Below are 72,089 nucleotides of genomic sequence, written 5' to 3'. Positions count from 1 at the left end.
CACATATCCTCACTGTCGGGTGGAAACCTTGTACGTCCAAAACTTTCACTTTTCAGGACAATGTCAAACAAACAAAAAAGTCTTTGTTCCAATGGATCTATAGAGCGTCGCAGTCCAGCCCCCTACCAGGACCAGGAAATGATAGCCTGGTTAATAAACCAGACCGAATCAGCCGTTGGCAAAAAAAAATTTGCCTGCCAGCGGATTAGGGTCTGGCGAGGCTCAGTAGCACGCCTCTTTCCTACAACAGAGAACAGGTCGGGCCAATCGGGACACGGTATGCAATATGGGCAGGCTTTGGTACAGTGACGTTCAATGCTTGAGACCTTTGACTGACAGTAGCTCTGACCAATTGCGTCGAAGAGAAAATGTTTGAACCCGCCCCCCGGGAAATGAAATCCAAGTGGAGCCAGCCCAGACTAATATACCGCGACAGTGTTGTGTGATATTAGTCTGGCTTATTAGCCAGGCTAAGGAAATGATTCCCCGTTCATTTTCCTCCTAGACTTTTCAAAACGTATTTATTTAAAGACCTTTTAAGCCTCGTACAAAGCCAACTCTTGTCATGGGCCGAACAAAGAATTAGAAAGAAGAAGAAAACGGCATAGTGTAAAAAGTAAAAAGTTGAAATATGGTGGAGAAGTGGACATACAAGATGTATGACTGACAGCAACAATATTAAACAGCTACACTAACAAGAAGTGAGTTTTTGTAGTTTGGCTATTTCCGGTATTGTTTTGGAACATTAAAGGGCTTATAAGTGATTAAAGTCAGCTGCCAGCACACTGGAGAAACTCTTTGGAATCATCCAGGCAGGTATAAAGAACCAGCCAGACAACAAAGTAATCTGGAAGCTTAAAAAAACATGAACTCTGAACTCTCTAAAGACTTTAGCACACACATGTTATTGATGGTATTTTTATTATTTTATTGCCTTGCTTTGTTCTCAATAGAAAGCAAATATCCTGTTGTATTGAAGTTGAGACTAAGACGAACACGCACACACACCGTGATGCACACACGCACACACCGTGACGTACGTACGCACGCACACACACCGTGACGCACACACACACAGTGACGCACGCGCACGCACGCACACGCACACGCACACGCACACACACACACACACACACACACACACACACACACACACACACACACACACACACACACACACACACAAGCACTTACTGGCTCTTTCCACTGTACTAACAACTACAGTAAGTACTATAAAGAACTATAAGCAAAACATGCCATGGCGGGAAACATATTTCACAGGCTCTGGATGTGTTTCCATACACTATAATATAGTGTCTGTTATCTGGAACCAAAGCCATATAGTGACTATATGGCTTTGGTTCCAGATAAGGTTCTCAGAAAAGAGCCGTATTATACCACCGTGTGTGTGTGTGTGTGTGTGTGTGTGTGTGTGTGTGTGTGTGTGTGTGCGTGCGTGCATGTGCACACACACGTGTGTGTGTGCAATGTAGGTGTGTGCGTCAGTGACATAACATGGAGGTACTGCGTGCCACAGTAGACTCAACAGGAAGGGTTCCTTGTGATAACGTCACATGCGATGCAGGTGGATTGTTCCTAATCACACATGAGCGCACATACTGTACACGTGCACATGTGTGTGTCTGCGTGCGCGTGTTGGATGCTGAAGATCAATTCCAACAGGATTCATCATGGTGTAATCATCACTAATCGTCCCCACATGGGGCTGATTTACCCATTGTCATAATAGATACATATGGTGTGATGTCAGAGAGAGAGAGAGAGAGAGAGAGAGAGAGAGAGAGAGAGAGAGAGAGAGAGAGATGTGAGCCATATGGGACAGTCAGGAGGAGATGTGAGCCATATGGGACAGTCAGGAGGAGTGAATTCAAGGCATGAAGCCAATAATTGTATAACATGTGGTGTGGATAATTAATGAAGTCATATATAATTATGGGATGCCTTCAGGCATACAGAAGTCTTTGTATGATTATGTCAATATGAGCATGCAACAAATCTACAATAACGACTGTTCATATACTGTACAATCAAACGGGAGTGTACAGGATAATACAGTATGCCCTATATCTTGCACCACCCCTTACCCCTTATCGCTAAACTTATTTTGCCATTTTTTACTATTTTAAAACATTTTAAAATAGTACAAATAGCCGATCTACAAGCTAACAACATGTCGATGTAGATTGGCTAGTTGAACTATTTTTAAATGTTTTAAAATAGTAAAAAATGGCAAATAAGTTTAGGGATAAGGGGTAAGTGGTGGCGCAAGATGGAGCCCATATGTGTGTACGGATGCATGTCTGTCTGTGTGTGAACTTACAGCGTTTGTGTTTGCTTGTGTGTAAACAGTGTTAACCAGCCATGCTACCAGCATCTTGTGTGTAAACAGTGTTAACCAGCCATGCTACCAGCATCTTGTGTGTAAACAGTGTTAACCAGCCATGCTACCAGCATCAGCATCTGCAGTGTAGTGAAGAAAGACAACCTAAGTAACGCAATGCTTGGGGGCTTGTACAGTATATTGGCTATTTAAAAATATATAATAATAATAATAATAATAATAACAATAGTAATAATAAATAAGTAAATGTAAAATGATATGTTCTTGATTTTCTATTTAGAATCTTTTGGAAGTCTTTAAACTTCTGTATGTTCACATATAATTCAAGCCTACAGTCTGTGTCTGCGTGCTCCAACACGCATAATTACTACAGGCCACGCCCCCATGTCGGCGTTAAACCCCCGCAGGGCCAGAGTCTGTCTCAGCCATTCCTCCCAAATCAGGCCTGTCATCCGAGGTCAAAGGTCGGCGTGACAGGGTCAACAAGGTGAAGATTAATTGGCCGGCGAACCAATCAGATTTCGAGAGCCTTTCGCTACTGACACATGAACCGGGACTCCTGGATTTAGGAGTAGGTTGAAAGTGGCACTTAAATTACACATGTTGAAGAATTACATTACACATGTTGAAGAATGACATTACACATGTTGAAGAATGACATTACACATGTTGAAGAATTAAATTACACATGTTGAAGAATTACATTACACATGTTGAAGAATTACATTACACATGTTGAAGAATTAAATTACACATGTTGAAGAATGACATTACACATGTTGAAGAATTAAATTACACATGTTGAAGAATGACATTACACATGTTGAAGAATTAAATTACACATGTTGAAGAATTACATTACACATGTTGAAGAATTAAATTACACATGTTGAAGAATGACATTACACATGTTGAAGAATTACATTACACATGTTGAAGAATTACATTACACATGTTGAAGAATTACATTACACATGTTGAAGAATTACATTACACATGTTGAAGAATTACATTACACATGTTGAAGAATTACATTACACATGTTGAAGAATTACATTACACATGTTGAAGAATTACATTACACATGTTGAAGAATTACATTACACATGTTGAAGAATTACATTACACATGTTGAAGAATTAAATTACACATGTTGAAGAATTACATTACACATGTTGAAGAATTACATTACACATGTTGAAGAATTACATTACACATGTTGAAGAATTACATTACACATGTTGAAGAATTAAATTACACATGTTGAAGAATTACATTACACATGTTGAAGAATTACATTACACATGTTGAAGAATTACATTACACAGACAGACACACACAGACACACAGACACACACAGACAGACACAGACACACACACACAGACACACACAGACAGACAGACACACAGACACACAGACACAGACACACAGTAGGGCGACTGTGGCTCAAGAGGTAGAGCAGGTCGTCCAATGATCCATGGGTCGGCGGTTCGAATCCCGGCTCCTCCTGGCTACATGTCAAAGTGTCCTTGGGCAAGACACTGAACCCCAAATTGCTCCCGATGTGCTGGTTGGTACCTTGCATGGCTTCCACCGCAATCGGTGTATGAATGTGTGTGTGAATGGGTGAATGTAATGCACAATCTATGTAAAGCGCCTTGGATAAAGGCGCTATATAAATGCACCATTTACCATTTACCACACAGACACACACACACACGGACTGACAACGGGCAAAAACATAGTCTCCGTCCAACTTGGGCTGTTCCGCCTGCCTGTTAAAAAGCACCAGATATGTTCCCCAGGGCTCTGTACAAGGTCCACACCTGTATGTTCCCCAGGGCTCTGTACAAGGTCCACACCTGTTCCCCAGGGCTCTGTACAAGGCCCACACCTGTTCCCCAGGGCTCTGTACAAGGCCCACACCTGTTTGATATGTTCCCCAGGGCTCTGTACAAGGTCCACACCTGTTCCCCAGGGCTCTGTACAAGGCCCACACCTGTTCCCCAGGGCTCTGTACAAGGTCCACACCTGTTTGATATGTTCCCCAGGGCTCTGTACAAGGTCCACACCTGTTCCCCAGGGCTCTGTACAAGGTCCACACCTGTTCCCCAGGGCTCTGTACAAGGCCCACACCTGTTCCCCAGGGCTCTGTACAAGGCCCACACCTGTTCCCCAGGGCTCTGTACAAGGTCCACACCTGTTCCCCAGGGCTCTGTACAAGGTCCACACCTGTATGTTCCCCAGGGCTCTGTACAAGGTCCACACCTGTATGTTCCCCAGGGCTCTGTACAAGGTCCACACCTGTTCCCCAGGGCTCTGTACAAGGCCCACACCTGTTCCCCAGGGCTCTGTACAAGGCCCACACCTGTTCCCCAGGGCTCTGTACAAGGTCCACACCTGTTCCCCAGGGCTCTGTACAAGGTCCACACCTGTTCCCCAGGGCTCTGTACAAGGTCCACACCTGTTCCCCAGGGCTCTGTACAAGGTCCACACCTGTTCCCCAGGGCTCTGTACAAGGTCCACACCTGTTCCCCAGGGCTCTGTACAAGGTCCACACCTGTTTGATATGTTCCCCAGGGCTCTGTACAAGGTCCACACCTGTTTGATATGTTCCCCAGGGCTCTGTACAAGGTCCACACCTGTTCCCCAGGGCTCTGTACAAGGTCCACACCTGTTCCCCAGGGCTCTGTACAAGGTCCACACCTGTTCCCCAGGGCTCTGTACAAGGTCCACACCTGTTTGATATGTTCCCCAGGGCTCTGTACAAGGTCCACACCTGTTCCCCAGGGCTCTGTACAAGGCCCACACCTGTTCCCCAGGGCTCTGTACAAGGTCCACACCTGTTTGATATGTTCCCCAGGGCTCTGTACAAGGTCCACACCTGTTCCCCAGGGCTCTGTACAAGGTCCACACCTGTTTGATATGTTCCCCAGGGCTCTGTACAAGGTCCACACCTGTTCCCCAGGGCTCTGTACAAGGTCCACACCTGTTCCCCAGGGCTCTGTACAAGGTCCACACCTGTTCCCCAGGGCTCTGTACAAGGTCCACACCTGTTCCCCAGGGCTCTGTACAAGGTCCACACCTGTTCCCCAGGGCTCTGTACAAGGTCCACACCTGTTCCCCAGGGCTCTGTACAAGGTCCACACCTGTTCCCCAGGGCTCTGTACAAGGTCCACACCTGTTCCCCAGGGCTCTGTACAAGGTCCACACCTGTTCCCCAGGGCTCTGTACAAGGTCCACACCTGTTCCCCAGGGCTCTGTACAAGGTCCACACCTGTTCCCCAGGGCTCTGTACAAGGTCCACACCTGTTCCCCAGGGCTCTGTACAAGGCCCACACCTGTTCCCCAGGGCTCTGTACAAGGCCCACACCTGTTCCCCAGGGCTCTGTACAAGGTCCACACCTGTTCCCCAGGGCTCTGTACAAGGCCCACACCTGTTCCCCAGGGCTCTGTACAAGGTCCACACCTGTTTCCACTCCAGGAACTAAAGTACAGTAAGGGCACGCCGTGTCCACTGAGGCCTTTCCTTCTCACGTCTGAAAACGCCAAAGGGTTCCGCCTAAAAAAGGGGCTGGATCCAGATTCCACACATTCAAGTTGAAAACACTTCAAGCTGAGGAAAACTGCACACATGAACTAATCTCAGGGTGGAGACTTTTTACCACAAGGCCACTAAGCTGGTTTAACTTCACTATGGCTAGACTAAATATCTTAGCCAAAAATGGCCTATATAATATCTACAACAGTGGTTCCCAAAGTGGGGTCCAGGGACCCCCAGGGGTCCTTGAGGGAGTTCTAGGGAGTACCCTGCAGCTAAATGATAGTTTGGAACGAAATGGACCCTTATGGGTCTGTAACTCTGAGAGTGTACAAATGGAACCAAATGGACCCTTATGGGTCTGTAACTCTGAGAGTGTACAAATGGAACCAAATGGACCCTTACGGATCCATTTGGTTCCATTTGTACACTCTCAGAGTTACATTAACATTGATTTTACAATATAAATCGGGGGTCCCAGAGATAGAAATGCCATTAAATAGGGGTCTGTAGACTAATATGCATGTCAAACTGGGGGGTCCTTGAAATTAAACCGGTTGAGAATCACTGCTAGAGCGTCAAAATCTTCTCTTATGGGGGGGTCCCTGCAGGCATGGCATATCTCTTCAAATGGGGGTCCGCGGGCTCATCACTCAGTGTCAATTCGGGGGTCCTTGACATGAAAAAGTTTGGGAAACCACTGAGATCTACAAGCTCAGAACATGTTGTGCTGAATGTTCACCCCAGAATAGATCTACAAGCTCAGAACATGTAGTGCTGAATGTTCACCCCAGAATAGATCTACAAGCTCAGAACATGTAGTGCTGAATGTTCACCCCAGAATAGATCTACAAGCTCAGAACATGTTGTGCTGAATGTTCACCCCAGAATAGATCTACAAGCTCAGAACATGTTGTGCTGAATGTTCACCCCAGAATAGATCTACAAGCTCGGAACATGCTGTGCTGAATGTTCACCCCAGAATAGATCTACAGGCTCAGAACATGTTGTGCTGAATGTTCACCCCAGAATAGATCTACAAGCTCAGAACATGTTGTGCTGAATGTTCACCCCAGAATAGATCTACAAGCTCAGAACATGTAGTGCTGAATGTTCACCCCAGAATAGATCTACAAGCTCAGAACATGTAGTGCTGAACGTTCACCCCCAGAATAGATCTACAGGCTCAGAACATGTAGTGCTGAATGTTCACCCCAGAATAGATCTACAAGCTCAGAACATGATGTGCTGAATGTTCGCCCCAGAATAGATCTACAAGCTCAGAACATGTAGTGCTGAATGTTCACCCCAGAATAGATCTACAAGCTCAGAACATGTAGTGCTGAATGTTCACCCCAGAATAGATCTACAAGCTCAGAACATGTTGTGCTGAATGTTCACCCCAGAATAGATCTACAAGCTCAGAACATGTTGTGCTGACTGTTCACCCCAGAATAGATCTACAAGCTCGGAACATGCTGTGCTGAATGTTCACCCCAGAATAGATCTACAAGCTCAGAACATGTTGTGCTGAACGTTCACCCCAGAATAGATCTACAAGCTCAGAACATGTAGTGCTGAATGTTCACCCCAGAATAGATCTACAAGCTCAGAACATGTTGTGCTGAATGTTCACCCCAGAATAGATCTACAGGCTCAGAACATGTTGTGCTGAATGTTCACCCCAGAATAGATCTACAAGCTCAGAACATGATGTGCTGAATGTTCTCCCCAGAATAGATCTACAAGCTCAGAACATGTAGTGCTGAACGTTCACCCCAGAATAGATCTACAGGCTCAGAACATGTTGTGCTGAATGTTCACCCCAGAATAGATCTACAAGCTCAGAACATGTTGTGCTGAATGTTCACCCCAGAATAGATCTACAAGCTCAGAACATGTTGTGCTGAATGTTCACCCCAGAATAGATCTACAAGCTCAGAACATGTAGTGCTGAACGTTCACCCCAGAATAGATCTACAAGCTCAGAACATGTAGTGCTGAATGTTCACCCCAGAATAGATCTACAAGCTCAGAACATGTAGTGCTGAATGTTCACCCCAGAATAGATCTACAAGCTCAGAACATGTAGTGCTGAATGTTCACCCCAGAATAGATCTACAAGCTCAGAACATGTAGTGCTGAATGTTCACCCCAGAATAGATCTACAAGCTCAGAACATGTAGTGCTGAATGTTCACCCCAGAATAGATCTACAAGCTCAGAACATGTTGTGCTGAATGTTCACCCCAGAATAGATCTACAAGCTCAGAACATGTAGTGCTGAATGTTCACCCCAGAATAGATCTACAAGCTCAGAACATGTAGTGCTGAATGTTCACCCCAGAATAGGGACACTAAGGTTCGGTTACAGAATTATGGCACTTTGTTTATTCAACCATAACTCAATTGACTCCAATGTGCAGTTTAAATGAAGGACAATAAAAGTGTATCACTCAACGTTCTACGTTTGTTGACGTTTGAAATGTTTTAGAGGACATTAAGTCAGGATCCCAGCCATGGGCCTTAATGCTGCGCTGCTGCTGCTGCCTGATCAAATGTAAACCATCGCAAACCAGAGTGCTGCGATAAATCCAACTTAATGGCTGTTTTCGGCGGTGATATAAAACACATTTGTCTTGTTTTGTAGGAGCTCTTGACGACAGTTTGCAGTGGGTGGTGAGAGAGAAATACTTAAGAGATGCATCCACACCCATGGGGCGTGCACGTACACACACACACGCACGCACACACACATGCACAGTCGCACACACACACTATGAGAGTTGCGATGTTTTGTCATAATATAATCCATTTGGTCATAATAAAAACTAGGACCGGCGCCACAACACTATAGTTTAACTAGACTGTAAAACAGATAAATCACAATGGGAATAAAAAGGCTGTTAGTAGAAAATAGACTCTCTCTCTCTCTCTCTCTCTGTAATGCAATGCACTTCTCTTCTCAGCGTTTAGAACTGAGAAGTAGAGACTATGAGATGGATGCACACCATGTAAGTGTAGAAGAAAAGGACCATATTTGGTCACATTCAGAGTTAAATTACCATTTAAAATGCTACAGCATACTTACTTACTTGAACGGGGTCCCTCAGGGCTATATGCTACTTCCCCTTCTATTTTCCTCAACACCAGCGATTCCCAACCTGTAGTGTAGACCGACCGGGGCTCCCAAATAATTGGCAAACACAATGAGACTTTATATGACAACATGACAATAATATTCATTATGAGGGGAAAAAAGACAAAATGAGTTACCGGAATTGCGATACCAATAAATAAAACGTGAGTTTCATTGATCAAAGTCCTGAATACTTGACCATTAAAATAACCATCTCTGAAACTGCATTTCACCTTTATCAGAACTGCTTTAAAAAGTGCATAACCTGTACTTACTATTCACCTACTATTCACCTACTATTCACCTACTATTCACCCACACATACTATTCACCTACTATTCACCTACTATTCACCCACACATACTATTCACCTACTATTCACCCACACATACTATTCACCTACTATTCACCTACTATTCACCTACACATACTATTCACATACTATTCACATACTATTCACCCACACATACTATTCACCTACTATTCACCTACTATTCACCCACACATACTATTCACCTACTATTCACCCACACATACTATTCACCTACTATTCACCTACTATTCACCTACTATTCACCTACTATTCACCTACTATTCACCCACACATACTATTCACATACTATTCACCCACACATACTATTCACATACTATTCACCTACTATTCACCCACACATACTATTCACATACTATTCACATACTATTCACCTACTATTCACCTACTATTCACATACTATTCACCTACTATTCACATACTATTCACCTACTATTCACCCACACATACTATTCACATACTATTCACATACTATTCACCTACTATTCACCTACTATTCACATACTATTCACCTACTATTCACCTACTATTCACATACTATTCACCTACTATTCACCCACACATACTATTCACATACTATTCACATACCGGCAGCAGAGGAAACCATGCAGAGCACAACCTGCTCATCAGGAGCATGTTAGAGGTTCACGTTCAGTGTCTTGCTCAAGGACACACGCACGACACACTTGTGTCCTGTGTGTCATGTGTGTCATGGCCGCCTCAATGCATTTCCAATGGCTGTTGCATGGCTGACTTCTGCCCCCCCCCCCCCCCCCCATGCAAACCATGTGACTCCCATTGGAAATGCATTGAGGCGGCCATGACACACAGAACACACAGGACCTTAGAGTATATATGAATAGAGACGGCACCGGATTTCTCCTCCCATCCACTTGCATTAAGTTGCTCAAAAGCGCATGAGGCGATTTCACTCCTCCTTCCGGGTAGGAACAGAGTGCATTCTGGGATGGATTGGACCCAAACACATGAACGCGCTGGCCGTTGACTATCATTGCACGCGTTCACGTATGAAACAGCGTTCACGCGTCATCATGAACGTGCACAATGATAGTCAACGGACCAGCACGTTAATGTGTTTGGGCCAGCGCTGCAATACCAAATTTGGCCACTATGTCCATTTCGCCTCAGGGTTTCCTCCGGGTGCCGTCTCTATTCATATATACTCTAAGCACAGGACACGTGTGAGTGAGGTCTGAACACTATGTGTGTGCGTGTGTGTGTGTGTGTGTGTGTGTGTGTGTGCGCGCGCGCGCGTGCATGCGTGCGTGCGTGCGTGCGCGCGCGCGCATGCGTGTATGTGTGAAAGAGAGAGAGGGAGATGGGGGGGGGGGGGGGGGGGGTGTTTGAAAGAGGCATTTCAACACACAGCCTGCCTCTGATCATTGGGTGAAGGCAGATCAGTGAGATCAAAGCCCGAATCAAACTAAAATAGCAGATCTACAAGCTCATAATGCGTCGTGACTCGTGACTTGTAGGTCTGCTATTTTGTAGGTCTGCTATATTATAGGGCCCAGGACACTGTCGAGCGAAAACCAGTGTTTTTGGCAGCAAATTTTGATTTTAGTTTTAAAGTCGTAGTCTCTTGAATAGTTTTCATTTAGTTATAGTCTAGTTTTTATTTGTTGACGAAATTGTCAGTATATTTAGTCTTATAGTTTTTGCTTAGTTTTCATTTAGTTTCCATTTATGGATGAATAAAGGGTCCACATCACATGGTGGGACACATGGAAGAAAGGAGGATGGGTGGGGCTGAGGAGGGGGGAGGGGGAGGGGGGGGGGGTGCGTGGGAAAGCACCGACAAAAGACAATAGGTGTGGTTCATATAGATCAAACATATGTTATCCATCTCTCCCTCTCCCTCTCTCCCTCTCCCTCGTCCTCTCTCTCTGCTTCGCCCTCTCGCTCTCTCGCCGTCCCTCGCTTATCTCTCTCTCCCTCTTCTCTCTCTCCCTCCCCCCCACCCCCTCTGTTCCTTCCCTTGTCATTATGATTCAGATTTTTAATAACTGTACTGTGTTCATAATAGTAGGTGGAGACATTCATTCATCATGATGTCCAACTGTCCTGAAAGCTCTTGCTAGATCAAACAGCTGCTGTAAGTGGACAGTAGCATCCAGTGGTGGAAAGTAACTAAGTACTTTTACTTAAGTACTGTACTTAAGTAACATTTTGAGGTATTTGTACTTTACTTGAGTATTTTCCAATTTCCAGTACTTTTACTTCTACTCCACTACATCTCAGAAAATTTGTACTTTTACTTCACTACAATTATTTGAAAACTTTAGTTACTAGTTACTTTGGCGATTTAAATTTTGATTAGAAAACATAATACAGTAACCACTTCAACCCTATACATTTTGGCCATTTGAAAATAGCCAATCTATGGGGCGCAGGCAGGCCGCGAGGCGGGCTGTATTTATATAAGCCAGATGAATACGTCTACTATATAATGTGCCACGTCTCTGTGTACGTGTGTGCGTACGTGCATACGTGTGTGTATGGTTGTAATGCACGTAAGTCGAGAACCGTTTGACCCACCGACTTCACATTCAACACACGCGTTCCACACCCCCACAGGGAGTGCAGTGCCATGCAGGTATCGACCCCCGGTTCTCCAGAACCACCACAAAAGGCTCTGGTCAGGCTCTGCCAGTGGGCCTAATGAGGCCAACTCCTTTCACCTGGGCCAGGCTCTGCCAGTGGGCCTAATGAGGCCAACTCCTTTCACCTGGGCCAGGCTCTGCCAGTGGGCCTAATGAGGCCAACTCCTTTCACCTGGGCCAGGCTCTGCCAGTGGGCCTAATGAGGCCAACTCCTTTCACCTGGGCCAGGCTCTGCCAGTGGGCCTAATGAGGCCAACTCCTTTCACCTGGGCCAGGCTCTGCCAGTGGGCCTAATGAGGCCAACTCCTTTCACCTGGGTCAGGCTCTGCCAGTGGGCCTAATGAGGCCAACTCCTTTCACCTGGGCCAGGCTCTGCCAGTGGGCCTAATGAGGCCAACTCCTTTCACCTGGGCCAGGCTCTGCCAGTGGGCCTAATGAGGCCAACTCCTTTCACCTGGGCCAGGCTCTGCCAGTGGGCCTAATGAGGCCAACTCCTTTCACCTGGGCCAGGCTCTGCCAGTGGGCCTAATGAGGCCAACTCCTTTCACCTGGGCCAGGCTCTGCCAGTGGGCCTAATGAGGCCAACTCCTTTCACCTGGGTCAGGCTCTGCCAGTGGGCCTAATGAGGCCAACTCCTTTCACCTGGGTCAGGCTCTGCCAGTGGGCCTAATGAGGCCAACTCCTTTCACCTGGGCCAGGCTCTGCCAGTGGGCCTAATGAGGCCAACTCCTTTCACCTGGGCCAGGCTCTGCCAGTGGGCCTAATGAGGCCAACTCCTTTCACCTGGGTCAGGCTGTAAAGCGCCTTTATCCAAGGCGCTTTACATAGATTGTGCATTACATTCACCTATTCATACACCGATTGCGGCGGAAGCCATGCAAGGTACCAACCATTCGGTGGCGTGCTATGAGCTTGTAGATCTGCTATTTTTTTTTAAGTATAACATAATGCTTAGTTAAAACACCAAAAGGGGTTCCCGCCCATTTAGACCTGAGGACGATTCTACAAATGTCTTCTAAATCCTGACAGTTTTCTGAAAACCCCATGTTTCTATGTCAGTGGTTCTCAAACATTTTCATGTCAAGGACCCCCAAAATATATGTATTTGGCCGCCAACCCCCATCTGATAATATGTTGTTCCAGGGACCCCCCAGTAGCAAATATTTTAGTTAAAAACATTCACTGTTAAAGAATATATTCACATTTGGGCCACATTTTTCAAAAATAGCAGACCTACAAGCTCGTAGCGCTATGAGCTTGTAGGTCTGCTATTTTTCAACAGCTAAAGTACAACATAATGCTTAAAACCAAACCAAAAGGGGTTCCTGCCCAGAATGGGTTTTAAATGGACGCCTATGACGGGTCCTGAGAGTTTAGGCTAAAAACGAGTCCAAATGGGCCCATTTGTATAGCCTACATACACCCTCAGAGTCACAGTAAACAAACTCATCATTTCAGTGTAAATGGTGCATTTATATAGCGCCTTTATCCAAGGCGCTTTACATAGATTGTGCATTACATTCACCCATTCACACACACATTCATACACCGATTGCGGCGGAAGCCATGCAAGGTACCAACCAGCACATCGGGAGCAATGTAGGGTTCAGTGTCTTGCCCAAGGACACTTCGACATGTAGACAGGAGGAGCCGGGATTCGAACCGCCGACCCATGGATCATTGGACGACCTGCTCTACCCCTTGAGCCACAGTCGCCCCCGTAGTGTAGTCACTGTAGTGTAGTGTAGTGTGCTAACTCTTATTTTATCATCTCTTTTCTTTCTCAATAATCCTGCACCAACCCCCCCCCTCCCCTCCAGTCTCTTTGATCTTCAGGTAGCTGTGGAACATTCCAGAACTTGACCTGCCAGAAGCCAGCGGGGTCAAACCCCCCCCCCCCCCCCCCCCCCCCCCCACACACACACACACACACACATCCACCCACACATCCATCCATCCATCACGTATGCATATGTTTGAATATGGATGACATGACAATCCCACGCCCAGAGAGAGAGAGAGAGAGAGAGAGAGAGAGAGAGAGAGAGAGAGAGAGAGAGAGACGCAGGGAGAGAGAGAGAGAGAGAGAGAGAGAGAGAGAGAGAGACGCAAGGGAGAGAGAGAGACGCAAGGGAGAGAGAGAGTCCTGTCAGACATCAAAGCTGAAAGCTCTTCCTGTGTTTGGTCTTATTAGAGTTGATGTGTGCAGGCAGGGTCACATCATGTGGAGAGCCTGTTTCTCTGCATGTGCACTACACACGCACACATACGCACACACACACGCACGCACGCACGCACGCACGCACGCACGCACGCACGCACGCACGCACGCACGCACGCACGCACGCACCCACGCACGTGCGTGCGTGCACTTATCTTGTCTTATAACAGCGCTGGGCCGCACAGGGGAAAACAGCCAACCTATACAGGCTCATAACAGGCCTAGGATGCAACATGTTAAGGTTATTTTTGCAGTCAGTTTGTATTGGTGGTGGGGAGGAGGGGGAGTCGCATCTTCCAGATGCTACTGGGTTCCCTAACACTGAGTGTAAAATTAAAATTAATAGTGTAAAAATGGCCAATAAGTGTTGTTTTCTTTCCCTATTTCTGTGGGAGAGTGCAATCATCCAATACATTAAGCAACTCAAAGGGTTGATACTCTACCAACCACTTGACATTTTGGCAAATGTTTTGGAGGCGCTACCCACACGTTTATGTGTTGCTCATTCCAGGAATGCCCAATCCTAGATAGATAGATAGATAGATAGATAGATAGATAGATAGATAGATAGATAGATAGATAGATAGATAGATAGATAGATAGATAGATAGATAGATAGATAGATAGATAGATAGATACTTTATTTGTCCTTTCGGAAATTTGTTTTGTGCACAGCAGTCATCAGGATACAGAAAACATAAACAAACAAACAGATCACACAGTACATTGACAATAAAGAAACAATGCCAACAGAAGGCCACCAGTCATAGTTCCAAGAGGCATCACATCACACTTTATGCACGGAACTGAGACGGGGCCTGCTTGTTCATAAGTCCTATACTTATGGGAACAAACGATCTTGAGGCCCTAGCCTGCAGAGAAGGTACCATGTACCGTTGCCCTGGTGGTAAAATATGGTATTGGCTGTGTAACGGGTGTGTATTGTCCCTAGTAATAGCTTTCCCCTTCCTGAGTAACCGAGTATCCTTACAAGCTATACCTTGTTGTAAAGTTTGTAAACTGATCTCCATGCTGGCTAAATAACTCCTCACATCCATATGGTGACTTGCAGGACAGAGTGACACCTTTAGTCGTAGGCTCACCTTCCCTCCGAGAATGAACACAGAGCGGTATAGACTCTCCTTTCTGCCAACCGCCATCAGGCTATACAACACATAAGAATAAGAACTCCCCCCCCCCCCCCCCCAATGCTTATGGTCCTGTGTCTGAAGTCTTTGGTCTTGTTGTGACTATGTCCAGTTGTGTCCAATGTGTTTTTCTTATTTTATACAGTACATACTTATTTTTACATTTTACATTACGCTGCTGTATAACTGTATAATTGATAATATTAACCCATTCTGGACGGGAACCCCTTTTGGTGTTTTAACTAAGCATTATGTTATACTTTAGCTATTGAAAAATAGCAGATCTACAAGCTCATAGCGTGCCACCGAGTGGCGCGCTACGAGCTTGTAGGTCTGCTATTTTTTTTAAATCGTAAAAATGCGGCACAAATCTTTGAATATATATTCTTTCAGAGCGAACGTTTTTTTTATTTCAACGTCAGGCCTACAGACCAAAATTAAGTATCCGAACTTTGTGCTGAGTTTATTTGGGGGCCCACTTGCATTATCCTCACAGCCCACCCGTATACGTGTGGGCTGGTATAGGGGATCGCTGCTTTAGATCTGATCTGTGTTTCCCTCTCTTTCATGCTTCCATGACTGTGGATTGTACTGTACTGTCTAATGACAGAGACGGGAGTGTAAATATGGGCTTGGAGAGATGAAGAGCAGTGGTATGTCTCTTAGAGAGATGAAGAGCAGTGGTATGTCTCTTAGAGAGATGAAGAGCAGTGGTATGTCTCTTAGAGAGATGAAGAGCAGTGGTATGTCTCTTAGAGAGATGAAGAGCAGTGGTATGTCTCTCTTAGAGAGATGAAGAGCAGTGGTATGTCTCTCTTAGAGAGATGAAGAGCAGTGGTATGTCTCTTCAACAGAGAGATGAAGAGCAGTGGTATGTCTCTTCAACAGGCTTAGAGAGATGAAGAGCAGTGGTATGTCTCTTCAACAGAGAGATGAAGAGCAGTGGTATGTCTCTTAGAGAGATGAAGAGCAGTGGTATGTCTCTTCAACAGAGAGATGAAGAGCAGTGTTATGTCTCTTCAACAGAGAGATGAAGAGCAGTGGTATGTCTCTTCAACAGAGAGATGAAGAGCAGTGGTATGTCTCTTCAACAGAGAGATGAAGAGCAGTGGTATGTCTCTTCAACAGAGAGATGAAGAGCAGTGGTATGTCTCTTCAACAGAGAGATGAAGAGCAGTGGTATGTCTCTTCAACAGAGAGATGAAGAGCAGTGGTATGTCTCTTAGAGAGATGAAGAGCAGTGGTATGTCTCTTCAACAGACAGAGAGATGAAGAGCAGTGGTATGTCTCTTCAACAGGCTTAGAGAGATGAAGAGCAGTGGTATGTCTCTTCAACAGAGAGATGAAGAGCAGTGGTATGTCTCTTAGAGAGATGAAGAGCAGTGGTATGTCTCTTCAACAGAGATGAAGAGCAGTGGTATGTCTCTTCAACAGAGAGATGAAGAGCAGTGGTATGTCTCTTCAACAGAGAGATGAAGAGCAGTGGTATGTCTCTTCAACAGAGATGAAGAGCAGTGGTATGTCTCTTCAACAGAGAGATGAAGAGCAGTGGTATGTCTCTTAGAGAGATGAAGAGCAGTGGTATGTCTCTTCAACAGAGAGATGAAGAGCAGTGGTATGTCTCTTCAACAGAGAGATGAAGAGCAGTGGTATGTCTCTTCAACAGAGAGATGAAGAGCAGTGGTATGTCTCTTAGAGAGATGAAGAGCAGTGGTATGTCTCTTCAACAGGCTTAGAGAGATGAAGAGCAGTGGTATGTCTCTTCAACAGGCTTAGAGAGATGAAGAGCAGTGGTATGTCTCTTAGAGAGATGAAGAGCAGTGGTATGTCTCTTCAACAGAGAGATGAAGAGCAGTGGTATGTCTCTTAGAGAGATGAAGAGCAGTGGTATGTCTCTTAGAGAGATGAAGAGCAGTGGTATGTCTCTCTTAGAGAGATGAAGAGCAGTGGTATGTCTCTTAGAGAGATGAAGAGCAGTGGTATGTCTCTTAGAGAGATGAAGAGCAGTGGTATGTCTCTTCAACAGAGAGATGAAGAGCAGTGGTATGTCTCTTCAACAGAGAGATGAAGAGCAGTGGTATGTCTCTTCAACAGAGAGATGAAGAGCAGTGGTATGTCTCTTAGAGAGATGAAGAGCAGTGGTATGTCTCTTAGAGAGATGAAGAGCAGTGGTATGTCTCTTCAACAGAGAGATGAAGAGCAGTGGTATGTCTCTTCAACAGAGAGATGAAGAGCAGTGGGATGTCTCTTAGAGAGATGAAGAGCAGTGGTATGTCTCTTCAACAGAGAGATGAAGAGCAGTGGTATGTCTCTTAGAGAGATGAAGAGCAGTGGTATGTCTCTTAGAGAGATGAAGAGCAGTGGTATGTCTCTCTTAGAGAGATGAAGAGCAGTGGTATGTCTCTTAGAGAGATGAAGAGCAGTGGTATGTCTCTTAGAGAGATGAAGAGCAGTGGTATGTCTCTTCAACAGAGAGATGAAGAGCAGTGGTATGTCTCTTCAACAGAGAGATGAAGAGCAGTGGTATGTCTCTTCAACAGGCTTAGAGAGATGAAGAGCAGTGGTATGTCTCTTCAACAGAGAGATGAAGAGCAGTGGTATGTCTCTTAGAGAGATGAAGAGCAGTGGTATGTCTCTTCAACAGAGAGATGAAGAGCAGTGGTATGTCTCTTCAACAGAGAGATGAAGAGCAGTGGTATGTCTCTTCAACAGAGAGATGAAGAGCAGTGGTATGTCTCTTAGAGAGATGAAGAGCAGTGGTATGTCTCTTCAACAGAGAGATGAAGAGCAGTGGTATGTCTCTTAGAGAGATGAAGAGCAGTGGTATGTCTCTTAGAGAGATGAAGAGCAGTGGTATGTCTCTTCAACAGAGAGATGAAGAGCAGTGGTATGTCTCTTAGAGAGATGAAGAGCAGTGGTATGTCTCTTCAACAGAGAGATGAAGAGCAGTGGTATGTCTCTTAGAGAGATGAAGAGCAGTGGTATGTCTCTTCAACAGAGAGATGAAGAGCAGTGGTATGTCTCTTCAACAGAGAGATGAAGAGCAGTGGTATGTCTCTTCAACAGAGAGATGAAGAGCAGTGGTATGTCTCTTAGAGAGATGAAGAGCAGTGGTATGTCTCTTAGAGAGATGAAGAGCAGTGGTATGTCTCTTAGAGAGATGAAGAGCAGTGGTATGTCTCTTAGAGAGATGAAGAGCAGTGGTATGTCTCTTAGAGAGATGAAGAGCAGTGGTATGTCTCTTAGAGAGATGAAGAGCAGTGGTATGTCTCTTCAACAGAGAGATGAAGAGCAGTGGTATGTCTCTTCAACAGAGAGATGAAGAGCAGTGGTATGTCTCTTAGAGAGATGAAGAGCAGTGGGATGTCTCTTCAACAGAGAGATGAAGAGCAGTGGTATGTCTCTTCAACAGAGAGATGAAGAGCAGTGGTATGTCTCTTAGAGAGATGAAGAGCAGTGGTATGTCTCTTAGAGAGATGAAGAGCAGTGGGATGTCTCTTCAACAGAGAGATGAAGAGCAGTGGTATGTCTCTTCAACAGGCTTAGAGAGATGAAGAGCAGTGGTATGTCTCTTCAACAGCTTAGAGAGATGAAGAGCAGTGGTATGTCTCTTAGAGAGATGAAGAGCAGTGGTATGTCTCTTCAACAGAGAGATGAAGAGCAGTGGTATGTCTCTTAGAGAGATGAAGAGCAGTGGTATGTCTCTTCAACAGCTTAGAGAGATGAAGAGCAGTGGTATGTCTCTTAGAGAGATGAAGAGCAGTGGTATGTCTCTTAGAGAGATGAAGAGCAGTGGTATGTCTCTTAGAGAGATGAAGAGCAGTGGTATGACTCTTCAACAGAGAGATGAAGAGCAGTGGTATGTCTCTTCAACAGAGAGATGAAGAGCAGTGGTATGTCTCTTAGAGAGATGAAGAGCAGTGGTATGTCTCTTCAACAGAGAGATGAAGAGCAGTGGTATGTCTCTTCAACAGAGAGATGAAGAGCAGTGGTATGTCTCTTAGAGAGATGAAGAGCAGTGGTATGTCTCTTAGAGAGATGAAGAGCAGTGGTATGTCTCTTCAACAGAGAGATGAAGAGCAGTGGTATGTCTCTTCAACAGAGATGAAGAGCAGTGGTATGTCTCTTAGAGAGATGAAGAGCAGTGGTATGTCTCTTCAACAGAGAGATGAAGAGCAGTGGTATGTCTCTTAGAGAGATGAAGAGCAGTGGTATGTCTCTTAGAGAGATGAAGAGCAGTGGTATGACTCTTCAACAGAGAGATGAAGAGCAGTGATGTCTCTTCAACAGAGAGATGAAGAGCAGTGGTATGTCTCTTCAACAGAGAGATGAAGAGCAGTGGTATGTCTCTTCAACAGAGAGATGAAGAGCAGTGGTATGTCTCTTCAACAGCTTAGAGAGATGAAGAGCAGTGGTATGTCTCTTCAACAGAGAGATGAAGAGCAGTGGTATGTCTCTTCAACAGAGAGATGAAGAGCAGTGGTATGTCTCTTCAACAGAGAGATGAAGAGCAGTGGTATGTCTCTTAGAGAGATGAAGAGCAGTGGTATGGTTCTTCAACAGAGATGAAGAGCAGTGGTATGTCTCTTCAACAGAGATGAAGAGCAGTGGTATGTCTCAGACGAGACATCCTCGCGGGTTAAACAGCAGAGCAGGTTGTGTCCTCTGGCGCGGAAACTCTGTGGTAATTATTTAGTTGTTTGATCTCACTTCTCTTCCTCTGTCTGATAATAGCTGTTCTCTTCCTTCCTCTCTCTTGCTGTGTGTGTGTGTGTGTGTGTGTGTGTGTGTGTGTGTGTGTGTGTGTGTGTGTGTGCGTGCGTGCGTGCGTGCGTGCGTGCGTGCGTGCGTGCGTGCGTGCGTGCGTGCGTGCGTGTGCTGTGCGTGCGTGCGTGCGTGCGTGTGCCGTGCGTGCTTGTGTGCGTGTGTTCGTGTATTACTATATTTATGAGGGCCAAATGTCCCCACAATACAGTATAGCATTTGAAAATAGACCGTTTTCCTGGTCCTAACCATGCATAAATGGTTAAAAAAAAAGAATTGGGGAATGAAGGAACAAATTCAGTTTGGGTTTTAGGGTTAGATTTAAGCATTCTAGAGGTTAGTTGTAGGGGTTAGCTTTCTAGTAAGTTCTGATTTATTTCTGAATTGGGCCCAGGTGTCACACACCGAAAATAGCCGATCTAGCTCACAACATGTTCCACGCAGTGTAATGCGTAGGTTGACTATTCATATAGCTTTAGGTTTAACAATGTCAAATTCAAAAGGCATCAGAATATATAAAATCACCATCCTATAATGTTGATGTCCTCACAAGTACTGTATTGCAATACAAACGTGTGTGTGTGTGTGTGTGTGTGTGTGTGTGTGTGTGTGTGTGTGTGTGTGTGTGTGTGTGTGTGTGTGTGTGTGTGTGTGTGTGTGTGTGTGTGTGTGTGCGTTCGTGCGTGCATGGGGTAGCTTGAGCTGTGATTGTAGATATATAGCCAACAGTGTTTACGTAGCCCGTTCCTATTGGCTAAACATCAGTGTGTCTTGTTCCTATTAGCTAAACATCAGCATGTCTTGTGTTATTACTGCAACTTTATGAAAGGTGGCGTGTTTATTTACACGTATTAAGCGTGTTGTTTTTTATTTGGACACTATTATTTCAGGACGGTGCAACGTTTACTTTTCTTGGATTCTTGTTTTATGCACAGAAACATTCCAGAGCAGATGAAAAGTATTTTTCTCGCTGGGGTTTTATGCTGTAATGTCGCTGGCCAAAAGCAGGAGGGATTTTCCAATACTGTAAATAAGTACAGTACATTTACTCACGTACTGCACTTTAGTACTTTAATATTCCAATTTTATTACAAGTATTTCAAAACTTTAGTTTGACTAGTTACTTTGTAGATTAAAATGTGGATTTGAAAACATACACTAAACATTAAGCCATTCTGGACGGGTGTTTTAAGCATTATGTTATTCTTTAGCTATTGAAAAATAGCAGATCTACAAGCTACAAGCTCAAGGCACCGAGTGCCGCGCTATGAGCTTGTAGGTCTGCTATTTTTGAAAAATCGTGAAAATGTGGCCCAAATGTTTGAATATATATATTCTTTCAGAGTGAACGTTTTTAACTCAAATATTTGCTTCTAGGGGGGGGGGATCAACATATTTTCAGATGGGGGTCGGCGGCCAAATACATATATTTTTGGGGGTCCTTGACATGAAAATGTTTGAGAACCACTGATAAACTGGGTATTTCAGAAAACTGTCAGGATTTAGAAGACATTTGTAGAATCATCCTCAGGTCTAAATGGGTTTTAAAGCAATAATTTATCAGTTTATTCGAACATAGCCGATCGAGAAGCATAACTCGTATTGTGAGTGCTTTTACTTTGGTACATTAAGTATATGTTTTGCCTACTTTTACTCAACTTTCGGAATGCAGGATTGCTTTTTACATCCAATAGCGTATTTTTTTATATTGTGCAATTGCTACTTTAACTTTTTCCACCCCTGGGAAAAAAGATTATTGTAAAAAAAAAAGGCTTTTAAGTTTCGCAATTCTCCCAAGTGGCCTTAAGGTCTGCAGACTCTGCACATAGTTGAATTCTCCATGAAAAAGTGCTTGCAGAGCAGAGCCTGCTTTTAAATCTGCCAGTCAATTACAGTAATGGCTGCTCGTTACACACATTTAGCTGGAGTTTCTCACAAATAGACGACCATAAAGGCTTACTGCACCGACAGCAAAGTGATATAATTGATTGTAAGCATGGGCAGGTTATAGACATTATGGGGCCAATGTGGGGCCAGTGCCCAGGGGCCCTTAATTGGCCAGCCTAATTGGCCAGCCGTGAGGCCCAACGGCATCGTTACAATAAATGCATGTTATCACTGTACGTATATGTCTATAGTTCTCAAGAACGTTTGGACCGAACGACTTCAAATTCGGCACACGTGTCTCAGATGACCCGACCCGATGATTGCATTCATGGCGTCAAGTCGGATAGGCCCGTTGCACAGAAGGTTCTGGCCGTAATAATTGTCCCAGCCGAAGTGAAGTGCTCTTTTAAGTGGCTAATGTAGGTTTTGTAATAATCTACATATGCAAAATAACAAAAGTTTTCAAATAATTGTAGTGCATTCAAAATTTACAATATTTTCCGTTGAGTTGTTGTGGAGTAAAGGTATAATGTATCAAAATTACTTACAGTATATTAAGTAAAAGTACAGTACCTACAAATTGTGCTCAAGGCCAATTTGCACTCTTGTACAGTACTCTTGTACAGTAATCTTGTACAAATGTGCTTTCCACCACAGTATACTGTAGAGAACTGCAAAAGGCTTAATCACAGTGATGTAATTGATTGTAAGTATTGGGATCTCTCTCTCTCTCTCTCATGGTGCGTGCGTGCGTGCGTGCGTGCGTGCGTGCGATAGTTTGCCTGTACCTCCGTAGGGAAATTAATACACATTGTATTTTGTCCAAATTGCTTAAACATTGAACTCCATTCTCTGAACCAGAATGCTTAGTGGCCTAAACCAGCACCTTTATGTTATTGTAGTACATTCTCTGAACCAGAATGCTTAGTGGCCTAAACCAGCACCTTTATGTTATTGTAGTACTGACTGAGTGGACTAAATTGTGCCATGATGAAGTATCAATTATATGAAGATAAGGTTAAAAATGGGTGAAGTGGTCCATTAAAGCTCCATGTGTTAAAGGAGAATTCCATCCTACAAGGCTTTCTTACCTTTATTCGTACTTGTTACGTCCCCACCAAAGAGGTCCAGGTGTTATTCGTACTTGTTACGTCCCCACCAAAGAGGTCCAGGTGTTATTCGTAGTTGTTACGTCCCCACCAAAGAGGTCCAGGTGTTATTCGTACTTGTTACGTCCCCACCAAAGAGGTCCAGGTGTTATTCGTAGTTGTTACGTCCCCACCAAAGAGGTCCAGGTGTTATTCGTACTTGTTACGTCCCCACCAAAGAGGTCCAGGTGTTATTCGTACTTGTTACGTCCCCACCAAAGAGGTCCAGGTGTTATTCGTAGTTGTTACGTCCCCACCAAAGAGGTCCAGGTGTTATTCGTACTTGTTACGTCCCCACCAAAGAGGTCCAGGTGTTATTCGTAGTTGTTACGTCCCCACCAAAGAAAGAGGTCCAGGTGTTTTTTATATTGGCTATTTCCCCTAATATAAAAGCCCTCAATGGGGGTTGGGTTTTTGTGCCAATTTGCTTATTTGCATCGAAATAAGTAGTAAAGTGTGCCACTTGGGATACTATTTACCCATTCAATTCAATGCAATTTAATTCAGTTCATTGAAGGCTTATGGTAGGGGAAATAGCCAATAATGTGTTTTTGCACAAAATAACACCTGGACTTCTTTGGTGGGGACGTAACAACTACAAATAAAGGTAAGCACAAAATGATTTACCGTTCTTATTTTCAGATGGGGGTCGGTGGCCAAATACAGATAATTTGTGGGGTCCTTGGCATTAAATAGTTTGAGCACCATTGACATATAGAAACATAGGTTTTTCAGATAACTGTCATGATTTAGAAGAATCTTTTTAATTTACAATTTGGATGTATTTGTATTTCCAATTTCCAATACTTTTACTTCTACTCCACCACATCTCGGATCCAAATATTGTACTTTTACTCTGCTCAGCAGTAGTACTTCTTAACATCACAATCATTTTAACCGATTTATGCATTCGCTATTTAAAAACAGCAGATCTACAAGCTCACAGCGCACAGGCACGAACGCACTGCGGACGCTGCGAGCTTGTACGTCTGCCATTTATGAAAACTGTCGTTTTAGACTTTATCCCACGATTTTGTAACCCATTTTCACCCCTGTGTCAATTATCTAATGTGATCCTGGGCTCTACACACCCTCCGCCAACCTAGTCCCCATATATGGTGGACATGGGGAGAGCAACGGACTTGAACTCATGCTTCCTTCATGCCTGAGTGTCCAAGTCGCTCCTTTACACCTGACAGGGGGGAGTTTCCCTGGTTGGACGTAGCGCGTGGAAGGAACACGTTATTAGAACCAGTTCCTTTCCCCTCCATCAGGCGCCCCGGCTGGCCAGGGGGAGGCAGTTTAGAGACCAGGATTACTGCATGTTTTTTGTGAGGGTACCTACCTACTAGGGGACACGGGGAGAACATGAAAACTCCACACAGAAAGGCCCTTTCGCCAACCCCGCCTCGGGTATGGGCACTGATGACGCGGAGGAGGAAACACGCCGCCAGCACCCACAGCGTCCCGAGCGGGAATCGAACCCAGGACCTTCTAGCTGTGAGGCGACAGCACTACCAACTGTGCCCCCGTGCCGTGTTTTAGACTTTTTTTAACCATGAATCTTCTCTTCTAGCAGATCTACAAGCTCATAGAGCGGCACCGAGTGCCGCGCTACAAGCTTGTAGGTCTGCTATTTTTGAAAAATCGTAGAAAATGTGGCGCAAATCTTTGAATATATATTCTTTCAGAGCGAATGTTTTAACTGAAATCTTTGCCTCATGGGGGAGTCCCTGGAACAACATATTTTCAGATGGGGGTCGGCGGCCAATTACAGATCATTTTTGGGGTCCTTGACATGAAATATTGAGCACCACTTCAGTTGCTATACCTTCAGGAAGGAGATATGGTGTACCAGCATACAATAAGGTCAGACTAAAGAGGTCCTTTGTCCACCAGTCGACCTTGAGGCTTAATCAGGAGTTGTAGTAGCCCTAGATTACCCCGTGGTAATCTAGGCGGTGGACATATTGCTTTTGTCTTCATGTCTTTATGTATGTAAATTGTCTTGTTCTTTGTGTTATGTCAAATGTGTGTATATGTGTTCTGCATAATTGGCTGCTGGGTCGCAAGACACATTTCAGTGTGAACTGACAATAAGGTACTATATCATATAATATCATACCACTGATACTGGTCAGGATTTAGAAGACATTTTTTTAAATTCCGATGTCAGGCCAAAATGGGTTAATGACCTGGTCCCGTTGCCTGGCCAGGGGACAGTGTTGCATCATGGGATGAGGATGGCGTCCTCTGGCCAGGGGACAGTGTTGCATCATGGGATGAGGATGGCGTCCTCTGGCCAGGGGACAGTGTTGCATCATGGGATGAGGATGGCGTCCTCTGGCCAGGGGACAGTGTTGCATCATGGGATGAGGATGGCGTCCTCTGGCCAGGGGACAGTGTTGCATCATGGGATGAGGATGGCGTCCTCTGGCCAGGGGACAGTGTTGCATCATGGGATGAGGATGGCGTCCTCTGGCCAGGGGACAGTGTTGCATCATGGGATGAGGATGGCGTCCTCTGGCCAGGGGACAGTGTTGCATCATGGGATGAGGATGGCGTCCTCTGGCCAGGGGACAGTGTTGCATCATGGGATGAGGATGGCGTCCTCTGGCCAGACCCAGCAGGACACAGACATGATGCAACCCTTCCTTCTCCCGCTGACTGGGACATTATGCAGTGGTTCTCAAACTGTTCTCATGGCAAAATACCCCCAACCGCCACAGAACCCCATCTGAAAGCATTCTGTGCCAGGGACCCCCATCAGTGTCCCACAGAACCCCATCTGAAAGCATGTTGTCCCACAGAACCCCATCTGAAAGCATGTTGTGCCAGGGACCCCCATCTGAAAGCATGTTGTGCCAGGGACCCCCATCTGAAAGCATGTTGTGCCAGGGACCCCCATCTGAAAGCATGTTGTTCCAGGGACCCCCATCTGAAAGCATGTTGTGCCAGGGACCCCCATCTGAAAGCATGTTGTGCCAGGGACCCCCATCTGAAAGCATGTTGTGCCAGGGACCCCCATCTGAAAGCATGTTGTGCCAGGGACCCCCATCTGAAAGCATGTTGTGCCAGGGACCCCCATCTGAAAGCATGTTGTGCCAGGGACCCCCATCTGAAAGCATTCTGTGCCAGGGACCCCCATCTGAAAGCATGTTGTGCCAGGGACCCCCATCTGAAAGCATGTTGTGCCAGGGACCCCCATCTGAAAGCATTCTGTGCCAGGGACCCCCATCTGAAAGCATGTTGTGCCAGGGACCCCCATCTGAAAGCATGTTGTGCCAGGGACCCCCATCTGAAAGCATTCTGTGCCAGGGACCCCCATCTGAAAGCATGCTGTGCCAGGGACCCCCATCTGAAAGCATGTTGTTCCAGGGACCCCCATCTGAAAGCATGTTGTGCCAGGGACCCCCATCTGAAAGCATGTTGTGCCAGGGACCCCCATCTGAAAGCATGTTGTGCCAGGGACCCCCATCTGAAAGCATGTTGTTCCAGGGACCCCCATCTGAAAGCATGTTGTGCCAGGGACCCCCATCTGAAAGCATGTTGTTCCAGGGACCCCCATCTGAAAGCATGTTGTGCCAGGGACCCCCATCTGAAAGCATTCTGTGCCAGGGACCCCCATCTGAAAGCATTCTGTGCCAGGGACCCCCATCTGAAAGCATTCTGTGCCAGGGACCCCCATCTGAAAGCATGTTGTGCCAGGGACCCCCATCTGAAAGCATTCTGTGCCAGGGACCCCCATCTGAAAGCATTCTGTGCCAGGGACCCCCATCTGAAAGCATGTTGTGCCAGGGACCCCCATCTGAAAGCATGCTGTGCCAGGGACCCCCATCTGAAAGCATTCTGTGCCAGGGACCCCTATCAGTGTTGTTTTTGGCAGTTTTAGTCATATAGTTTTAGTCACATTTTAGTCACCCGGAATGTTTTAGTGTTGTTAAAGTTTCAAGAAATGTTTCTTAGAAATGTAGCAATTTGAAAATAACTAGGTGGTGTTAAGGCTCCACATGCAATACCATCAGAACTCCACTAGAGGGTGGTACTGCCACATCTTCATCACCAAAGTGTTGAGTAAGAAAGATCTTACTGGCATCAATACTTCCCAAAACGAAACAATGTTTATTCTACATTAATTGATTGATTGATTGATTGATTGATTGATTTACATCAAATACATATTTACAATATAGCCTACCATCTACAATATCAATACAAATTTCTTCAAAAAAGAAACACATCTCACAATAAGTATAATATCTATCATTTCCCTCTTTAGAAACGGCTTATATAGAGCTGAGCCAACTCTGTATGGAGGACATACAGGTTACAGCCGACTTTAGGTAAGCAGGTAGAAAACAGGGGAGGGTAACTTGGACGATGGCGAGGGCCAATATATTTCCACACTCACTCCAGGGGGTGATATCCACATAGTGCATATAACTGTCGTAGCAAAAATAGCTGATCTACAAGCTCAAAACGCGTTGCTGTCGCAGCCCCCACACTGTGGAACAGCATTCCCCTCGCCGTTAGGTCTGCGCCCTCCGTTGAGTCTTTTAAATCACAACTTAAAACATTTTTATATTCACAAGCCTTTGCATCACCGACATTATCTTGCACCTTTCCTTTTAGATGACTTTGTCCTATTTGCCTGTTGTTCTATATATTATTGACGTCTTCTGCACTGCATTCTACTGTATTGTATTGTATTGTATTGCATTGCATTTTATTGTATGGTATTGTATTTTGTATATTGTGAAGCACTTTGGTACAATGAGATTTTTGATTTTTCTTCTTCCTTCCTGCATATAGACAAGAGCCTCCAGGAAGGATCAGGACAGTCTGATAGCCATCGGCGGAGGCTTTCTCTGGGATCTGGTGTTCCCCGGCATGGTACATCCCATTATAGATTTTATTTCTACTTTTCATATACCACATGAGCCATGATGAGAAAGATAAAAGGTGCAAAATGCCACAAGAGTGTGGGTTCAGATGTTGACTGTGCTGACTGTAACTGTTCTATTTGCAACCACTTGAACCCTAGCGTTCATATTTTGGGTAGCAGTTCTACTGTAAGATCACAGCAGTTTTCGGTGAAGAGGTTTGGGGCTCCATCTTGCGCCACCATTTTTTTTTACTATTTTGAAAAACATTTTAAAATAGTTCAACTAGCCGATCTACATCGAGACATTGCGAGCTTGTAGATCGGCCATCTTAACTATTTTAAAATGTTTTTTAAAATAGTAAAAAATTAGTTTAGGGATAAGGTTTAAGGGGTGGCGCAAGATATAGTCCTTGGTGTAAAGGGAAAAAAGGATCAGTCAAATAAGAGTCCGAGGCGACACAAGCCAAAATATTCCACCTCTTCCAGGATCATTTCTATATACTTGACAATGGATTTCTTTCATCTTTTGTGTGATCATTTAGAGTTTACTTTGAACCCATAATTGTCTATTGATAAGACGTATACGTCTCACTGATTCATGTATTTTCTGGTAGCAATTTCAACTGCTTCAGGAAATTAATCTCTTTTGATCCATTTTTTAAATGTGAGATTAGCTGAATTAGTCCAGGGTACAAACACCAACAGGCTTCTGGGACATGTTACCCAGAGATGATGATCATGGTGATTATAATAACAATAATTAGTATTATTGAGCAAGAATTAAAAAATATATATATATATATATATTGCAGCTGCTCCCCAATAAGAAAATATTTGTGTTGTGCAGCCGAATGGCTTTCGTGTAAATTGGTCAGATGGGTGGGCCGCGAATCAGTGTTGTTTTCGTCGACTAAAACTAATGAAAAATGTTCGTCGACTACCTTTTTTCACTGACGAAAACTAAGCTATGATGACTTAAAACTAAGACTAAATTTTCGTCAACAAATGCAAACTAGACTAAAATGTTAGGAAGGGACTAGTGGACAAGAGATCCAGTATAAGTCATTTTACACTTGGTTTGCATGCTGAAAATAGCAGATCTACAAGCTCACAACGCGCCGCAGCGCAACGCGTTGACATCACCGTCGCAGTGTTGTCACAGTGTTGTCGCAGCGCGACGCGTTGTGAGGTCGTAGATCGGCTATTTTCAGCAAGTGTAAAATCTGTCATTACGACGCCATCAAGGCCCACCAAAATACATTTTAGTCGACTAAATCAGCCGTAGATTTAGTCGACTAAAATCACATGAATCTTAGTCGACTAAAACTAGACTAACGCTAAGACATTCCAGATTACTAAAATATGACTAAAACTAAATGAAGTTTCAGTCCAAACTCCAAAGACTATGACTAAACCAAAATAGAAATTTGCTGCCAAAAACAACACTGTCGCGAATGCCCTCAAGATGTTCAATCTTTTTGTACCAACTTGGTATATAATGTTGGCTGAGGAAGAGTCCTTGCAGAGTTGCAGCAAGGACACCAACTTGGGAAACACAGAACTCATTAGGCTATCGAAGAAGTTACATGAGAGAGGAGATTGGTTTGGCCCTCTATTCTAAATTAAAGCCGATAAAGGACTCAATTTACTTTCTACACGAATCAATGGAGGACACATCCTCTAAATCACAAGGAGTTAGGGAGGCACGTCACGGATAACGACCGCCGCGGGACTGAACCGAGGTGGAGTTGGAGATATTATCCCATGTAGACCTGCATGAGGACGATGTTTCTGTCAGTCGTTCTCAAACATGTTCATGTCAACGACCCCCACAATTATATGTAATTGGCCGCCGACCCCCATCTGAATATAAGTTGTTCCAGGGACCCCCCAGAAGCAAAGATTTGAGTTAAAAATGTCCGCTCTGAAAGAATATCGGTGCCGCACTACGAGCTTGTAGATCTGCTATTTTTCAATAGCTAAAGTATAACATAATGCTTTAAACACCAAAAGGCGTTCCCGCCCAGAACGGGTTATAGGCCTATACAGTGCACTCAGAAATAAAAAAAGTTTCACAGAGAGTAGATTGAGCAAATTGAAGTCGCAAAGTCAATATCTGGATCATTGGAACTATCAGCGGAGCAGGAGGAAACGAAACCCAAATGCCTCTATATGCCACGTGTCCAAGAAATATGATTGCCCCGACTGTTCAGTCTTGAAACCAAAAGGGCCATTATGGGACTCGCCAGGGCAGAAGAATAAATTGGAAGTGTCGTGCCAAGAAAATACACATTTACCCTGAAGACCCGTCAGCTGAATTGATGAGAGTGCAGCGTTCAAAGATCTACTGATAGAAGCTAAAGTGAAATATTGGCCTTATGCATGTGTTTGGTTTTATTGTTTACTATACCGTATGTTCTGTGTTGCTTTGTTATTGACCTGTACTTTTGTTGAAATGTACCCATTATACATACTGTGAATACAAATTTCAACCAATCAATCAATACTGAACTGTACTTAAGATCTGCAGTATCTACAAATCACTTCAGAATTTGTTCCTGATTTAGGTTTCCAGTTTGATTTGAAACTGTCGTTCATAACAGTAGTATTGTATAAATAGTATAGTCTAATCACCCATCATTGTCTGCGTACAGTGGTTGTCACTGCAATAGCATCACAATCATGCAAAAGATGCAATCACACAACTTTACAGGTGTGTTGAGATCACAGATGTCAAAGATGGGTGTGGTCCGAGGAAGAGATACTGGCTGGCAACACACCTGGTGATGTCATCAAGGGTGCATCAGGCGATACAAATATAGAGATAAAATAATAAAGGTAAAGGCCTTAAAATAAAATAATAATATAAAGGCCTGGATTATAGAACAGCGAACTGGCTGAGAAAAATCATGAAACCTAGTCAACAAATGACAGTGTAAATGTCCCGCATTATGTTATACTTTAGCTATTCAAAAATAGCAGATCTACAAGCTCATAGCTACGAGCTTGTAGATCTGCTATTTTTGAAAAATCGTGAAAATATGTTGCAAATCTTTGAATACATATTCTTTCAGAGCGAGCGTTTCTAACGCAAATCTTTGCTTCTGGGGGGGTCCCTGGAACACCAGATGGGGGTCGGCGGCCAATTACATATAATTTTGGGGGTCCTTGACATGAAAATGTGAGTGACATAGAAACATGAGGTTTTTCTGAAAACTGTCAGGATTTTAAAAGACATTTGTAGAATCTTTTCTCAGGGCTAAAGTACTATAAATTAAATGGGATAGCAGATAAACATCCAACTGAGCATCCTATCGCACGCGTTCATGCTCCACCTCCCCGACGGTGCGGGCGAGGCGGGCCGGTGGTGCGCCCGGCGCCGGAGCGGCCGGGATCCCACCTGGGTTATGCAAATAACATGCTTAGCATGTGTGTCTATAGGGAGGGATTTCCGTTGTATGCGATTACTTTTTCTGATTGATTGATTTATTAACAGTTTGCAGAATTACAGTACATTTCAAGTACCACTCAAAAACAAAAAACTGTTAACTGTGAGTGGACGACACCATAAAGCATTACACTTGTTTACAAGAGGGCCCGCCACCAGGTTTAATTCATCAAAACATTTAGAGACGTACGAATATACACTTCTATATAGTCAAAACAGGAAATCATCATAGAGGAGGTAAAAAGGGAAAAGAAACATATACAGTGAGGGGGGAAAGGGGTTGGTGGGGGATTCAGGTTTTACAGTCCCAGTTTCCATGCGCTGGGAATGCACAGTGATGCGATGTGAGAGTCTGGACAAGCCAACAGCAAGTCTTGCCTCGTGAATTATTGCTGCCCTGCACACCCTCCTGTCTAGCTTCAGGGTTTTCAATGGTGTGAGCTCCGCTGTGGCGCTGCAGTGCATCTCGTAGGTGGTGCACCTCTTCTCCCTTTCCTGGCTCCGCTGTGGCGCTGCAGTGCATCTCGTCTCATCTCTTCTCTTTCCTGGCTGTGTGTCTCCAGGGTTGGCTCCAAGCCCCCAGTGATGCTCTCCAGCGTTGAAGCACTCGGCCCTAGTGGTTGGAGCGTGAACTGCAGGCGGACCCCGTGGATTCATGACGAGGAAACCCCGTGCAGCTGGGGGCTTTAACATTGAACGCTCGGTTGCACTTCCGCATTTGCCAACCAAAACTTGGTTGGCAAATGCGGAAGTAGACGGTTCTTCCGGGTGCTTCAAAACACCACTGAGCAACTTCCACTGAAATAAATAGCGGGGGGGGGGGCTATTACTCTGGTTCAGTCTCTATCCTTTTATTACTCTACGGTTGGCTCCTCCCACAGTGTCAGACAGTTTGCTCGCCAGTGTCGCCACCAGTTCCCGGGGTGCATGACGCAGTGTCGAGCCAGCCTCATCCTTCTCTCTCTGACCTCATCTGTGACCTGTGGTAGATTCCCGTTAAGATCCAAGTTTCTGATGTGGTCTGCTACATCTACGTCTATGTCTAGATCCACACAGCATCAACATAACTTCCTTGGGGTGGTGTATAGTTTTGAATGCACCTCAGTGCCATATTCCACAACCCCCTCTGACACTCGTCTATTTAGTTCAACAGCCAGTCGGGACTCCGCCGTCCTCATCGCAGTCTGCCGACAGATCGTAATGCATCTGGGTGTGACCTCTGACCCCTGCGCTTCATCTGATCGAGCAGGAGCAGGAAGAGGGCGGAGACTATAAGAGCCACGCCCGCCATGAGGAACCCCGTTCCGTAATCGCTCATCTTGTCAATTAAGAGTCCTGGAGGAGAACAACACAGTGTTGGTAACGTTAAATATGCACTGCAAAACTCCTGAGCGCTGATTTCGAGGTTGTAATTAAGGGACAACATGAAGCCACTTGATGTGACAACTATAACACCTCTGTGGCATAAGGTTCTTGTGGTGGAAATTAAAGGTGTTGCACACTGGACGCGTTTTTCGGAAAACCGATGGAGAAACGTCGCTAAAAATCCGAAAAATGCGCTCGGTGTGCGGGGACCTTAACTAAGTACTTTTTACTTGTACTCTACTTAAGTACAATTTTGAGGTATTTTTACTTTACTTGAGTATTTCCAATACTTGTACCTCTACTCCACTACATCTCAGAGCCAAAACTTGTACTTTTACTCCACTACAATTATTTGAAAACTTTAGTTACTATAGTTACTTTGGAGATTTTAATTTTGATTAAAAAATATACATTAACCACTTTAACCCTATACATTTCGGCCATTTGAAAATAGCCGATCTACAAGCTCTCAATGCGTCGACTCGCAACGCGACGCATTGAGAGCTTGTAGATCGGCATTTTCAATAGATTTTCTACTTGTGAAATGGGACATTCTGCAATATGAGTACTTTTACCCTTTAGTACTTTAAGTACATTTTGATGCCGATACTTTTGTACTTTTACTCAAGTACATTTTCAATTCCGTACTTTTACTTGTAACGAAGTAGTTCTAAGTAGTAGTAAGCAGTATTGGTACTTTTACTCAAGTAAAACAATTGAGTACTTTTTCCACCACTGGGCATGAGGTTCTTCATTTCCCTAATTCAGAGGTTTTCAAACTACAGTATTTGCGCGGGAAGGTGACAGGGTTAAACTAAATCGACAACTGCAGAAAGAAAAATGTCAAATATAGATTTTTTTCAATGTTGTGCTGTGAATGCATTTTCATTTTTTTCTTCTTTACAAAGTTTACCAGTTATTACAAATACATTTGAATATTTGACTGCAGTGTACATACAACCTTTCACAGCCTTTGACTTTGAATGTATCTACATTGAAGACATAAAGCTTTTAATAGTATCTACCGCCATGAGTGCCATCCATTGACTTTAGCTACATTAATTTATTTAGCTCCCCCCTGAATAACACAATGTTGCCTGGAGTCACAGTTATGCTAATATCTGATTTAAATTGCATGATATATATATGGGGAAAAGGGCAATGATAGCAGAGACACACAGGAGATAAGGCCATACGTTCTCTCGGGGAAGAGATCAAACCAACTCTAAATATATCTATAATGTAGAGAATAGCTTGTACGGTAATAATCCAAGAAAGTATATAAGGTCCTGTTCATTTATTTATAAAACACTACAGGCTAAATCTTTATACCTTTCAATGTAAGAAGCAGTTAAGGAATTAACTCCAGTAAACCTGCAATCTTTTATGTATAGGCTACTACATGGGATTCTGACCAAGGTCTATAATATTAGTTAATATAGCTTCACAATGATTTTAACCACTTTATCCATATTGCAAACATTGGCTATTCAAAAAGAGCAGATATACACAGCGCGTCACACACAGCTCTGTATCTCAGAAAGGACATTGAGGGGCCGTTTCTGGTGAATACAAGGTTTTCAACAGGCTGTAGCAGGCGGGCTGACACTCGTGGTCTGCTTTTTCGCAACACCGAACTATAGACAACAACATCCGGGCATCACACCACCACACACAGCACACAGTTTGTCATTGTAACATTAGGTTACGGATATTTGGCTCTTCAAAGTAAGTGTTACACACGATAAAACCTTGGCAATACGCTATCGAGGTATTAATTAATGCTGGCGCGAATTGAGTTAATTTCCTGAAAAAAGTATAATTTTCATTTCCTGAAAAATGAACAATTTGGAGTTAAGAGGTTTCTTCCCGACAGCAGAGATATGCAATTGGGGGTCAAAGTTTGAGAAGCATGGATTTACAGAACACCTTTACAGAACACCTTTACAGAACACCTTTACAGAACACCTTTACAGAACACCTTTACAGAACACCTTTCACACAGACAGGAATAGATTTACAGAACACCTTCCACACAGACAGGAATAGCCACAATCCGTTTTACAGTTTTAAAAATCACACCCGTGTGAAGTGAGGGGCGCTCTTATCATCGTATATCATCATGACGTATCATGTCGATTTGCTCAGACACATAAATTCTCCTTTCATTGTCAATGTCAAATGTGACATGAGTTATGACAAAAAGCTGTATATAGGAGGGTTCTAGCGCTCCCCTCAAAAACACAAGCAGGCCTCGCACCCACTGGAGAGACTCCTCATCCAAGAGAGCAGCCCACTTACTGTAGACAAGCAGGGACATGCACACATAGACATCAAAGGGGGCTTCAGCCCCTGTCCTTTAACCCGTCTGTAAAACAACGGCCCTTTCCAGACCACGAATGCAGCATTTACTAGAATGGTGAAAGAAATGCAAATGCCCTCCTCTCCTTTCCATGCCATACCGGAAGGAAGGCAGCGTTCAGGAGAATTGCTTTTTTCTCTCCTGAACTTTAACACAGTGATCACAGTCTGATCTTATGCCGTCTGGGAAACGATACAGGAGCATCAATACAACGATACAGGAGCATCAATACAACGATACAGGAGCATCAATACAACGATACAGGAGCATCAATACAACGATACAGGAGCATCAATACAACGATACAGGAGCATCAATACAACGATACAGGAGCATCAATGGAAACGATACGATAGGAGCATCAATACAACGATACAGGAGCATCAATGGAAACGATACAGGAGCATCAATGGAAACGATACAGGAGCATCAATGGAAACGATACAGGAGCATCAATGGAAACGATACAGGAGCATCAATGGAAACGATACAGGAGCATCAATACAACGATACAGGAGCATCAATGGAAACGATACAGGAGCATCAATGGAAACGATACAGGAGCATCAATGGAAACGATACAGGAGCATCAATACAACGATACAGGAGCATCAATGGAAACGATACAGGAGCATCAATGGAAACGATACAGGAGCATCAATGGAAACGATACAGGAGCATCAATACAACGATACAGGAGCATCAATGGAAACGATACAGGAGCATCAATGGAAACGATACAGGAGCATCAATACAACGATACAGGAGCATCAATACAACGATACAGGAGCATCAATGGAAACGATACAGGAGCATCAATACAACGATACAGGAGCATCAATACAACGATACAGGAGCATCAATGGAAACGATACAGGAGCATCAATACAACGATACAGGAGCATCAATACAACGATACAGGAGCATCAATGGAAACGATACAGGAGCATCAATGGAAACGATACAGGAGCATCAATACAACGATACAGGAGCATCAATGGAAACGATACAGGAGCATCAATACAACGATACAGGAGCATCAATGGAAACGATACAGGAGCATCAATGGAAACGATACAGGAGCATCAATACAACGATACAGGAGCATCAATACAACGATACAGGAGCATCAATGGAAACGATACAGGAGCATCAATGGAAACGATACAGGAGCATCAATACAACGATACAGGAGCATCAATGGAAACGATACAGGAGCATCAATGGAAACGATACAGGAGCATCAATGGAAACGATACAGGAGCATCAATACAACGATACAGGAGCATCAATGGAAACGATACAGGAGCATCAATGGAAACGATACAGGAGCATCAATACAACGATACAGGAGCATCAATACAACGATACAGGAGCATCAATGGAAACGATACAGGAGCATCAATACAACGATACAGGAGCATCAATACAACGATACAGGAGCATCAATGGAAACGATACAGGAGCATCAATACAACGATACAGGAGCATCAATGGAAACGATACAGGAGCATCAATACAACGATACAGGAGCATCAATACAACGATACAGGAGCATCAATACAACGATACAGGAGCATCAATGGAAACGATACAGGAGCATCAATACAACGATACAGGAGCATCAATGGAAACGATACAGGAGCATCAATACAACGATACAGGAGCATCAATGGAAACGATACAGGAGCATCAATACAACGATACAGGAGCATCAATACAACGATACAGGAGCATCAATACAACGATACAGGAGCATCAATGGAAACGATACAGGAGCATCAATACAACGATACAGGAGCATCAATACAACGATACAGGAGCATCAATGGAAACGATACAGGAGCATCAATACAACGATACAGGAGCATCAATGGAAACGATACAGGAGCATCAATGGAAACGATACAGGAGCATCAATGGAAACGATACAGGAGCATCAATGGAAACGATACAGGAGCATCAATGAAACGATACAGGAGCATCAATGGAAACGATACAGGAGCATCAATGGAAACGATACAGGAGCATCAATACAACGATACAGGAGCATCAATACAACGATACAGGAGCATCAATACAACGATACAGGAGCATCAATACAACGATACAGGAGCATCAATACAACGATACAGGAGCATCAATGGAAACGATACAGGAGCATCAATACAACGATACAGGAGCATCAATGGAAACGATACAGGAGCATCAATACAACGATACAGGAGCATCAATGGAAACGATACAGGAGCATCAATACAACGATACAGGAGCATCAATGAAACGATACAGGAGCATCAATACAACGATACAGGAGCATCAATACAACGATACAGGAGCATCAATGGAAACGATACAGGAGCATCAATACAACGATACAGGAGCATCAATACAACGATACAGGAGCATCAATGGAAACGATACAGGAGCATCAATACAACGATACAGGAGCATCAATACAACGATACAGGAGCATCAATGGAAACGATACAGGAGCATCAATACAACGATACAGGAGCATCAATGGAAACGATACAGGAGCATCAATGGAAACGATACAGGAGCATCAATGGAAACGATACAGGAGCATCAATGGAAACGATACAGGAGCATCAATGAAACGATACAGGAGCATCAATGGAAACGATACAGGAGCATCAATGAAACGATACAGGAGCATCAATGGAAACGATACAGGAGCATCAATGGAAACGATACAGGAGCATCAATGAAACGATACAGGAGCATCAATGAAACGATACAGGAGCATCAATGGAAACGATACAGGAGCATCAATGGAAACGATACAGGAGCATCAATGGAAACGATACAGGAGCATCAATGGAAACGATACAGGAGCATCAATGAAACGATACAGGAGCATCAATGAAACGATACAGGAGCATCAATGAAACGATACAGGAGCATCAATGCCAGGACGGAAACGATACAGGAGCATCAATGAAACGATACAGGAGCATCAATGCCAGGACGGAAACGATACAGGAGCATCAATGCCAGGACGGAACGATACAGGAGCATCAGTGCCAGGACGGAAAGGATGCAGAACACTTTATTTCCCCAGGCAATCAGTCTCCCTAGAAGTAGATAGTACGTGAACTTGGGGAGGTATGCATTCCTAATGCATAAAACAATTATGACATGAATTCTATATTCAGTTTTTAGACTGATTTTTTATCTGCCTATACTTATTTATGAGTATTTATTTATTTATTAATTTATGAAGCTGCTTGCAGATGGAAAAACAAATTACGAAATAAAGCAATCTTGAATCTTGGGGACATTAATGTTGTCAAGTCAGCCAAAGTGAAGAGGTCAAAGCCCTGGCCTGCGGTCCTCAAAGGACCCCCAGGAGTCCTCCAGGGCGTCCCAGGGGGATCCACAGTATAAGAACCCAGTAAAACAAAATGTAATTACTCAACTCCTACAAGTGCAAAAAAAAAAATACATCGCATGGATGCACCTGGGACGTATCCTCAGTGATGTATCCTGAGGTCATCAGGGTTTCGGGTCTCCCAACATCATACCCCTCACTCAGGCGACCCAGCCGGGGTGATCAAGTCCCGACTTACGTCCCAGTAGCTACCCTCGATCAGTCCCATTAGGGAAAAACCAGGGCCACACAATGCGTTGGAACTACTCCAGAACTACCCTGCCAGGGCTGGGAGGTACGCTTCTGGCGCATGGAAGGACGAGGCTCTGTGGGGGTTGATATATATATATATATATATGTGTGTGTGGGGGACCCCTTTCAGAGATCCATTGCCTGTCTGAATGATTCAAGGTACCTTATCATTTACTGCTGAAAGGACGTGTGACATATTACTGTATTCTGGAGGCGTGACATACTATTACTGTATTCTGGAGGCGTGACATACTATTACTGTATTCTGCCAGGGGTCACAGTGTCTGGCAGCTGAGTTAAGCTTTGTATTTTGGCAGGCTGTATGGCTGCACTTCTATTGTCTGAACTTAAAAACAAAAACGTTACAAGCACACTAAATCACAACCTCTTTGTTTCCCCATCAAATCTGTTTGATATGCATTAGACTATACAGACCTATTGATTATTCTTTAAATGTATGTGACCACAATCTAGACTGTCAAATGTTCAGTATGTAATTAACTCCAACAGTGTGCAAATGCATGTAAATGGACTAGTTCCATTTGTAAACCCTCAGTAGACTCTTAAGGTTTCAGAGTTACAGACCCGTACGTTTCAATTTGGACCCTATTAGGATCACAAACAGTGGCTGAATGAATGCCCACATATCAGAGCTGCACTGCTGGGGCTATTTGTCTCTTGTCAAGCATAACCACAGCAACATAGACACATTTTAAATCCCTCTAGTAAACTACGGTCATTTCATTCCAAGTTCTTTGAACCAGGGTAATTGCGTGCCTCTCAAAGTTGTTTTCTGAAGGGAAATAATAATTACTAGCCACCAAAGTAGCAAAACCGTTGCCAACCACGATATTAATGTTATTTTTGAGCCAACGTTTGGCTTTCTTTATTTGTCATCGTTTCTGTAACTCGGGAAAGTTAACCCCGTATGGAGGATTTACAGGATGGGAACGTTCAGCCCCATATGGAGGACGCCAAATGGAGGACCTTTGGCAGCGGTCTACGGGCACCCTAGAGGAGCAAAGTAAAATAAGTATAAGTTAAGTAACATGTGGCTTTGTGTGTATGTCTACCCCCCTACAGGGGGTTCAATCTGCCCTTTTTTCCCTTCGTCCTGATAATAATGAGGTGGATTACTAGAGGAGATATAATAACCAACCTGCTCTCAAATAACCTCTGACTAGCAGAGACTGGCCTCTTCATCACAGACCTCTTCAAGGCCCTCATATCTTCAAGGCCCTTGACCTCCAGCCAGGACAAGTGTCAGGGACATGTACACATAGACATCAAAGGGGGCTTCAGCCCCTATAGCTGCCCTTTTACCAGTCTGTAAAACAACTGCCCTTTCCAGACCATGAATGCAGCCTTTACTTTATACTACATGGTGAAAGAAATGCAAATGCCACTCCTTTCCTTTCCATGCCACACCGCCTTCCGATACCGGAAGGCAGCATTCAGGAGAATTGCTTTTTTCCCCCCGAAGTCTCCTGAACTTGAACAACAGTATTTTGCGTTGAACAAATGTGTTTCGAAATCAATGCATGTCGTTACACCACATCTCCACTAGCTAAAGAGTGCTGGGTAGCGGCCCCGAAAATAGCTGATCTACAAGCTCACAACACCACATCTCCACTAGCTAAAGAGTGCTGGGTAGCGGCCCCGAAAATAGCTGATCTACAAGCTCACAACGCGTCGCAGCGCGACGCGTTGTGAGCTTGTAGATCAGCTATTTTTTGTGTCCAAAAGTGCCCTCTTTACGGGATTTCAGCCCCTGCCTCTTTAACACTCTGTGCACGTCCCTGACAACGAGTATGATGAAGAGTCAAGACAACCTCCAGGACTGCTATCATCAGGATTCTAATAGCTCTCTCTCTCAGCACTACTCAGGATCCAGGCAACTGCAGTCGCCCTTCATTTGAGTAGTATGTGTTCAAGTGAAGTGGATATAGTGTGGCATTATATACCTATAACAAGCAGAAAAGCACAATATAGATTGAAGAACCCTTTCTTATTACATTGCTCACACAAGTGCTTCATGCTCTGTACTGTGCAGCAACCTACAAATACAAAAACTAATAATATTGTTTGCCAGTCTCTTCATATAGTCGCTGTTGGGAAGATACCATGTATCTCCATTGTTTAACTTTTTGAGCAGTGCCTCCGCTCCAATGCGTAGCCCTGCCTGCCTGCCTGCCTGCCTGCCTGCCTGCCTGCCTGCCCGCCCGCTCGCCCGCCCGCCCGCCTGTCCGTCTGTCCGTCTGTATATCCGAGCATGGAAAGCTGCAACACGGCAACTCTGTCACTTCTCGACCGTTTCGGATGCGGGGCGGCTCGCCGGAACCGGGCCGGAACCCCCTGGTCACGTTCCTAGGGGTCTGGATGTTGCGATAGCACCGCTACTGTACTGTACCTCAGAAATGAATGCGTTACTTCGTCATACATTTGTCGTGCAAAAGTGACAAAAGATTGCAGCATCACGACAAGCTTTAGATCAGCTATTTTCCTATATTGGAGATAAATAAAACAAATGAAATGAAGTAAAGGTGGTTCCATGTGGTTCTTGACAAGAGCTTGTGACTAAATAATAACCACATTGGATCCACTTCATGGGACACAGGTTATTTTTTCCTTTGTCCTGAAAGTTTTGGATATACAAGGTTTCTCTCCGACAGAATGAGTCTACAGCTGTACAATAGGGGGCCAATGGGGGAGAAATACAAAAGAAAACCTTTATCATAGCGGAGCGTCAGCCCATGAAATTAACACAGCGACAAGTCGCCATAGTGTATTATATTTGTGCACAGCTGCATGCTTATGCAGACCCAGAGTCCTGTATGATTGGACCATCAGCAGGATTTAGAATTAACCCATTCAGACCCGAGCGTGATTCTACAAAAATGTTTTCTAAATCCTGACAGTATTCTGAAAACCCTATGTTTCTATGTGTCAGTCGTTCTCAAACTATTTCATGTCAAGGACCCCCAGAATTATCTGTATTTCGCCCACGGACCCCCATCGGAAAATATGTTGTTCCGCAGGGACCGATCACAGAAGGAAATATTTCAGTTAAAAAAAACGTTCACTGCGAAAGAATATAATATATTCAAAGATTTTGCGACACATTTTCACGATTTAAAAAAAAAATAGCAGATCTACAAGCTCGTAGCGAGTGCCGCGCTACGAGCTTGTAGATCTGCTATTTTTCAATAGCTAAAGTAAAACACCAAAAGGGGTTCCCGCTCAGAATGTGTTAATTGAAGGGTGGCCTTCCATGAACAGAAGATATAGAAATCTTACAGTGTCTGAATGGAGCTAACTGTATAATGTATGAATGGAGCTAACTGTATAATGTATGAATGGATCTAACTGTATAATGTATGTACAATATGCGACGCGGTGTGCTGTGTAAGGGCATCCTATTTGTTTGAGACGTTATCATCTGTTAGACCGGAGAAGGTGACAGACGCTGTATAGCTTGAATTATGCTGTGAATGTAAATCCTGATTGGTATTGTAAATTAAATGATTTTTCTTTTACACCTGGCTGAACGAAAATGTCAACAGCGCTAGGAACCGTATACAGATCTGTCCTCACCGCATTGTTACTCCAGCTAAGCTTTTGCACAACATTTACCCATCTTCAAGTGAACTGAGTCGGTTCTTGTCTTGGTTGCATGCTGAAAATAGCAGATCGGCTAAGTGTAAAATCAGCCATTACGACGGCATCAAGGTCCGCCAAAATACATTTTAGTCGACTAAATCAACTGTAGATTTAGTCGACTAAATTCTCATGATATTTAGTCGACTAAAACTAGACTAACACTAAAACATTCCAGGTGACTAAAATGTGACTTAAGGTGGCCTTACACTAGCCGATAATCGGGAATTTTTGACGCTCAGGTGGTGCCCGACCGCTCAAAGCGCGATCGGCCCGATCAACATCAACAATGTTTGATATTTGCTCTACCCCGCTCCGATTATCCTGTAGTGTGTGGTGCTATCAGATTGAAAAAAATCTGCTAGTGTAAGGCCACCTTAAAACTTTAAATGAAAACTATTCAAGAGACTATGACTAAAAAATAACTAAAATCTAAATTTGCTGCCAAAAACACCACTGCTCCCCTGCACTGACCTGCGATGGGTGGTCCCAGCATTCCTCCCCACTCCCCACTGACCTGCGATGGGTGGTCCCATCATTCCTCCGCTGCTGCGTATCAGCATGAAGAAGCCCAGTGCGCTGCCCAGACTGCGGACCCCCACCACCTCCGCCAGCACGGTGATGTGGACGCACACGGTGGCGCCGAACATCAGGCCGTAGAGCGCGCTGAACGCCGCCAGCCGCGGGAAGGAGGACGCCAGCGGGAAGAGCAGCAACACGGCGCCGAGCAGGAACACCGAGGCCGTCAGCTGATGCACCTGAAATGATGGAGACGCACAGGTTGATCAAATCACATTATCCAGAAGGTGGAAAAGTACTCAAATGTTTTAAACCATTTAGATTATCATATCAAGGACCCCCAGAATTATCTGTATTTGGCCGCCGACCCCCATCTGAAAATATGTTGTTCCAGGGACCCCCCCAGAGGCAAAGATATGAGTTAAAAACATTCGCTCTGAAAGAATATATATTCAAAGATTTGCGCCAGTATTCACTGTGTGGACTGTGGAATGTCCCGTTTCAAATTTCAATGTATAAAAATTGCAGATCTACAAGCTCACAACACAGCACACCGCAACATGTCGTGAGCTTGTAGCTCGGCAATTTTTCAACAGACAATTAGAGTTAATGTGATTGAAATTATTTTGATGGTATATTAACAAATTTTGCTGGGGGGACCCCCCCCCCCCCCCCCCCCCAGAGCGACCCAACACTGAACGTCCATGGCCCACCACACTTCCAGAACCATGCACTGAATAAAAACATGATAAAAACAAGAATAAAAACATGTTGTTCCAATCAAACCTGCCCAGGGAAAACAACACGCACCGTCTGCACAAGTCTCAGGTTGGCCACCCAGCCGAAGAACACCCTCCCGGTCAGGTCCATGGCTGCCGAGATGGACATGAGCGCGGCGGCCTGGTACTCGTGCACCCCGCGGCTACGAGCGTACGGCACCAGGAACAAGGCCGGGGCGAAGAACCCCAGGGCGGCAAACACGCCGAACATGGAGTAGACCATGAACTGAGCGTTGCCGATGAGAGTGTAGTCCACGTAGCGAAGTATCTTGGTCCTCAGTTCAGCTCTCCGGCTCCGTGACGCTGAAGGGATTTTACCAACAGTGCGTGATTCAAGGCCTTCGCGGCGGCCTTTCAAAGACTCGACCGACACATCCTCCCCGGCGCACGTGGGATGATCCCTCTCGTGCCCTGGGCCTGGATAGCTTGCTGGGCCTGGACAGCTCGCTCGGCGCAGACATAAGTCATCTTCCGTTGGGGGCGGCGCTCCTTGGGGCAGGCCCTCCTCGATGTCTTTGACCTCCTCCTTGGAGAGATCAGAATCACATCAGTTTGATATTACATATTAGCATATTGTGAAATGGCCCGTAGCACTTGACCTAGCCCGATAAGCACTATATGTAGACTTATAGCATGTTACGTACACAGCACTAGAATTGCATTGTATGTAGTCATAGCACTTTAAAGTATAGTATGTATAGTTTATATGTATAGTTTCATTATATAGATATTCCATGGTTACGTTCTTAGCTTACGCATGTTGATGATAACTACGGTACTTTTTATCTATGTGATGTATTGCCATGCTTTTTGTTATTGCTTAATGTAAATCGCTCTGGATTAAGAGCATCTGCTAAATGCCTACATTGTAAATTGTGAAAGCATTTAGAACATTAAGCATCATATATAGCGTCGCTGTCAGGTGGAAACCATCCAAAATTGTTACTTCTCAGGAAATGGGGAAAAAGAACCTGTGTTCCAATGATCCACTTTAGTTATTATTTACTCACAAGCTCTTGTTAATACTGTCTTTTCATTGGCTCAATATTTATCAAGTCCTCGGTCGGCCTAACCTTTGAAGTGGCCACTGCTAATCTGCAGACTGCCTTCAATAGGTTTCAATTGGCTCTAATTAACCTTAAGCTTGTTTGTTTTGAACTCCAGCAAAACGAAATGTATGGTACTTACTGGATAGGTCTCCAAACACAAAACCTCGAGGTGTTTACACTCTAAAAAGGCGAACAAATTGAGCTGGTCACGTCTTAAAAATAACTGGGCATTTGGCTAAATGCCAAGCTCTCAGTTAAGGTCCATGTGGACTGTGGATCACCCAAACAAACAAATTAAGAGGACAGATTGGTTTCCTGAGGCCTCATACGCACGTATCAAATGGCTGCCACAATGCAATTCCAATGGGAGTCACATGGTTTGACCAAACATTTGTGTTTGATTGCCGATTGCTGCCCCATCAAACACAAATGTTTGGTCAAACCATGTGACTCCCATTGGAATTGCATTGTGGCAGCCATAATTCACAGATGGAACACAGAACATCCGTTTGATACGTGTGTATGAGGCCTAACAAGTCCTGCCCGGCAGCAACCATAATGCAGGCGTGTGAGAATCAGTGTTGTTTTCGTCGACTAATACTATGACGAAAAATGTTCGTCGACTACCTTTTTTCACTGACGAAAACTAAATGGAAACTAAATAAAAACTAAGCTTTGATGACTAAAACTGAGACTATAAATATACTGACAATTTCGTCAAGAAATAAAAACTAGACTAAAATGTTAGGAAGGGACTAGTGGACAAGAGATCCAGTATAAGTCATTTTACACTTGGTTGCATGCTGAAAATAGCTGAAAATATACAGATCGGCTATTTTCAGCAAGTGTAAAATCAGCCATTACGACGGCATCAAGGCCTGCCAAAATACACTTTAGTCGGCTAAATCAACTGTAGAACTAAAATCGCATGACATTTAGTCGACTTAAACTAGACTAACAGTAAAACATTCCAGGTAAAATGTGACTAAAACTAAATGAAAACTATTCAAAAGACGACTAAAAACTAAAATCAAATTTTGCTGCTCCACCAAAAACAACACTGGTGTGTGTGAGAATGAGACGGTCGAGTCACCTCCTCCGTCGCTGCCGTGCTGCTGCCCCCCAGAGGCCGGAGCAGCACACCACACACGCACAGGTGGAGCTGCAGCGCCCCCAGCAGGAGCATGGCGCCCCTCCAGGTGTACGCGTCCACCAGCACCTGGAGGAGAGGCGTGAGGACGAAGGTGAGGATGCACTCCCCGGCGCTGGCCAGGGCGTTGGCCACGGGACGCCGCCTGTCGAAGTAGCGGCCCAGCATGGTCACTGACGGGGTCCACGTCAGCGCCAGGCCCAGACCTGAGGCATGGGAGTGCCGAACACACAGAACAGCACGTCAGCGCCAAGCCCAGACCTGAGGCATGCAGAGCACCGAACACACAGAACAACAGGTCAGCGCCAGGCCCAGACCTGAGGCATGGGAGCAGCACCACACAGAACAACACGTCAGCGCCAGGCCCAGACCTGAGGCATGGGAGCAGCACCACACAGAACAACAGGTCAGCGCCAGGCCCAGACCTGAGGCATGGGAGCAGCACCACACAGAACAACAGGTCAGCACCAGGCCCAGACCTGAGGCATGGGAGCGCCGAACACACAGAACAACAGGTCAGCGCCAGGCCCAGACCTGAGGCATGGGAGCAGCACCACACAGAACACCACGTCAGCGCCAGACCCAGACCTGAGACATGGGAGCGCCAAACACACAGAACAACAGGTCAGCGCCAGGCCCAGACCTGAGGCATGGGAGCAGCACCACACAGAACACCACGTCAGCGCCAGACCCAGACCTGAGACATGGGAGCGCCAAACACACAGAACAACAGGTCAGCGCCAGGCCCAGACCTGAGGCAGCAGCACACAGAACAACAGGCCCAGACCTGAGGCATACAGCACACAGAACACCACGTCAGCGCCAGGCCCAGACCTGAGGCATACAGCACACAGAACAACACGTCAGCGCCAGGCCCAGACCTGAGGCATGGGAGCAGCACCACACAGAACACCACGTCAGCGCCAGACCCAGACCTGAGACATGGGAGCGCCAAACACACAGAACAACAGGTCAGCACCAGGCCCAGACCTGAGGCAGCAGCACACAGAACAACAGGTCAGCACCAGGCCCAGACCTGAGGCATACAGCACACAGAACACCACGTCAGCGCCAGGCCCAGACCTGAGGCATACAGCACACAGAACAACACGTCAGCGCCAGGCCCAGACCTGAGGCATGGGAGCAGCACCACACAGAACACCACGTCAGCGCCAGACCCAGACCTGAGACATGGGAGCGCCAAACACACAGAACAACAGGTCAGCGCCAGGCCCAGACCTGAGGCAGCAGCACACAGAACAACAGGTCAGCACCAGGCCCAGACCTGAGGCATACAGCACACAGAACACCACGTCAGCGCCAGACCCAGACCTGAGACATGGGAGCGCCAAACACACAGAACAACAGGTCAGCGCCAGGCCCAGACCTGAGGCAGCAGCACACAGAACAAGTAGCTGTAGAGATGCTGCAGCAGCTATAGTTATGTGTATCGTTGCTCATACAGTATCTCCATATTGTTATGGTGGCTCTGAGACCATAACGGAAAAGGGGAAACCACACCAGAGGACAATCCAAAAATAAGGGTTTTATTTACATAATTGTGGAAAAAAGTCATCAGTTTCCAACTTAAATTGGCAGGGAAACATTTTTTGCTGCCCAAAACCTTAAACCAAAGCAAACAAATTAACAAGGGTGCTCTCCTGTGGATTAATGCAGATCTGAAGCCTTGTGAGAGCAGGTCTCTTTTAAAAATAGTGTCTGGAGAGACAATGGCCTGCAGGTGTCTCCCCTTCCACTAATCACCTCTGGCTCCACCCTCCAATCCAGCACTGCAATGGACTGGTTAAAGGCACAGCCACACACACACAGACAGAACCCCAGAGTTCAGCTTGTAGATCTGCTATTCGTACTATTTTAAAATGTTTTAAAATGGCAAATAAGTTTAGGGATAAGGGGTAAGATCTAGGGCTATAAGGCCCAGGGGGCCGTCACAATATTTTAAAGGGGAATTTCTCCCTAAACCTTTTTTTACAAAAGTAAGTTGATAATTATGTATATTGACCAAAACAATATATAAAGATCTAGGGGAGCTGGGGCTGCAGCTGGAGATGAAGCTGGGGCTGGAGGGGTCTAACGCTAGAACTCCTATTCAATCGCGCAATTGTTTTTTGTTCACATCTGTTCTAGATGATGTGACAGCAACACTCCATGCATTGTTGACACTGCACTCTTCCTGGTCTACGTGAGCTGGAGCTGGTGTTAGACCCCCCCAGCCCCAGCTTCATCTCCAGCCCCAGCCCCAGCTCCCCTATATCTTTATTTTGTTTTGGTCAATATACATAATTATCAACTTACTTTTGTAAAAAAAAGGTTTAGGGAGAAATTCCCCTTTAACTATTATTTTCCGTAAATTAACGCCCGACTTTATCGTACACGCTACAGCGTCTTTATCGTACACGCTACAGCGTCTTTATCGTACACGCTACAGCGTATTTATCGTACACGCTACAGCGTCTTTATCGTACACGCTACAGCGTCTTTATCGTACACGCTACAGCGTCTTTATCGTACACGCTACAGCGTCTTTATCGTACACGCTACAGCGTCTTTATCGTACACGCTACAGCGTCTTTATCGTACACGCTACAGCGTATTTATCGTACACGCTACAGCGTATTTATCGTACACGCTACAGCGTATTTATCGTACACGCTACAGCGTCTTTATCGTACACGCTACAGCGTATTTATCGTACACGCTACAGCGTATTTATCGTACACGCTACAGCGTATTTATCGTACACGCTACAGCGTCTTTATCGTACACGCTACAGCGTCTTTATCGTACACGCTACAGCGTATTTATCGTACACGCTACAGCGTCTTTATCGTACACGCTACAGCGTATTTATCGTACACGCTACAGCGTCTTTATCGTACACGCTACAGCGTCTTTATCGTACACGCTACAGCGTCTTTATCGTACACGCTACAGCGTCTTTATCGTACACGCTACAGCGTCTTTATCGTACACGCTACAGCGTCTTTATCGTACACGCTACAGCGTCTTTATCGTACACGCTACAGCGTATTTATCGTACACGCTACAGCGTATTTATCGTACACGCTACAGCGTATTTATCGTACACGCTACAGCGTCTTTATCGTACACGCTACAGCGTCTTTATCGTACACGCTACAGCGTCTTTATCGTACACGCTACAGCGTCACACAAGCTGGACACCTATGAGTAGATCTGCTGGTTTTGTTTGGTTATTATTGGACATAATGAGGTCAAGATCCGACAGAGATGATGTATATGATGCTGAACTACTATGATTATGACCATGTGCTCTGTGACCATATAGTATGATTATGACCATGTGCTCTGTGACCATATAGTTGATTATGACCATGTGCTCTGTGACCATATAGTTGATTATGACCATGTGCTCTGTGACCATATAGTATGATTATGACCATGTGCTCTGTGACCATATAGTTTGATTATGACCATGTGCTCTGTGACCATAATTATAGTTTGATTGTGACCATGTGCTCTGTGACCATATAGTTTGATTATGACCATGTGCTCTGTGACCATATCGTTTGATTATGACCATGTGCTCTGTGACCATATAGTCTGATTATGACCATGTGCTCTGTGACCATATAGTTTGATTATGACCATGTGCTCTGTGACCATATAGTTTGATTATGACCATGTGCTCTGTGACCATATAGTTTGATTATGACCATATAGTTTGATTATGACCATGTGCTCTGTGACCATATAGTTTGATTATGACCATGTTCTGTGACCATATAGTTTGATTATGACCATGTGTTCTGTGACCATATAGTTTGATTATGACCATGTGCTCTGTGACCATATAGTCTGCTGATTTGAATGATGTTTATAAAATATAAATTATTGATTGATTGATTGATTGATTGATATTGTGGTCATTGAGTGTTAAATATGTGTCCAAACAGTGTATAAGAAAATATATATATACGAATACCTGCATATATTAATGTAAGACGGAAAAAACTACTACTAGCATGGTTTCTGACCCTATAGTACTGCCATATTTCATTCAAACAGGATAAACAAACTGCCCGTGTTCTCACTGTGATATATATAGAAAAACAAACAATGAAACTACACCCTGTGTGGGCGTAACAAACAAGAGAATCTGGTAACTGTGTGGGCTCCTACTGTATGGGTGAGGGAATGCTCTGTACACTGAACTCTGGGTGATAGATTTTGTCCGCAGGCACAAATGAGTTGTTGTTGTTGTTTTACTTAAGTAAAAGTACCAATACTGCAATTTAGAACTACTCCGTTACAAGTAAAAGTACGGAATTGAAAATGTACAAAAGTATCGGCATCAAAATGTACTTAAAGTACTAAAAGTATTCATATTGCAGAATGTCCCATTTCACAAATTCAAAATGTGTAGAAAATCTATTGAAAATAGCCGATCTACAAGCTCACAATGCGTCACAAGGCTACGCATTGTGAGCTTGTAGATCAGCTATTTTCAAGTGGCCGAAATGTAGGGTTGAAGTGGTTTCTAATCAAAATTAAAATCGCCAAAGTAACTAAAGTTTTCAAATAATTGTAATGAAGTAAAAGTACAAATTGTGGCTCTGAAGAAGTAAAAGTACTGGAAATTGGAAATACTCAAGTAAAGTACAAATGTACTTAAGTACAGTACTTAAGTAAAAGTACTTAGACAGTTACTTTACACCACTGGTGCGCACGTACACGTGTGCCTGTGTGTGTGTGTGTGTGTGTGTGTGTGTGTGTGTGTGTGTGTGTGTGTGTGTGTGTGTGTGTACGTGTGTGCGTGCGTGCATGTTCATAAACACACCCACCGTTCACGAAGCCCACAGTGGCGTAGAGCTGGGTCAGGCTGCTGGCGTAGGCTCCGCCCACCATGCCCGCGGTGCAGAGCAGTCCTCCCAGCGTCACGACGCAGCGATGGCCCAAGTACTCACTGAGGGACGACGCCACCGGAGCTGAACGACACGCAACACAACATAAATACTGTATCAATCAATGAAGTACTCACTGAGGGACGACGCCACCGGAGCTGAGCAATTTACAATTTAGGCATTTAGCAGACGCTCTTAATCCAGAGCGACTGACCCAAGAACAAAAAGCATGGCAATAGCCTACATCACATACATAAAAAGTAGTTATCATGAAACATGCGTAAGCTAAGAACGTGGAATTTCTATATAATGATACTATACTATGCTATACATATGTACTATGAAGTGCTATGACTATATACAATGCAATTCTAGCGCTGTCTACATAACATGCTATAAGTCTGTATCAAATGCTATCTTAAGTCTACAAAAAGTGCTATCTTTGCGGTGGAAGATTGGGAGTGATGCTGCAGTTCTGTCTGCAATGGGAAGTGCATTCCACAGTTTTGGAGCCAGAAGGGAGAAGAGTTTGGGACGTGTGAACAACACTCACACAACGTAAATACTGTATCAATCACACTGTATGGAAAAGACAGGGAGCAGATGGATGCTGAGGTTAGAACTGCCAGGTCGACTCTAGAGCAGGGGTTCTCAACGTTTTTTGGCTGGGGCGAGAAATGCTTTGGCCATGTCTCGCGAAACTCAGGTTTGGCAGCTAAGAGTAGTTCACCAAAAAAACTGTGCTCCTCGAAGCACAAGTATCCACCAGCTCAGGAACGTTTGTTTTGGGTGTGCATCGTTTAGTATTGACTGATTATAGTAGTAGTAGTAGTAGCCGTAGCCAATAAATAGACAATGACTTACAGTATAGCGTATAAGCAGACAGATCCTTCATCACATGACTATAAAGATCATGTTTACTGATGTGTGATATTTGTATACTAATATAAAAAAAGGGTTTCATGTGGTGGCGCTATAAAAGGCAGATTTGAAAAATGCAGCCCATACGTTGTTCCTTGGCCTCTATGAAGTGTGCATACAAAGTTTTACACAGATGTAAAAGATGTTGGGCAGAGGTTCTGCTCTGCCATCCAGGGAGTGTGTGTGTACGCACAGTTTCGCTGTGATCAAGCCAACGGTGACAGAGATTAGCTGATCACAGACAGACGGACGGACGGACAGGGTCTCTACTCTCTCCTATCCCCATGCCTTCTGCCTGGTGGAGACGATTAGTCATTATTTGGATGAACTACTCCTTCACTCAAGAGTGGATATAGTGGTTCCATTTGTACGCTGCAATTTAGGCATTTATCAGACGCTAAGCAATAAGTAAAACTAAATTAGAACACTAAATAATTGGTCCTCACTAATGCTCAGTATTTAAGATGGCACCATTTCTGTCTTTTCAGTCTGTGTCTCAGAGGAAGGCTGTGGACAGTTCATAAGCCTTCCTACCGGTGACATAATCCGTAGGGTTGGTTTCATCTTTTCAAAGATTTTCCCTATTTCATTATTAGTCAGAGTAACCAGCTCAGTGGCCTTGTGGTTAGAGTGTCCGCCCTGAGACTGGGAGGTCGGTGTTCAATCCCCGGCCGGGTCATACCAAAGACTCTAAAAAAAGGGGACCCAGTGCCTCCCTGCTTGACACTCAGCATCAAGGGTTGGATTGGGGGGTCAGTCCCTGCTTGACACTCAGCATCAAGGGTTGGATTGGGGGGTCAGTCCCTGCTTGACACTCAGCATCAAGGGTTGGATTGGGGGGTCAGTCCCTGCTTGACACTCAGCATCAAGGGTTGGATTGGGGGGTCAGTCCCTGCTTGACACTCAGCATCAAGGGTTGGATTGGGGGGTCAGTCCCTGCTTGACACTCAGCATCAAGGGTTGGTACTTGTACATCAAGCTGCCTCACGCTACAGAAACAGGAGATAGGCTCCTGCCCTATGGGCCTCATGGCTCGGCAAGGCTACTTACTTAGTATTAGTCAGGCAGCCGGGGTTATGGGGTGGGAAATTTGGTATATAGTCTTTTTATTGGCCTAAAATATAATATAAAAATACATACATTCATGAATCCACTTGCTGACCGGCTGTCAATATTGGGCAATTTTTTTTATAGTGGTTTCTTGTGACCCTACCATTAACATCCTATGGCAGGCAAAAATGTCAAACTTTCCTTTTGCTTCAAGTAGCATGTGACATGTCAAACTAGGGGGTTTTCATGATTCTGAATCCATTCCAAGCATTCGTTTTGCACAAAATGCACTCCTTGGGCTAGAAAATGTCCATAGACGTCATGACAAATGTGATGAGGTCAGCACATGGCACATTTGGGCAAGTGGGGTTCCCGCCCAGAATGTATGGGTTAAGACTTCAATGACGTCACACTCACCTCCGACGTGGATGACACCGACAGCGATGGCTGTGATCCAAGAGGTGGCGGCCGCCGTGGTTTCAAAGTAGCGTTGGATCTCCACGAAGAAGATGCCGAAGGCTTTGACGACCCCAAAGGTCAAGCCGAAGACCAGGAAACAGGACAGCAGGACGAACCAGCTGTAGCCGCCATCGGGGGCCGATGCGTGGTGCATTGCGGCCGCTGTGGTCTTCTCTTTCGTCGCCTTGACTGGAGAGTTCATGGTGCTCTCTGCCTGGGTCTCTACGGAGAGATACAGACTGTCAGTGAGGGAAAAACCCCTCCGACCTGTATAGGCCTGACGTAAAAAAGAAAAAAGTATTCTAAATCATGACCATTTTTTTTAAAAGCCTCATGTTTCTATATCAGAGGTTCTCAATATTTCATTAATATATTATGTAAAACAATTATATGTAATTGGCCGCCGACCCCCCATCTGAAAATATGTTGTTCCAGGGAACCCCCCCAGAAGCAAAGATTGGAGTTCACTCTGAAAGAATATATATATTCAAAGATTTGCGCCGCATTTTCACGATTTTTTTTAAAATAGCAGACCTACAAGCTCGTAGCGCAGCACTAGGTGCCGCGCTATGAGCTTGTAGATCTGCTATTTTTCAATAGCTAAAGTATAACATAATGCTTAAAACACCAAAAGGGGTTCCCGTCCAGAATGGGTTAAAGGACCACTACTTCACCCATGTCCAACCTTATAATAGACTGGGCCTTGTGGTAAAAACAGAGACTGCCTTTAAGCCACTTTATGTCTTTAGCCTCACACGTTCAATGATGTTTTTTTTCCTGATTACGTATTTATTTTATAAAAGTAGAGTAGAATACATATATATATGTATTCTACTCTATGAGTTTTCTTCGACGGGTGGCTGGCATCTCCCTTAGAGATAGGGTGAGAAGTTCAGTCACACGAGACAGACTCCGAGTAGAACCGCTGCTCCTTCGCCTGGAAAGGAGCCAGCTTAGGTGATTCCGGCATCTGGTTAGGATGCCTCTCGGGCGTCTCCCTAGGGAGGTCCTCGAGACACGTCCCACTGGGAGGAGACCAAGGCGCAGTTGGAGGAAACACATCGACTCACTGGCCTTGGAACGTCTCCGGAATCCCCCAGGAGGAAGTCACTAATGTTGCTCTGGAGAGGAAAGTCTGGAGCTCTCTGGTTGAGCTGTTGCCCCCGCGACCCGACTACGGATAAGCGGTTGAAGATGGATGGATGGATTCTACTCATTGCCAGTATTTTATGATTGCGGTGTAATGAATTATTCACCATTACCTTTTGTTATATCCTCATGGTCAGCACCAAACATTTTGTATGCTAGCTACGTTTATATTCGGGGAGTTCATTTGTTTTCACATCCTAGACCAATATGCATTTTACATAATCGTTTCTGTCAGAATGAAACCACCTCCATAAATCATTGCTATTGAACTGGACACCCTGTGCACTTTTTGAACACATTTTTTAGACACCTTCCTTGCAAGAAGAAAAATAAATCTGCATTATTCCAATCTTTAGGTGTCTATTTTGGACACTCATCAGAACAAACTCTTTTACAGTCCTCACTAACACTCATTATAAAATGGAACAATTTCTCACTAATCAGTGGCTACTGATGATAGGCACATTTCTAAACAGTACACATGTATTTCCACAATGCAATTGTTTCGTAACATTAGCTATTTGGTTTTGCCAATTATTTGGGGGTCCCAATACCCTTGCGGCCCACCAGTGTTGTTTTTGGCAGGGAATTTAGATTTTAGTTTTAGTCGTCGTCTCTTGAATAGCTTCCATTTAGTTTGTCACATTTTAGTCACCCGGAATGTTTTAGTGTTAGTCTAGTTTTAGTCGACTAAATATCATAAGATTTTAGTCGACTAAATCTACAGTTGATTTAGTCGACTAAAATGCATTTTGGCGGGCCTTGATGCCGTCGTTATGACTGTTTTTACACTTGCAACCAATTATAAAATGACTTATACTGGATCTCTTGTCCACTAGTCCCTTCTTAACATTTTAGTCTAGTTTTTATTTGTTGACAAAATTGTCAGTATATTTAGTTTTAGTTTTAGTCATCATAGCTTAGTTTTCATTTAGTTTCCTCAGTTGAAAAAAGGTAGTCTACGAACATTTCTCGTTTAGTTTTAGTCGACGAAATCAACACTGCGGCCCACCGGTGAGCCCCGCCCCACAGGTTGGGAACCGCTGACTTAGATAGTATCCATCATTGTACGGTCGTATATGCAGCACAACTTATCACCCACATTATGGATAGAGAAATAATATATTCAGCACTTTCTATAGCTTATTCACAGAGGTTTATTCCTAGAGGTGTGCCTGCTGAAGGAAGGACGGTTGGACTGCTTTGTCATTAGATAACATTGTTAAAGTTAGTTATTCTTGCTGATGGCACAGCTGCATTCCAAATTAACCTTTAGACTTTTCTTTCTATTGAGAGTATGCGCGTGACATCATCATCAAACCCGGAAGTTATGCAGGAATGCCTACTGAGTGGCAAAAACTACTTTCTGGCCTTGACAACCCATAAGTCCAAACAGAAAAGTCCTATCTGATTGCATTAAACAACATTAAACAATGTTAAACTCACTTTGCCTGTTGCTTTGCCACTCGATGTGCCATTCACTTTAAGCATGCGCATACCCTCTATTGTGAGACACTATAAGGAAAACATCAACGAGGGTTTGAAGGCCATCAAGGCACAATAATACTAGTGTATGTCACAGCAGGGATGGGCAACTTTGACGATGGAGAGGGCCACTATTTTTCCACACTCACTCCAGAGGGCCACATTGCATACTACTGTCGTAGCAAAAATAGCTGATCTACAAGCTCAAACCGCGTCGCAGTGCGACGCGGTTTGAGCTTGTAGATCGGCTATTTTTACTATATTTTTGCTATACGTGAATTGAAATCCTGAATATTTTTTTGTTATTGTCTCCACCAGGCCGAAGGCATGGGGAGAGAGTATGTTTTGCACTCCGTCCGTGTGTGTGTGTGTGTGTGTGTGTGTGTGTGTGTGTGTGCGTCCGTCCGTCCTTCCGTCCGTCCGTCTGTTGCCCGATCCATGCCAAACTTTGCACACACACTCTCTGGATGCCAACGACGAACCTCTGCCCCAAACTTTCCTCAACGGCCTGTTATAGCGCCACCATGAGGCCGATTTAGGCAAAACATACATCACACAATTCGGTATACACTATCTCCATAGTCATGTGATCAACACGGATCTGCACCATTTCCCATCTTCCTTCCTGATTGGCTAAGATTCGCTTCCAAAGCTCACATGATTGGTCCGTTTCGAACAAAATGCCACAAATCACAAACACAGTGTGCAATTTCCGTGAAATTATACACGCACATTTCCACTAGGCTGAGGACGACATGACAGGGCAATTCCTGTTTTTACCTATAACTGCATCGATCTGTGTACAACTTTGTATGCGCACTCCCTAGAGGCCATGGAAAAACATTTTCCCTGCATCCCTCCACATCTGCCGGTTATAGCGCCACCATGAGGCCGATTTCTGCAAAACACATTGTTTATATTAGTCACACAGATTTCATCCAAATCTCATGCAAATCGGTATACATGATCTCTGTAGTCATGTGATCAAGACGAGTCTGTTTGATTTATCAGATTCTACACTGATTGGCTAAGATTGCCTTCCAAAGTCTTCAGGAGTGGCCCGTTTTGTACAAAATGCTGCACATGTCCTGCTCATCCAGAATTTTATCCTCAGAGATGCTATGAGTGATCTGGCTCTGCATTTCCTCAACAAAATGAAGACAATTGTTGCAAAAAACTAACAAACATGTTTATATCACTCCTAAACATTTTGCCAAACATCACACACACTCCTATCCTCCTGGTGGAGACCTGTGCCCAGAAGGGCACTTTTTCTAGTTTTTGAATTGGAATCCTTTTTTATTTTATATCAAATGCATTTAGTTATATTTATGTTAACTTTATGAACTAAATACAAAAACACTGTACATAAAAAAGACAATAACATTTTAATACTAGTAAACAGCTGAAATCAATAATGTATATCAATGTTCTGATATTAACCTGTGTGCCGCTCTAAGTGAAGGTGCGGGCCGCATGTGGCCCCCGGGCCGCCAGTTGCCCATGTATAGTGTATGATAACATTACCTCACTTGTATCTCCTCTCAAGCAGTGGTGTAAAGTAAGTTTTACTCAAGTACTGTACTTACCTGAGGTACTTTTACTTTACCTGAGTATTTCACATTTTCAATACTAGGCCTACTCCACTAAAACAAACACAATTTGAAATCTTTAGTTTTTGACTTTTAGTGGAAAATGTGGGTACACAAATGTAAACCATAATTGTATCATCAACAATGATTGTTGTAAGTTAATGGACAGAGTGAACTAACTATGTCAACGACCTCAGTCGACCTGGCATGGGAAGGTAGTAGTACGGTAGGTATACAGTAGATAATCATTAGCTTGTCACTGCAAAGTGTTTATGATTACTTAACCTTTATGCAAATTCACAGTAAGGAATAATTTATAAAACAGTGATTTGACAAAACCGGCACTTCATCTTTGCAGTACATACATGTCACAGCAGGACAGTATAGCAGTTGTGATTTGACAAACAACGCACAACATTTTTGCATACATACATACATACAGGCTTACTATAGGCTACATACAGAGATAGTGGTGCTTCGTAGCATGACGGAAAACATACCTGCACGGTCAGCTTCGTGCCAGCATATGACGTCATAACATGTGCTGGCCCCGGACACGCGCATCGTAGCACCTGACTGATAACATTACTTGCATGCTCTGCTTACGCAATTAATGAAAGTGGCAGCCTGCCAGTTTACTGTGTGTGCGTGTGGCATGTGCGTGTGCGTGTGTGAGAGAGAGAGAGAGAGAGAGAGAGAGAGAGAGGGTGTGTGTGTTCTTCCTGATGTCAGTTCATTTCCTTGTTCAGTCGCTCAGCTTTTCTCTCAGAGACTCAGTCGTCAGTCAGAAAAACTAAACCGACAGACAGACAGACAGCTGTACTGAGGTAAGAAACAGGCACATTATAAGAAGTGCTGAAATTCTGAAAACGTAAAGTATAAAAGGAGGAATAATAGTCTTTATTTAATTAAAAGTCAACATTTGGAACTTTGGATCATAACTGCTCTTCATCAGGGAGAAAGATAATGACGTCATTGATGGTGTAAACATGTTGGCAGTTATCCTGAGGTTAGGGTTAGGTTTCTGGTCTAGAGGGGCGGGTCACGGCTGAGATTTGCGCACGCCCTGATTGGTTCACCGATCTGTCAGTCTAGCCTAGGGTCACTTTTGGATCACCTGCTTATTCATGTTTTCCTGCTTATTCCTTTTCTGATATTATGCTAAACTATTACTGTTACTATGATTATGAATGATATTTAAGTCTTTAAAGCCACAGTAGTTATGGATCCAGGTGACACATTTTGAACGCAGTAAATGTTCAGCAACTACAGACACTAAAGACAATACATATTTATATATAATTGTGACCGTTTCTGACCGAGGCTGAGTCATTGATCTTTTTTTTTTCTTTTTTTCGTTCTTTCATTTCATGTGAAAGCAGGGAATCATAGCTTCAAATTGACATATTGGTTGTTCAGTTTGACCCACCAGTTTTGGAGATATGGCTTATAGAGTAATGTCTTGCAGAAAAACAGCGAGTTGAGAAAACAGGCTTGAAAGGTTCACTTTTGTGGTCTCTAACATTACACCTAGCTACATGTTTAAGCATTTATTTCATATTCACATGTCTTCTGTGGACTCTAACATTACACCTAGCTACGTCCATCCATCCATCCATCTTCAACCGCTTTTCCGTAGTCGGGTCGCGGGGGCAACAGCTCCACCAGAGTGCTCCAGACTTCCCTCTCCAGAGCAACATTAGTGATTTCCTCCTGGGGGATTCCGAGACGTTCCAAGGCCAGTGAGTCGATGTGTTTCCTCCAACTGCGCCTTGGTCTGCCCCAGGGTCTCCTCCCAGTGGGACGTGCGTCGAGGACCTCCCTAGGGAGACACCCGAGAGGCATCCTAACCAGATGCCCGAACCACCTCAGCTGACTCCTTTCCAGGCGAAGGAGCACCGGTTCTACTCCGAGTCTCTCTCGTGTGACTGAACTTCTCACCCTATCTCTAAGGGAGATGCCAGCCACCTGTCAAAGAAAACTCATTTTGGCCGCTTGTATTCCCGACCTTATTCTTTCGGTCATGACACCTAGCTACGTGTTTAAGCATTTATTTCATATTTACATTTACGATTTCAGCTCTGACACTTATTTCAGACATGGTCTAGTATGTGAAGAGTCTGCCTGTGCTATTAACTCAATAAATTCAGTTTTTCTCCTCTCCTGAACAGTTAGTCTTGCCGCCGTCTGTCACAATTTATAAAATCGTGTCAGAATCGTGATCTCAATTGTTGTGGAGAAAAATGGAGATACACGTTTGATCAAGAATCATGCAGCACTAACTACTATCCATACTGATGATGTTACGGTTGTTGTTTTGTCTTGTAGAATTCCTCCGGCGTAACGACAGTCTCAGAGAACATTCCAGATCGGGGTGCGTCAGGGAGCGGCAGACCAAAATGGCTTCCCGTTTGACTGGTCAGGAAGAGGATCTGTGCTGTCAGCTGTCGCTGAGCTCTGAGGTCCTCTGCAGCGTACTCATGTGTCGCGACTCAGAGAAACACGCCGGACAAAAGTTCTTACCCGTGGACGAAGCGTCTGGACGTTGCAAACAGAAGGTCCAGGAATCACTGGAGTCTTTAAAGAGGAAACTGATGGCCTTAGAGCGTAACTCTGTAAGAGTTAAAACAGATTACGACATAACAGAAAATCACATGAAGGATCAGGCCAGGAACACAGAGACGCAGATCAAGGAACAGTTTGAGAATCTCTGTGCGTTCCTACAGGAGGAAGAGGAGGCCAGGATGGCCGCTCTGCGGGAGGAAGAGGCTCAGAAGAGTCAGGAGATGAAGGAGAGGATGGAGGCTCTGAGCAGAGAAATGGAAACCCTCTGCAACGCGATCCAAGCTGCCGAGGACCAGCTGAGAGCCAACGACCACGTCTCATTCCTGCAGAACTACAAGACCACCATGGAGGGAGTCCAGCTCACCCTGCAGGACCCACCGCCGCTCTCAGGAGGAGCGCTGATAGACCAGGCCAAACACCTGAAGAACCTGACCTTCAGAGTCTGGGACAAGATGAAGGACATTGTCTCCTACACTCCTGTCGTCCTGGACCCCAACACTGCTGGTCTTGATCTCATGCTGTCTGATGATCTGACCAGTGTGAGACGTGACGAAGAGATACAGCAGCTTCCTGAGAACCCAGAGAGGTTTAACCACGAGATCAGTGTCCAGGGTTCCGAGGGCTTTGACTCAGGGTCTCACAGCTGGGATGTTGAGGTTGGAGACAATACAGGCTGGGAGGTAGGTGTGTGTGAGGAGTCGTACGACTCGTACCACACGGAGGGAGACACAGGGAGAGGCTGCTGGAGTATAGAACTCTATAATGATACATACACAGCAATAGCATGGACCTCATCAGGACCTGATGGTTATCAGAGCACTGTTCTCTCAGTGAATGAGAAACCCCGGAGGATCAGAGTCCAGCTGGACTGGGACAGAGGACAGCTGTCCTTGTCTGATCCTGAATCTAACACACACCTGCACACCTTCACACACACCTTCACTGAGACACTGTTTCCATACATGTATAATAGTAATTATGGTGATGATAAGGCTCTGAAGATGTTACCAGGGAAGATCTGTGTCACTCTGGAAAACCACAGTTAGAACGTCTGGCGTCCAATAAAAAAAGAAAATCACACCTGTGTGAAGTGAGGGGCACTCTCATCATCACACATCATCTCATTCCGGCCAATCACAATCTGCGTCCTCAATGTCTTCAATATTATGTACTTTTTCTCTCAGCCAATCAAATCATCGCTGTGGGGTGATCAGCCAATCACAAGACAATATTTGTGTTTGCACAAACCTGGAAAGCTGGTCATAAAACCCTGCAGAATATTGACAGACAGACAGACAGACAGATTCCTGATAACATACTTTTATTTTGTAGTGTATAAAGGATCAGTTTGTAATTATAATTATTGGTATAATGGTGACATGTTTGATATGATTATTACTGATAACATGTTTTATATTGAACTGTTTGTCATTTATGGATCAGGATTGAATTCTATAGTGTCGATGATGATGATGATGATGATGATTGTTGGAAATATTTAAGATAAGGGAAGACTCGAAGACCAATTGTTGCATATAAAATGCAGAAGGGACAATTAATGATTTACTAATGATAAAAAGGACTGTATAATACTGTATTACTGAGCTGCAACAGAGCTGAAACTATAAAACTGTAAAAATACTTTTCTAAAGTAATCAGAGTACAAATAAATACCCTGCACCACAAATCTAGGCAGAGAGCCTCTAACAATTGGCAAAAATGGTTATTAAACCTTTTAGATGATAAAGTTGAGAATTAGCTTTAACAGGAATACTTTTAAGAGAATGATCAATATCCAAATGTTACCTTAAGCAGGAAATACTCTTTTAGAAAAATACCTTTAAATACCCAATAGGAAAAATGAGTCCACCAGAAAGAATGATTGTCCAGTCAGAGCATATGGTTTTGTCGATTCATTTTCAGTTCGGAGAGAGCACAGAACAGATCCCACATACAGCCAAATTACAAAATGTCTCTCCGCCGTGCCACAAAATGGACACGGTATATATTTCATTTTAATCAAGATTTGAGAAGGCACAGAGAGCAACGTGTCAAATAACCAAAGGATGATTCACTGTCACTTCCTGTCCAAACCAGGAAGCATAATGTATGGGATATGTAGTTAATCATCTAAATGTAGTTCATAATTTAAGTTAAAGCCCACCAGCTAACGTAACTAGGAGACAACTTGTCTGCTCTGGCAAAGCACCAAGGCCGAATAACAGGGTGTTTTCCACAGAAAGGCAGACACTCGGGAAATAACAATTCTTTATCTTACTCTGACTGGGGGAGAATTAATACTTATCTACAGGCTGGGCAGAAATGAGATGTAACTTAGTGGGATACAGGGCATGAAAAATACAGGACATGGGGCATATGATTTATAATTATGCAGGGCATGAGATTTAAGTCATTGGAAACATGTAAACTTCCATCCACAAAATAACAGATCTACAATACTTCAAAATTATCCATCAATGATGATGATGATGATGATGATGATGAGTATTTGATCTCATTAAAGATGTTTCAAATATAAATATTGTATTTTTTACTCCATTACATTTCTAGGAAGTGACTCTTGGAGCCCAAACTTAACACAAATACATTAAGACTTTATAACCACTTAATGTAGTTAAAATATTTATGACTTAACCACTTAATCTGATAAATTAATATTTGGTAATCTTAATTTAATAATATTTGGTTAATAATTGGTAATCCTTTTGTCCACTTAATATGTGGTAATCATTTGGTATATTTATATACCAATATACCTATATCTTGTCTTATAGTGTCTTTCTTAGTTCTTCGACTAACTTTTTTTAACCGACGGAAATACAGCACAGCACCACCACCGTGTGGCGCTGTACCACCGTGTGGCGCTGTACCACCATGTGGTGCTGTACCACCATGTGGTGCTGTACCACCATGTACCACAGTGTGGTTCTTGTACCACAGTGTGGTTCTTGTACCACCATGTGGTGCTGTGCTGTACCACAGTGTGGTTCTTGTACCACCATGTACCACCATGTGGTGCTGTGCTGTACCACTGTGTGGCGCTGTACCACCATGTCATCAACACGAGTGGTTGGTTGTAAGTTAATGGTCAGAGTGAACTAACTATATGTCAACGACCTGGCATGGGAAGGTAGTAGTAGGTATACAGTAGATAATCATTCGCTTGTCACTGCAAAGTGACATATAGGCTGTTAATGATTACTTAACCTTTATGCAAATTCACAGTAAAGTAAGGGATCATTTATGATTTTTTTTTGAGTGGTGCAAACCACTCCAACAACTGGCTTTGTACCCGTGTACCCGTGTACCCGTGTTTGTTCATACCAAAAAAACGAGCATGGTTGCTATGGCTAGCAACCAAAAAAACGAGCATGGTTGCTATGGTTAGTATGTGACGTCACTGACATCACAGATATCACGTCAGAGTGAATCAATCTCTGCACCACTCAGTTCACACGGGTGTGATTTTTACTATGTATATGACATTTTCTGTCACTCGACAAAAACAGTGATTTGACAAACCGGCACTAAATCTTTGCAGTACATATGTGTATACTGCACACAGATACATGTCACAGTAGGACATACGGTAGACTATAGCAGTTGTGATTTGACAAAAAACGCACAACATTTTGACATACATACATACAGGCCTACTATAGGCTACATACAGGGATAGTGGTGGATGGCAGCACTGTCTCGTTGCGTCATCTGTAGGGGCTGGTGGTGGTGGAGGTGGATCGACGATGTCTGTACGCCAACATACACTTGGTGGAGAAAATAAGGCCTGCTTTGACACGGAGCAGATAACCTTAAGACTGCATCGACATACTTAAGTTTACAACTAGGTTTACAACTAGGTACAAGAGTCCAACACACACTGAATGGAACGGAAATGACACCAGACACACACACACACAGAGAGAGAGAGAGAGAGAGAGAGAGAGAGAGAGAGAGAGAGAGAGAGAGAGAGAGAGAGAGAGAGAGAGACACAGACAGACAGACAGACAGACAGACAGACAGACAGACAGACAGACAGGCAGACAGACAGACAGACAGACAGACAGACAGACAGACAGACAGACAGACAGACAGACAGACAGACAGACAGACAGACAGACAGACAGACAGACAGACAGACAGACAGACAGAGGAAGAAAATCCTTCCATAATTATATTATTATTAGTACAAAGTAGTAGTAAGGTAAGTAGAAATATATCCGGGTCATACATTAAGGGAGAAACCAAAAATACACAGGGAAGACGACACCTGAGTGTCTATTAGAGTAATGTTAACTCCATAGACACATACAAAACAGAAACAGTACAAAAATCACGGCACTCCATCCTTAATAATCTGTCCAGCTCCCACATCTCTCCTGCAGCTCCATAGACAGACCAACAGTATGTTGTGGGAACGCCTATATTTTGTCAACATTTTGCAAGCAAAACTAATTCACTGCTGTGCCGTTTCTTCTGTGACCTCAGGAAATCCCAGGTCAGTTTGTTTGCTCACAGTGGAGGCGTTTTGTTCAGTCCTACAGTGAGTTCTCTTCTATTAATACATGCATACAGCGTCCCCTGATTTAATTAGCATGCTGCTTGGCTGAAAGAGTATAGAGCCACCAATGGCAAGTATAACTGTATTCCATTTGTTTCAAGGTTCAATATAATGTAAATGTATTACATGAGTACTCCTCACTGAAGTCAAGTTTATTTGTAGGCCTATAGCTCTTAACACTTAGCCCGCTAGCATTTATTGAAAAATTAGGATCTAATTCACGCCAGCATTTTTCCCAGTCGAGCTCTTATTTTGAAAAGCCACATTTCTAGACCACCGGAAGTAGTATTATCCTAGGAAGTTGAACAGGTATCATTCAACTGTTGTTTACAAGATGGGTCTATGCCGGTGCACTGGAGAGCTCCACATCGCCGGCTCTGTGCCATCAAAGAAACGCTGTTTTGACCAAAAATGCCATCTGGGACAAGGAATAGGAGATACAGGCGATTGAAAGAAACGGATAGAATGGATTATTATGGTGCCGATGATCTAAGATGGTCTCCGGAGTCTTGACAACAACAGCTAGCTACCAGATGCTAACGTAAGTAGCATCATGGCTCGATCGATCGAATGCACTATAAAAGCGTAAGTATCGGTAAGCGTAGTATCAAAAAATAGTCTTCAATTGACCTACAGCTATGGCAATGGCGCTGAAATAATTAATCACTGCTACAGTCTCATATAATGGCTTTACAGCCTTACAGGCCCACATTTCACAAAGGAAACAAGACACCTTCTGTCCTTAGAACCTCTTAAGGATCATTAAACGCAGTGTGTTTTTCTCTCGTACAGTATGGTGTCATTGCTTTACAAACATGGTGTCAACTCTGCCAAGAGGACCACTTTATGACCGTTACTTCAATCTCGGCTGTCCGGCTGCCAATAACCATTTTCTAACCACTGCGTTAATTAAGGCCGCTTTACAGTCCACTAAAGGAATGTTTGGCGTGTGTGCCAGGTCACTAGTGTGGTTCTAGATCACAATAAGCATTATTTGTACCTTAAGTGGCGTGTAGGTACCACCCCCCTGAAAAATCTGATGTACAAGCATACAGTGCATTGCACTGCAACGCGCTGTAGGCTTGTATATTGTCTATTTTCAGTGCGCAACACCCACGTGCAGCTAAGTATAACTCAGGCGTAAAGCTGACTGTGCACTATGGTGGCCAAGTCGCTCTGGGCTCACTGAGTCACTGAGTCACTGTATGGCATCGAGGACATCTGTCTGCTTTAGGACAACCCATCTCCATCCGTCTGCTTTAGGACAACCCATCTCCATCCGTCTGCTTTAGGACAACCCATCTCCATCTGTCTGCTTTAGGACAACCCATCTCCATCCGTCTGCTTTAGGACAACCCATCTCCATCCGTCTGCTTTAGGACAACCCATCTCCATCCGTCTGCTTTAGGACAACCCATCTCCATCTGTCTGCTTTAGGACAACCCATCTCCATCCGTCTGCTTTAGGACAACCCATCTCCATCCGTCTGCTTTAGGACAACCCATCTCCATCCGTCTGCTTTAGGACAACCCATCTCCATCCGTCTGCTTTAGGACAACCCATCTCCATCCGTCTGCTTTAGGACAACCCATCTCCATCCGTCTGCTTTAGGACAACCCATCTCCATCCGTCTGCTTTAGGACAACCCATCTCCATCTGTCTGCTTTAGGACAACCCATCTCCATCTGTCTGCTTTAGGACAACCCATCTCCATCCGTCTGCTTTAGGACAACCCGTCTCTATCTGTCTGCTTTAGGACAACCCATCTCCATCTGTCTGCTTTAGGACAACCCATCTCCATCTGTCTGCTTTAGGACAACCCATCTCCATCCGTCTGCTTTAGGACAACCCATCTCCATCTGTCTGCTTTAGGACAACCCATCTCCATCCGTCTGCTTTAGGACAACCCATCTCCATCCGTCTGCTTTAGGACAACCCATCTCCATCCGTCTGCTTTAGGACAACCCATCTCCATCCGTCTGCTTTAGGACAACCCATCTCCATCCGTCTGCTTTAGGACAACCCATCTCCATCCGTCTGCTTTAGGACAACCCATCTCCATCTGTCTGCTTTAGGACAACCCATCTCCATCTGTCTGCTTTAGGACAACCCATCTCTATCTGTCTGCTTTAGGACAACCCATCTCCATCTGTCTGCTTTAGGACAACCCATCTCCATCTGTCTGCTTTAGGACAACCCATCTCCATCCGTCTGCTTTAGGACAACCCATCTCCATCTGTCTGCTTTAGGACAACCCATCTCCATCCGTCTGCTTTAGGACAACCCATCTCCATCCGTCTGCTTTAGGACAACCCATCTCCATCCGTCTGCTTTAGGACAACCCATCTCCATCCGTCTGCTTTATAGGACAACCCATCTCCATCCGTCTGCTTTAGGACAACCCATCTCCATCCGTCTGCTTTAGGACAACCCATCTCCATCCGTCTGCTTTAGGACAACCCATCTCCATCGGTCTGCTTTAGGACAACCCATCTCCATCCGTCTGCTTTAGGACAACCCATCTCCATCCGTCTGCTTTAGGACAACCCATCTCCATCCGTCTGCTTTAGGACAACCCATCTCCATCCGTCTGCTTTAGGACAACCCATCTCCATCCGTCTGCTTTAGGACAACCCATCTCCATCCGTCTGCTTTAGGACAACCCATCTCCATCTGTCTGCTTTAGGACAACCCATCTCCATCCGTCTGCTTTAGGACAACCCATCTCCATCCGTCTGCTTTAGGACAACCCATCTCCATCCGTCTGCTTTAGGACAACCCATCTCCATCCGTCTGCTTTAGGAGGGCCACTAATTATGCCGCCTCTTATAGATTGCAGTTAAAACCTTAAAGAGACAGATCTGCACCGCAGTAAATCACTTGATTGATTTCAGTCAGTTTCACCTAATTTATGTCTTGTACAATAAATGGCTTTGAGAGGTTGAGGGGCAATTACGCAAGTGCATTTTCACGGGTGCGGTCACGTGAAATGGTCACGCGCGTCACTGCGTGCTCGTTTCGTGCACACATCCATGGTAGCATGGACAGAAAGGTTGTCTCAGAAGGTTAGGAGGAGGTACGCAAACCTCTATAATCCCTCTCCGAACGACTAGAAACACAACCAGATGGCAAGGAATGAATGCAGAGATAGCACACAATGACACAAACACTGTACTGAGACTTAATGTGAACGCACATCGGAGGTGGATGTAAACAAAACAAACAGCAAAAATCTATTATAAAATCACCATTCCAGCAATGTACAGTACAGTGGGTCTAATAACCCAGTTTTGTCCTCACAAAACTTTCTTTAGTTCAGGAAGCCCTGCCCAAGCCAAAAAAAGGCTTTGTTTGTAGTATATTGCAGGTTTTAGAGGTTTATCACCTTGACCACCACAGAGATGAGCTTTAATCCATTTAGACCTAAATTCGATTCTACAAGTGTCTTCTAAATCCTGTCAGTTTTCTGAAAACCCTATGTTTCTATGTCAGTGGTTCTCTCAACCTTTTTCACGTCAAGGACCCCCAGAATTATCTGTATTTGGCCGCTGACCCCCATCTCAAAATATGTTGTTCCAGAGACCCCCCCGGAAGCAAGGATTTGAGTTAAAAACGTTTGCGCCACATTTTCACGATTTTTCAAAAATAGCAGATCTACAAGCTCGTAGCGCGGCACTCGGTGCCGCGCTACAAGCTTGTAGATCTGTTATTTTTCAATAGCTAAAGTATAAAATAATGCTTAAAAACACCAAAAGGGGTTGCCGCCCAAAATGGGTTAATCCCTGGCAGCTGTGCCTCCAGCAGACACACAACTGGCCAACGGTGGAAGCCCGCGGGGAGATTATGTCCTTGTCGCTACATTGGCGACCCCTGCCTGCTCAGTGAGGGCATTACCTCTCCCTGCGGAAAGTCCATGGCTGCCAGGTGACAAATAAATAGCAGCCGGTGACTCTGAAAATAAATATTGATTGCCCTCGGGAGGAATCACTATGCAGCAGTGAGCCTAGATACTGATGTCCATTGGTTCTATTATATTCTTTATAGCCGGGGAAAGGTTAAGGATTAACCTGTGATGTCATGCCGTACTTTTTATTTGTGTTTTTGAGTGGTGCACAGTAGGGGAGAACGGGGTAAGATGAGCCAGCGTTTTAGTTGAACCACCCCCTTTATCTAGAAAACTAGAAACCTGTGTTGCCATTTGACCTTAAATCTAGTAAGCATCCATAATTTACACCTGGCTGTGAAGTTGGGAAGCACATGGGGAAAGTAGAAAACATTATTTTACACAAAAAACAGTTTTTTGTCGGTAAAGTAAAATTTCGACACATCATGTAAAATGACTGTTATACAAAGCAAAATGTACCTAGGTCTAAAATGTAATATCATACACGTTGATGATTTGCCAATGGATAGAACCATGTGAATCATTTAGCAATTAAATTGTCTGAAGTAGCTTATTCTAGTCATTGTTTTCTAAAATGGTGGCTATGGGTAAGATGAGCCAATGTCCGGGGGTAAATTGAGTCAATGGGAATCACTATTCATATTTTTTTATTAAGTCTTTGCTACTCAAATGATACTGAATGACCTTTAATTTGCATGTACATACTAATTTAAGAGAAGTTTGCAATATTGTATTAACAATATTGCAAATATAAGCTTCTGAATAACAAACTTTATTTAATTTTCTTAATATTGTTTAAATAATAAATAAACAAATAAATAAGACTATTTGCAAAAGGGAAAACTGTTATTATATTATTATTGATAAGTGAATACATTATCTGTTCAAGTTTAAGCTTTTAACATTAAAATATCATGTGGTTCGACTTGCCCCTCGACTTGGATCAACTTACCCCTTACCTGGGGCAAATTGAGCCACATGACCACCATTTAAAAAGGTCATATTTTCATGGCCCTTTGTCATAGATGCTTACTCATTTCAATTGATAGAAGACATCCTGAAATATGGGTAGATCATTAGATTTTACTGCCATCTCATTTTGCCTTGCTTCCAGGACAACTTAAGCAAAAAGTGGTTCATCTTACCCCTATGGTTATATATTTGTATGCCAGTGGCCCATAGATCCGAAGTCCCGTTAGTCCGAACATGCATTGTTTCATGCAAGCAAGGACAATAAAGATCTATCTATCTATGCACTTACGCCTACACATACAACCAATTAACAGGCATTTGATTGATTGATTGAAGAATTTATTAACAGTTTGCAGAATTACAGTACATTTCAAGCACAAACTCAATACAAAGGCTGTTAACTGTGAGTGGACGACCCAATTAAGCATTACACTTGTTTCCAATAGGGTCCACCATGTTCAAATCATCAAAACATTTAGAGACATACAAATAGACACTTCTATAGACAGAACAGGAATTCATCATAAAGGAGGTAAAAATGGAAAAGAAACATATACAGTGAGGGGAAAAAAGGGGTGGGCGGTGGGGGGGATTCACGTTCAGCTCCATTCATGTAGCAGACACTGAGATCAGAAGAAGCAGAGTATAAGCACCATGAACCCTAGTCAACAAATAAGATCAAATATACGGTAGTCACATACACTACTGTAGGTAGAGTACAAAGAGAACAATGTAGCTCCGCAAATTAACTGGATACCAGGTAAACAATGAACCTCTGTCTGAACCTCCTGAATTGAATGAATAATAGCAATCGTTTGAAAATGAAAACTTTGAACAGGCATAACTCATGCCTGGTTTGGCCAAAAGCCGTGGACCTCGTTTAACACTTTGCCTTGACTCATGCGGAACACATCTGTCACTTTGACCAGTACGATCCGCCCTCAGATATTCCGCCACTTCTGCGTTGCTTTCGGAACTCGCCCTGTGGGCTCGTTCCTGCAGCGTCGCAGGCGTGCATTAATTACGTTAAACCACCTCCTCCCGTGTAATATTGCTTAATTCACACTGAGGACTATGACCATAACTGTTGAGCAGCCGCCCTACACCAGTGGTCCGGGGACTCCCAGGGGTCCTTGAGGGAGTTCCAGGGGGTCCCCAGCTAAATGATAGTTTGGAACCAAATGGACCATTATGGGTCTGTAACTCTGAGAGTGTACAAATGGAACCAAATGGACCCTTATGGGTCTGTAACTCTTGAGAGTGTACAAATGGAACCAAATGGACCACTGGCCTACACCACACGACTGTCCTACACCACAAATCAACCAACCGCCGGCTTGCAAGGGCTTCTGGGAAACTGAGTCCAATGCAAAGTGAACGAGGGTGTATAGACAATCTTAGCTCGCTTTGCTCTTTGACTATGACTCCAGATCACGGAAGTGGCTTTTTTGTCGACTCAATAACAAAATGATGGGAGTGTTTTCAAGCAGATTTTCATGGATCAAAGGCGCAAATACTTTTCAGCGTTATGCTCCAAAGGTAATCCTGGCAGCCTCGGAATTATGAATATAAAGCCGTAAAAGTGTTAACAAAATAATCCATGAATTCAAGTCTCCATGGGGTGAGTGCGTTAGTGGGGGGGTTAGTGTTAGTCTAGTTTTAGTCGACTAAATATCATAAGATTTTAGTCGACTAAATCTACAGTTGATTTAGTCGACTAAAATGTATTTTGGTGGGCCTTGATGCCGTCGTAATGACTGTGCGACGCGCTGTGAGCTTGTAGATCTGCTATTTTCAGCATGCAACCAAGTGTAAAATGACTTATACTGGATCTCTTGTCCACTAGTCCCTTCCTCACGAAAATTGTCAGTATATTTAGTCTTAGTTTTAGTCATCCTAGCTTAGTTTTTCATTTAGTTTCCATTTGGTTTTCATCAGGTTTCAAAAGGTTGACGAACATTTTTCGTCTTAGTTTTAGTCGACAAAATCAACAGTGTGGAAGGAGCTGCGCGCAGGTATATTCATCTCCTTCAGTAGTCGTGGCCGGACGGAACTTCACGTGGAGAATTCTCTGCATGTGTGCAGAGAGAGAGACCTGCAAAGGCTGTACTTTTTTGGGGCTTTCACAGAAAAGCCTTTGCTTTTGGTGCTGCTGAACATTGAATAATACATTCCCAAAGGGTGGTCTAAAATCAATGGAATATTCATGAAAGAGGGGCTGTTGAATTATATATCTGTGGTGGGGATTCCTGGGCGTAATGGGACAGTGATAAACACAGTTAGAGGTACAAGTTGTGAATAATGAATAGCGTGTCAGTGAATCCTGAAATAGTTGCAAGAGAGAGGACAGGGTATTAGTTTTAGGAGAGAGGACAGGGTATTAGTTTTAGGAGAGAGGACAGGGTATTAGTTTTAGGCGAGAGGACAGGGTATTAGTTTTAGGACAGGGTATTAGTTTTAGACTTTCAACTGGAAAGGAAA

The 72,089-nt window shown here is 44.2% G+C and overlaps 1 protein-coding gene across 1 annotated transcript; it reads right to left on the bottom strand.

Moving 5' to 3' along the window:
• Window positions 1–31,594: 31,594 nt before the first annotated feature.
• LOC306923232 (monocarboxylate transporter 2) lies at window positions 31,595–53,561 on the bottom strand (the record flags this gene model as incomplete). The annotated part of the gene is made up of 6 exons (XM_079501264.1): window positions 31,595–32,833; window positions 43,046–43,286; window positions 43,858–44,352; window positions 45,969–46,231; window positions 50,870–51,013; window positions 53,318–53,561. The coding sequence occupies 6 exons, from the start codon at window positions 53,559–53,561 to the stop codon at window positions 32,673–32,675; spliced, it is 1,548 nt and encodes a 515-aa protein (XP_079357390.1). The 3' UTR covers window positions 31,595–32,672.
• Between the last annotated feature and the right edge of the window lie 18,528 nt (window positions 53,562–72,089).

The sequence above is a fragment of the Electrona antarctica genome (genome assembly GCF_951216825.1).
Source record: "Electrona antarctica genome assembly, chromosome: 5".
Classification (NCBI taxonomy): Eukaryota; Metazoa; Chordata; class Actinopteri; order Myctophiformes; family Myctophidae; genus Electrona; species Electrona antarctica.
Note: the sequence above shows the minus strand (reverse complement) of the source record. Positions and strands in the feature narration are given on the sequence as shown.